Source organism: Tachyglossus aculeatus, chromosome 5 (genome assembly GCF_015852505.1).
Source record: "Tachyglossus aculeatus isolate mTacAcu1 chromosome 5, mTacAcu1.pri, whole genome shotgun sequence".
Classification (NCBI taxonomy): Eukaryota; Metazoa; Chordata; class Mammalia; order Monotremata; family Tachyglossidae; genus Tachyglossus; species Tachyglossus aculeatus.
Genome location: NC_052070.1, coordinates 54049011 through 54109958, shown reverse-complemented (window position 1 = coordinate 54109958; position 60948 = coordinate 54049011). Strand labels below are relative to the sequence as shown.

The following is a 60948-nucleotide window of genomic DNA, read 5'->3' as shown; positions in this document are numbered from 1 at the left end:
CTGCTTCAAGTGCAAGGGCGACATAGAAGGGAGAGGGAGTAGGAGAAATTCATTCATTCATTCAATCGTATTGATTGAGCGCTTACTGTGTGCAGAGCACTGTACTAAGCGCTTGGGAAGTACAAGTTGGCAGCATATAGAGACGGTCCCTACCCAACAATGGGCTCACAGTCTAGAAGGGAGAGACAGATGACAAAACAAAACATATTAACAAAATAAAATAAATAGAATAGTAAATATGTACAAGTAAAATAGAGAAATAAATCTGTACAAACATATATACAGGTGCTGTGGGGAGGGGAAGGAGGTAGGGCGGGGGGATGGTGAGGGGGAGAGGAAGAAGGGTGAAATGAGGACTTAGTCTGAGTTAGCCTATTGGAGATGTGATTTTAGGAGGTCTTTGAAGGTGGAAAGAGTGGTAGACTGTTGGATCTGAGGGCGGAGGAGTTCCAGGCCAGAGGGAGGACGTTGGGTGAGGGGTCGGCGGCGAGATGGATGAAATCGAGGTACAGTGAACCTAAATCTTTGGCCCGCACAACTAAGAATCAGACCCAAGTTCCCTCCTCACCAGAGCTGGTTGAGATCATGAAATTCTAAAAACCAAGTTTTGCCCTGGCCTCTCTCAGAAGCCTCTGTCTTGCAATCTCAAGGGCATCCATCTGCAGAGGGGGAAACCGAGCCACAGCGGGGCAGGTCTCACGGTGAGTTTGAAGAGAATGGATCTATAATTCTATTATGTTGGTAGCATTGATGCCTGTACTTGTTTTGTGTTGTTGTCTGTTTCCCCGTTTCTAGACTGTGAGACCATTGTTGGATATAGATTGTCTCTATCTGTTGACGATTTGTACTTCCCAAGCGCTTAGTACAGTGCGCTGCACACAGTAAGTGCTCAATAAATACAATTGAATGAATGAATGATATCTGAGGACTCCTGATTGCTGTTTCCCTGAGTTCTCCACCCGCCAACCTGCCTATCTGGCCTGGAAGGGGGTTTCAAGTTGCTGGGAGGAATACCTTCCTGGAATGCATGCATGAATGAAATGGGATGAATGAAAGTTTCCTGGACTCACTCAACCAACTTCCTGGCTGGCTCTGCCCTTTTCCAGTTATTATTTCTTTCTGTTTTCTTATGAGATGAGAGCCTGGGGGGGTTGGAATTGGATCACTTTTATGCACGTAGCCCACTACCGGGGCTAGTTGAAAAGCAGTGTGGCCTATTAGCAAGAGCCCACGCCTGGGTTTCAGGAGACCTGGGTTCTAATTCCGGTTTTGCCACTTGCCTGCTGGGTGACCATGGGCAAATCACTTCACTTCTCTGGGCCTCAGTTTTTCTCATCTGTAAAATGGGGATTAAATACCACAGAAGCAGTGTGGTCCAATGTATAGAAAACGGGGCTGGGAGTCAGAAGGATCTGCTTTCTAATCCCAAATCCACCACCTTTCTGCTATGTGACCTTGGGCAAATCCCTTCACTTATCTGGGCTTCAGTCACTTCATCTGTAAAATGGGGATAAAAACTGTGAGCCCCATGTGGGACATGGGCTGCGTCCGACCTGATTATCTTGTACCTACCTCAAGGCTTAGAACAGTGTCTGGCACATAGCAAGCACTTAATACCCCAATTATTATTAATATTAGAGTCTTCCTCCCTCTTAAACTGTGAGCTACATAATAATAATAGTAATGATAGCATTTATTAAGTGCTTACTATGTGCAAAGCACTGTTCTAAGTGCCGAGGAGGTTACAAGGTGATGAGGTTGTCCCACGGGGGGCTCATTGTCTTCATCCCCATTTTACAGATGAGGGAACTGAGGCCCAGAGAAGTGAAGTGACTTGCCCCAAATCACACAGCTGACAAGTGGCGGAGCTGGGATTTGAACCCATCATCATCATCATCATCAATCGTATTTATTGAGCGCTTACTATGTGCAGAGCACTGTACTAAGCTCTTGGGAAGTACAAATTGGCAACATATAGAGACAGTCCCTACCCAACAGTGGGCTCACAGTCTAAAAGGGGGAGACAGAGAACAAAACCAAACATACTAACAAAATAAAATAAATAGAATAGATATGTACAAGCAAAATAAATAAATAGAGTAATAAATATGTACAAACATATATCCATATATACAGGTGCTGTGGGGAAGGGAAGGAGGTAAGATGGGGGGGATGGAGAGGGGGACGAGGGGGAGAGGAAGGAAGGGGCTCAGTCTGGGAAGGCCTCCTGGAGGAGGTGAGCTCTCAGTAGGACCTTGAGCTCTCAGTAGGACCCTGAGCTCTCAGTAGGGCCTTATATAAATAAATATAATATAATATATTATTTATATAATATAAATAATAATAATCAATCAATCGTATTTATTTATTGATTGATTGATAATAGTACACTTAAGCAGCGTTGCTCAGTGGGAAGAGCCCGGGCTTTGGAGTCTGACGTCAGGGGTTCGAATCCCGGCGCCGCCAATTGCCAGCTGTGTGACCTTGGGCAAGTCCCTTCACCTCTCTGGGCCTCAGTGACCTCATCTGCAAAATGGGGATGAAGACTGGGAGCCCCACGCCAACTCCCAGGCCTGGGCCCTTTCCACCAAGTCATGACCTCTGACTCCAAAGCCCGGGCTCTTTCCACTGGGCCACGTTGCTTCTCTTAACCACATGAGGTACAGGACAATGTCTGGTCTGTTTATATTGTTTCTACCCCAATGCTTAGTACAGTGCTTGGCACCTAGTAAGAACTTAATAAAGCCAGGATTATTATTATTACTGGGTGGGGCTGGGCAGCTCTGAGATGTATGATCCACTTCCGCTACCAATAGACCGCTTTCAGTTCTCTGCACTCATGCAAAGGAAAAGCAAAGCCGATAATATAATAATAATAGCATTTGTTAAGCGCTTACCATGTGCAGAGCATTGTTCTAAGCGCTGGGGGGGATACAAGGTGATCAGGTTGTCCCACATGGGACTCACAGTCTTAAGCCCCACTTTACAGATGAGGTAACGGAGGCTCAGAGAAGTTAAGTGACTTGCCCAAGGTCACACAGCAGACATGTGGTGGAGCGGAATTCGAACCCATGACCTCTGACTCCAAAGCCCGTGCTCTTTCCACTGAGCCACGCTGCAGGCAATACAAACTGTGGAGGAGGTTTGTAGCTTGATGGGGAAGTTGAAGCGGGGCAGCCCCAAACTATCTGGAAAATCCAGCGATTGAGCTCTGGTTGTAAACTCCTTGTGGGGAGGGAATGTGTCTACCAACAGCATGGCATAGTGGATAGCGCACAGGCGTGGGAGTTAGAAGGTCATGGGTTCTAATCTCTGCTCTGCCGCTTGTCCGCTGTGTGATGCTGGGCAAGTCACTTCACTTCTCTGGGCCTCAGTTACCTCATCTGTCAAATGGGGGATTAAGGCTGTGAGCCCCATGTGGGACAGGGGCTGTGTCCAGCCCGATTAGCTGGTATCTACCCCAGCGCTTAGAACAGTGCTTGACACATAGTAAGCGCTTAACAGATACCATCATCATCATCAACTCTGTTTTATCGTATTTTCCAAGGGCTAAGTATGTTGCTCTGCACACAGAGCCTAATAAATACTATTGATTGATTGGATTAATGGAGCCTAAAAGCCCCACTGTTTGCAATTGTAGATGATGCAATATTGGAGAAAGTTGGCGGGATGGCTGTGAGAGCTTAACCACGTATCCTAGATAATCCACCAAATGGATAAAATGCTCACAGATGAATAAGAACTGACTGTATCACATTGCCTGTCCTAGGGAAGCAGTGTTGCCTAGCGGAAAGAGCACAGGCCTCAGAGTAAGACCTGGTTTCTAATCCAACTTGTACCTCCCAAGCACTTAGTACAGTGCTCTGCACACAGTAAGCGCTCAATAAATACGATTGAATGAATGAATGAATTAATGAGTACTGGCACTGCCACTTGTCTGCTGTGTGACCTTGGGCACGGCACCGTAACTTCTCTGTGCCTTAGTTTACTTATCTCTAAATTGAAGATTAAATCCTTCTCCCTCCTACTTATACTGTGGGCCCCATATGGGACCGGGAATGTGTCCAACCTGGTTATCTTGCCAGAATTTAGTACAGTGCTTGGCACAAAGTAAGTGCTTAACGAATACCATTATTATAGTCCTTAAATCAATCAATCGTATTTATCAATCAATCGTATTTATTGAGCGCTTACTGTGTGCAGAGCACTGTACTAAGCACTTGTTTAATCCCGTAAACAATGGTATTCATTCAGTATGCCCTCAGTAAATGAATTAATTTCCAAATGACAGCAGGGATAACTAGCATCTCACCTTCCACACTCTTCCCTAATGTTCAGAAACCAGCAGGGAACAGGGAATCGGATGTAAGTGGCAATGGCATTTTCTCTTTACGCCCTCAAAGCACCAGGCAGCCCCATCCACTCACTCCGAAAAGTGAGAGCCGCACAGCTCTGTGCCTCAATTACCTCATCTGCAAAACGGGGATTAAGACAGCGAACCCCATAAGGAACAGGGACTGTGTCCAACCTGATTAGCTTGTATCTACCCCAGTGCTTAGTACACTGTATGATGCATAATAATAATAATAATGGCATTTATTAAGCGCTTACTATGTGCAAAGCACTGTTCTAAGCGTTGAGTAGTAAGCGCTTAGCAAATACCACAATTATCACAGTTATATCCACCATAAGCATCCTCACTTCAGCAAAACAATCAGTCCCACTGTCAGCTGTCTCGAAGAGCTCAGGCCTGAGAGTCAGAAGGACCTGGGTTCTAATCCCAGCTCTGCCACTCGTCTGCTGGGTGACCTTGGGCAAGTCACTTCACTTCTCTGTGCCTCTGTCACCTCATCTGTAAAATGGGGATTGGGACTGTACCATTCATTTATATTCTTTGAGCAATTACAGTGTGCAGAGCACTGTACTAAGTGCTTGGGAAGGTACAATACAACAATAAACAGGGATATTCCCTTCCCATAATGAGCTCACAGTCTAGAAGTGGGGAGACAGACATCAATACAAATAAATAAAATGACAGATATGTACATAAGTGCCGTGGGGCTGGGAGCGGGGAAGAGAGCAAGTCAGGGTGACGCAGAAGGGAGTGGGAGATGAGGAAAAGTTGGGCGTAGTCTGGGAAGGCCTCTTGGAGGAGACGTGCCTTCAATAAGGCTTTGAAGCAGGGGAGAGTGGTTGTCTGTTGGATTAGAGCAGGGGTCGGCGGCAAGACAGGTGAGATCGGGGCACGGTGAGAAGGTAGCAGAAGAGGAGAAAAAGTGTGTGCGCTGGGTTGTAGAAGGAGAAAAGTGAGGTGAGGTAGGAGGGGGCAAGGTGATGGAGTGCTTTAAAAGCCAATGGAGAGGAGTTTTTGTGTCCAAATTGATTAACTTGTATCTTCACGGCACCTTAGTACAGTGCCCGGCACAGAGTAAGTGCGTAACAACTACTATAAAAAACAAAAAAAGAGACCTGTGCTCCCTGGGAGCCCAGCAAAGACATCCCTAGACTCCTTCTGTCTCCACTGCAGACCCGTGTCATTTAAGTGCTCACTACATATGAGCACTTAGGTTTAATTGATATTAATAAATATTATTTATATATACTAACGAATATTATAAAAATAGTTATTAATAGTAAGTGCTCAATACAGAGAAGCAGCGTGGCTCAGTGGAAAGAGCACGGGCTTTGGAGTCAGGGTCATGGGTTCAAATCCCAGCTCCGCCAATTGTCAGCTGTGTGACCTTGGGCAAGTCACTTAGCTTCTCTGTGCCTCAGTTAGCTCATCTGCAAAACGGGGATTAAGGCTGTGAGCCCCCCGTGGGACAACCTGATCACCTTGTAACCACCCCAGTGCTTAGAACGGTGCTTTGCACATAGTAAGCACTTAATAAATGCCATCATAGAGAAGCAGCGTGGCTCAGTGGAAAGAGCCCGGGCTTTGGAGTCAGAGGTCATGGGTTCGAATCCCGACTCTGCCAACTGTCAGCTGTGTGACTTTGGGCAAGTCACTTCACTTCTCTGGACCTCAGTTCCCTCATCTGTAAAATGGGGGTTAAGACTGTGAGCCCCACATGGGACAACCTGATCGCCTTGTACCCTCCCCAGTGCTTAGAACGGTGCTTTGCACATAGTAAGCACTTAATAAATGCCATCATAGAGAAGCAGCATGGCTCAGTGGAAAGAGCCCGGGCTTTGGAGTCAGAGGTTGTGGGTTTGAATCCCAACTCTGCCAACTGTCAGCTGTGTGACTTTGGGCAAGTCACTTCACTTCTCTGGGCCTCAGTTCCCTCATCTGTAAAACGGGGGTTAAGACTGTGAGCCCCACATGGGACAACCTGATCACCTTGTACCCTCCCCGGCGCTTAGAACAGTGCTTTGCACATAGTAAGTGCTTAATAAATGCCGTCATTATTAATATTATTATTATTATTATCATTATCCACTGATTGATTCATTGGGGATCTGGGGCAGTGAGGTTGGGCTGTCGGGTGTGAGCAGAAACAAGGAAGAGAAAAATCAGGGAACAACGGCTTCAGGGTGCATGGTGGCCTGGTTGGGGGGAGGCAGGCGGATGGCTATGGGAATGGCAAGCAAAGAAAATGCAAGTGACCCACGGGGCCCTCTGAATGTTGCACCAAAGGAGGCTGCTGTTTGTAGGTCTGGTTCTCAGATGCCAACCTGTGTCTCTAGGCCTCGGCCGAAGGGGCACCGGCAATGGCAGGAAGCCCGTCGGCACAGCTGGCATCTGTTGGTAAGGAGTTTCCTGTGCTCCTGGTCACCCACCGCATCCCCAAGACCTTTGCCCAGAGGGGCAGAGGGTGGGAGCACCAGCCCAGGGAGGAAAGGGAAAAGCCCTCTTCCTGTCACTCTTGACTTCCTCCATTCTGCCTCTTCCCTCCACCAGTGCACACTTGGTCCCCAGCCAGCTGTTTCTGGAGTTTGCTCCCTTCCTCACAGGAGACACTATCAGGCTTCTCCGCCAAGGCACGTGACACCTCCGCTCCTTCTACCCAACCCGGAATCCCTGTCCGGAGCTTTCTAGAACAGGGACTTTGACCCTGGAAATGGCAACGCCCACATTTCAGTCACACCTACAGGGAAGCACCGTAGGGACGGATTCTCTGGAGAGACAGGAAGGAGGAAGTAGAACAGGGAGAGTTAGTGGCACAGGGTGAAGGCCTACCCTAATACCTTCAAGGCCCTACTGAGAGCTCACCTCCTCCAGGAGGCCTTCCCAGACTGAGCCCCCCCTTCCTCTCAATCAATCAATCGTATTTATTAAGCGCTTACTGTGTGCAGAGCACTGTACTAAATGCTTGGGAAGCACAAGTTGGCAACACATAGAGATAGTCCCTACCCAACAGTGGGCTCACAGTCTAGAAGGGGGAGACAGAGAACAAAACAAAACATATTAACAAAATAAAATAAATAGAATAGATATGTACAAGTAAAATAACCCCTCCTCCCCCTCCCCATCCCCCCGCCTTACCTCCTTCCCTTCCCCACAGCACCTGTATATATGTATATATGTTTGTACATATTTATTACTCTATTTATTTTACTTGTACATATTTATTTTATTTATTTTATTTTGTTAATATGTTTTGTTCTCTGCCTCCCCCTTCTAGACTGTGAGCCCACTGTTGGGTAGGGACTGTCCCTATATGTTGCCAACTTGTACTTCCCAAGTGCTTAGTACAGTGCTCTGCACACAGTAAGCGCTCAATAAATATGACTGAATGAATGAATGAATGAATAATACTTCTAACATTCTTATTTGTACCACTGGTTCGCACCCTACAGCAAAGGTTAAACAGATAGTTGGTTTTTGTTGTGGGCTTTCCTCCTTGCCCCAGTTTCTTTCTTTCTTTTTTTTTTTTAAGGTATTTGTTAAGCATTTACTATGTGCCAGGCACTGCACTAAGCACTGGGGTAGATAAAAGCTAATCAGTTTGGACACAGACTCCACCCCATATGGGGTTCACAGTCTTAGTCCCCATTTTACAGATGAGGTAGTGACTTACCCAAGGTCACACAGCAGACAGGAGGCAGAGTTGGGATTAGAACTCAGGTCCTCTGCCTCCCTAAGCCTGTGCTCTATCCACTAGGACACGTTGATTCTCTTCTTCAGGTCAGAACGGTCAGAACCTCAAAATTTTATTCATAAGTGGGACACGCTCTGTGGCAAGTTTAGGATTCTTCCTACCATAGGGCAGGAGCCTGGGCCTAAATGGATATGCAGGAGAAGCCAATGTCTTACACATTCAACTCTCAATAATAATAATTGTGGTATCTTTTAAGGGCTCATTATGTGCTAAGCTCTGACAGTGCTTTGCACATAGTAAGTGCTTAACAAATACCATTATTATTATTATTATTATTATTGCTGGGGCCCAATGTAGATGCATGATAGTCAGATTGGACACAGTTCCTGCCCTACATGGGGCTCACAGTAAGAGGGAGGACAGGTATTTTATTCACATTGTATACATGAGGAAGCTGATAATAATAATAATAATAATAGTGGTATTTTTTAAGCGCTTACTATGTGCTAGCACTGTACTAAGTGCTGGGGTGGATATAAGCAAATCGGGTTGGACACAGTCCCTTGTCTCAGTCTCAATCTCCATTTTATAGATGAGGGAACTGAGGCCCAGGGAAGTGAAGTGACTTGCTCAGGGTCACACAGCCGACAAGCGGTGGAGCTGGGATTAGAACCCATGACCTTCTGACCCCCAGGCCCGAGCTGTATCATCATCATCATCAATCGTATTTATTGAGCGCTTACTGTGTGCAAAGCACTGTACTAAGCGCTTGGGAAGTACAAATTGGCAACATATAGAGACAGTCCCTACCCAACAGTGGGCTCACAGTCTAAAAGGGGGAGACAGAGAACAAAGCCAAACATACTAACAAAATAAAATAAATAGAATAGATATGTACAAGTAAAATAGAGTAATAAATATGTACAAACATATATACATATATACAGGTGTATATCCTATATCCACTACACTGCTTCTCTGAGGCACAGAGAAATAAAGTAGCCCCCCCAAGTTCGCACAGCAAGCAGGCGGCAGAGCTGGGGTTAGAACTCAGTTCCTCTAATTCCCAGGCCCATGCTCTTTCCACTAGACCACGCCGCTGTTACTGTGTCTTATGGTTTTGTGGTTCTGCTCCTCTTGTTACTTTTGGGCTGGTCTCCCTCATTAGACTGACAGTTCCTTGAGGGGAAGGACGGGGTCTTGTTTTTCCTCTTCTTGCAGTGAGAGGGATGAGTGGAGGACTCACGGGGTGGCCGCCTTCCTCGTCCCGCCCGGCAGCCCCCAGCCCCAAATTTCCCAGCCTTCCTTCCACTTTCTGGAAGACTATCCCGCCCGGGACGGGGGCCGGGACTCGTGCACCCACCCCTTATGTCCGACTCCCTGACCGCCCGCCCGGAAAGGCCTGGTTCCCAGGGTTCCTGGTTGGGAATCAGACAGTGTCAACAGTTGATGCCGGGCTAATCCCCTGCACTGTGGAGCGGGCCTGAGTCAGCAGCGCTGTCTGCCTTGGGCCAGCTGCTTCCCACGGGTGGGGTGCTAGCCTCCTCCCTCCCTCACCTCCCCCTTCCTGGAGGCTGCTTCATCACACGTTGATTTCTCCAGGCTCGTTCCCTGAGCCAGAAGGGAAAGGGGCTTGGGACCCTATGATTATAATAATAATAATAATAATAATAACAACTGTGGCATTTAAGCGCTTTCTATGGGCCAGGCACTGTGCCATGCACAGGGTTGGACACCGTCTCTGTCCCACATAGGGCTCACAGTCTTAATCCCCATTTTCCAGATAAGGGAACTGAGGCACAGGGAAGTGAAGTGATTTGCCCAAGGTCAGATTCCGCGGATTGACACTTGCCCATGCTTTATCCACTATTCTGTCTCCAAGTAGGGGGCTGACTCCTTTTCTCCCCTGAAATTTTCAGCTTCCATGGCCACACCATCCTGGCCTCTGACCTCTAGGCCCTGCCACCTAAACGATGAAAAATTAGCATGGGGGAGAGGCCACGAGCAAGCGTGCCCACAGCCAGCAACAACTCAAACAATCAATCAATCAGGGGGATTTACTGAGCACTCACTCTATGTAGAGCACTGTACTAAGCTCTTAGGAAAGCACAGTACAACAGAGTTGGTAGATACGATCTCTGCCCACTTGTAGTTCCCAACTTGCCAACTTGTACTTCCCAAGCACTTAGTACAGTGCTCTGCACACAGTAAGTGCTCAATAAATATGATTGATTGATTGCCCATAAGAAGCTTACCGTTTACAGGGGGAGACAGATATTAAAATAAATGATCAATAGGGGAAATAGAGTATAAGGATATGTACATCAGTGCTGTGGGGCTGGGGTGAGTGTCAAATAATAACAATAATAATAATGATGGCATTTATTAAGCACTTACTATGTGCAAAGCACTGTTCTAAGCGCTGGGGAGGATACAAGGTGATCAGGTTGTCCCAGGTGGGGCTCACAGTCTTAATCCCCATTTTACAGATGAGGAAACTGAGGCTCAGAGGAGTTGCAACTTGCCCAAAGTTCCACAGCTGACAAGTGGTGGAGCCGGGATTTGAACCCATGACCTCTGACTCCCAAGCCTGGGTTCTTTCCACTGAGCCATGCTGCTTCTCAAAGGGCTGTGTGACTTTGGGCAAGTCACTTAACTTCTCTGTACCTCAGTTACCTCAACTGGAAAATGGGGATTAAAACTGTGAGCCCCCTGTGGGACAGCCTGATCACCTTGTAACCTCCCCAGCGCTTAGAACAGTGCTTTGCACATAGTAAGCGCTTAACAAATACCAACATAATTATTACTTGTACTTCCCAAGCGCTTAGTACAGTGCTCTGCACACAGTAAGTGCTCAATAAATACGATTGATTGATTGATTAAGGGGTACCCAGAAGAAGGAAGGGCTGGTAGGGGAAATGAGGGCTTAGGCTGGGAAGGCTTCTTGGAAGAGGTGTGATTTTAGGATGGTTTTGAAGGTGAGGGGAGTGGTAGTCTGTCAGATATGAAGGTGGAAGGAGTTCCAGGCCTAAGGGAGGGCATGCACAAGGTGTCGGTGGCAAGATAGATGAGATCGAGCTACAGAGAGTAGGTTGATGTGCAGAGTGGAGTGGAGCGGAGCATGCAGGCTGGGTGGCGGTAGATCAGCGAGGGGAGGAAGGAGGGAAGGAGCCGATTAAGTGCCTGAAAACCCACGGTAAGGAGTTTCTGTTTGATGTGGAGGTGGATGGACAACCACTTGGGGTTCCTGAGGAGTGGGGAGACGTGGACTGAATCCTTTTTCAGAAAAATGATCTGGGCGGCGGACAGGTATGGTATGGAGAGGGGAGACAGGAGGCAGGATGGTCAGTGAGGAGGCTGAGGCGATATTCAAGGTGCAAAATAATAATAATAATGATGATGGCATTTATTAAGCACTTACTATGTGCAAAGCACTGTTCTAAGTGCTGGGGAGGTTACATAATCAGGTTGTCCCATGGGGGGCTCACAGTCTTCATCCCCATTTTACAGATGAGGGAACTGAGGCCCAGAGAAGTGAAGTGACTTGCCCAAACTCACCCAGCTGACAATTGGCGGAGCCGGGATTTGAACCCATGACCCCTGACTCCAAAGCCCGTGCTTTTTCCACTGAGCTATGTGCTTAGATCAGCAGGAGAGTGGTTTGGATGGAGAGGAAAGAACAGATTCATTAGATGCTGTAAAGGTAGAAGCCGATGGGATTTCGTGACAGAATATGCAGGCTAAATGGGAAGGATAGTGTAAGGATCATGCCAAGGTTATGGGCTTGTGAGACTGGGAGGCTAATGGTGTTGTCTACGTGACAGAGAAATCTTACAGATAAGGTATTTATCTGTATTTATATTTATTACAGATATTATAGACTGAGCCCCCTCCTTCCTCTCCCCCTCCCCATCCCCCCCCAGCCCTACCTCCTTCCCCTCCCCACCGCACCTGTATATATGTTTGTACTGATCTATTACTCTATTTATTTTACTTGTACATATTTACTATTCTATTTATTTTATTTTGTTAATATGTTTTGTTTTGTTGCCTGTCTCCCCCTTCTAGACTGTGAGCCCGTTGTTGGGTAGGGACCGTCTCTATGTTGCCAACTTGTACTTCCCAACCGCTTAGTACAGTGCTCTGCACACAGTAAGTGCTCAATAAATACGATTGAATGAATGAATGAATGGGGAGGACAGGGTTTGGGTGGGAAGATGAGGAGTCCTGTTTTGGACATGATAAGTTTGAGGTGTCTCAAGACATGCTGGTGCCCCATGCAAAAGGAGGGAGCTTGGAGGGTTATTTGAGGGAGAAGCAGAAGGGGGAAAGAGAAAAGGGGTGCTCCCCCCTTCCCCACCCAGCTGAAGAGTTCTTAAGGTAATTGCCTAGTTTGCCTTTCTGGTAGCACTGACCATATACCTTGGGGTTTGTGGCTTACCTCTCCCACAAACACTTGCTAAGACTCAAAGCATCTGAAAGTTCTTCCAGTTTGGGACATTTCTGTCCATTCAGGGACTTGGTTGAGTTTCCAGGATGTCTGGACAGCTCTTGAAAATCAGATCGTCTTGGGATGTTATAGAACAGACATGGCCCCTGTCCTAAAAGGTTTTACCATCTAACAGGGGAAACAGAACTGGAGAGAGGAAAATAAGCCTAACCATGGAAATAAAATTTTGAGTACTTTGAAGGAGAAGGATGGGTCAGAGATTGTGTTATTTTGGAGAAGAATGAATGGGTTAATCTGATTAATTTATACTGGCCCCAACATTTGGTACAGTGCTTGGCACATAGCACAGAAGAGATATTATTATTATCAATAATAATGATAATACAATAGTATTTATAACATTTGAGGGAAGGGTTCCCAGCGACGGGAATATATGTGTATAGGTTTGCTTTAATTATTTATTTTTGACCTCTCTAGTTTAAGTATCAATCTATTAATCTTTGGAATTTATTGAGCACTTACTCTGTGCAGAGCACCCTTCTAAGGGTTTGGGGGAGTACAACACACTATTGTTAGTAAATGTGATCCCTGCCCACAAGGAAGGTACAGTGCAGATAGGGAGACAGGCATTAAATTATAGATAGAGGAAATAATAATAATAACAATAATATTGGTATTTGTTAAGCACTACATGACAGGCACTGTACTAAGTGCGGGGGTGGATACAAGCAAATCGGGTTGGACAGAGTCCCTGTCCCACATGGGGCTCACAGTCTCGATTCCCATTTTATAGAGGAGGTAACTGAGGCTCAGAGAAGTGAAGTGACTTCCCCAAGGTCACCCAACAGACAAGTGTCGGAGACAGGATTAGAACCCATGACCTTCTGACTCCAAGGCCTGTGCTCTATCCATTATGTCATAGGGATATGTACATAGGTGTTATGGGGCTAAGGGGAGTATCTAAGTGCTTAAGAGGTAAATAGCCAAGTGCCCAGTCAATGCAGAAGGGAGGATGAGTTGCTTTGGAGACTCTATATATTTATCACTGTAACTTCATCTGATTTCGGTGCCATTTCCACCCAATATTTTCCCCCGAGTCAGCCATCCTTATCATTCCCCGGCATTTTAGACCAACTCTAAGCATGCCTGTGGGTCCCCGATTTGCCTTCCGCGGTCTTGCCATTCGGTCCCTGCTGAATGTCTTCCTACTATCTAGTTTCATTTCCAAGTGGACTGAGCATCTCTTTCTTTTTTCTCCCAACATGAACTCTGCTGCAGACCAACCCATTGCCAGAGGACAGGCTGGGGATTGAAAAATGCCAAACCGGGGACTCTCACAAAAATTTGGCTTTAACGAAGGGTCAAAAATGTAGTAAAAATAATCAAGACCAGCCATTTGACCATGCAGGAAATCAGATTCTAATGCAGATTTCTCAAATTTGGTACAACTGAATTATTGGCTCATTACCTGTACTAACCTTAAGTGATTTATAAAAATGAATCGTACCAAAATGACCTCAATTCTAATTGCTCCATTTGCTACGGTCAGTCCAGCCACGATTCCTACACCAGTTTTCTTGAAATTATCATCAGTTACGAAATAGTTTTCCCATCAGAAGCAGACAAGTCACATTCGCTATTTTTGACCCGAGTGCCTGGACTCCGTCTCGCCATCCTTGGTGGGCGGGTTGTCCTGAAGGCAGCGAGGACACGTTCCCAGATTCCGAGGATTGGCACTGCCAATGAAAACAGGGCTGCCCAGCGGACGGAGCCCAGCCCCTCGTCTGTATCTGATAAGGGCACTGCCCAGCCCGGCCTGGGAGAGTGCCCGGCGTCGTAATCGGTTCCCTTAACCAATTAGAGGGGAACCATTTCCTGTGAGGGAAGGGGAGAACGAGCCAGCTCACCACCATTCTCTCCAATTCCCCCATCCAGTTCATTCATCCATTCAATCGTATTTATTGAGCGCTTACTGTGTGCAGAGCACCGTACTAAGCACTTGGGAGAGTACACTACAACAATAAACGGACACATTCCCTGCCCACAACGAACTTACAATCTAGAAGAGGGGAGAATTTCTTCGGTGCCAACAACACCTTGAGCAGGGCAGGGGAGTGAGAGAATTCAAGCAATTCCGGTCCGGTCACTTCACCATTGGGTTCAGGCTCAGAATGGCCTACAGTCATAAAATCCTTAGGCTGGAAGGGAGCCGAAGAGGTCAACACGTCCAACCCCTTGCCTCCACCCCAGAAAGGAGTGGCTCTCACACTCCAAAAGTGCTCTCTCCCTCCCTCTCTCTTTTGGAAAGCTTCTTCAGGGTAGGAATTATGTCTAACTCTATTGCACTTTCTCAAGTGCTCAGTACAGGGCTCTGATTAGAGTATGCGCTCAATTAATCCCATTGATTGATTGATAGCTTCCAGGGCCCACCAGCCCCCGGTCCCCAGAGCCCTATGGGAATCAACTTCACGTCCAACAATTACGCTCCCCACCTTCAAAGCCTTATTGAAGGCACATCTCCTCCAAGTGGCTGTCCCTGACTGAGCCCTCCTTTCCTCTTCTCCCACTCCCTTCTGCATCACCTTGACTTGCTCCCTTTATTCATCCCCCTCCCCCAGCCCCACAGCACCTAGGTCCAGATCTGTGATTTTATTTATTTTTATTAACGTCTGTCTCCCCCTCTAGACTGTGAGCTCGTTGTGGGCAGGGATTGTCACTGTTTATTGTTGCACTGTACTTTCCCAGGCACTTAGAACAGTGCCTTAGTACAGTACGCTGCACACAGTAAGCATTTAATACGATTGAATGAATGTAGTATTGTTCTCTCCCAAGTGTTTAGTACAGCACTCTGCACACAGAAAGCGCTCAATAAATACGATTGACTGACAGACTACAAATCAAGCAAAAACTCCTCACTCTCAGCTTCAAGGCTGTCCATCACCTTGCCCCCTCCTACCTCACCTCTCTTCTCTCCTTCTCCAGCCCAGCCCGCACCCTCCGCTCCTCTGCAGCTAACGTCCTCACTGTGCCTCGTTCCTGCCTGTCCCGCCGTCAACCCCCGGCCCACGTCCTTCTCCTGGCCTGGAATGCCCTCCCTCCACACATCCACCAAACTAGCTCTCTTCCTCCCTTCAAAGCCCTACTCAGAGCTCACCTCCTCCAGGAGGCCTTCCCAGACTGAGCCCCCTTTTTCCTCTCCTCCTCCCCACCCTACCTCATTCCCCTCCCCACAGCACTTGTATATATTTGTACAGATTTGTTACTCTATTTATTTTACTTGTACATATTTACTATTTTATTTATTTTGTGAATGTGCATATAGCTGTAGTTCTATTTATTCTGATGAGTTTGACACCTGTCTACATGTTTTGCTTTATTGTCTGTCTCTCCCTTCTAGACTGTGAGCCCATTGTTGGGTAGGAACCGTCTCTATATGTTGCCAACTTGTACTTTCCAAACAGTTAGTACAGTGTTCTGCACACAGTAAGCCCTCAATAAATACGATTGATTGACAGACTGACTGCCCCAACCCCTTTCTTGGTGAAGTCCTGAGAGCAGCTTGGCTCAGGCCACTGCTCTGCTGCAGGTTCCCTGCAGGATTCAGGGTGGGCACATGCTCCCTTTCACTGAGATAGAGAAGCAGCGTGGCTCAATGGAAAGAGCCCGGGCTTTGGAGTCAGAGGTCATGGGTTCAAACCCCGGCTCTGCCAACTGTCAGCTGTGTGACTTTGGGCAAGTCACTTAACTTCTCTGGGCCTCAGTTACCTCATCTGTAAAATGGGGATTAAAACTGTGAGCCCCCCCGAGGGTCCACCTGATCACCTTGTATCCTCCTCAGTGCTTAGAACAGTGCTTTGCACATAGTAAGCGCTTAATAAATGCCATTATTATTATTATCCCTACCCTCCTCCCACCCTCTAACATGGAAAATCCCAGGAATCCGGGCTCAGGATGGGGTGTGGTGGAGCAGGTCCTGTGATTCAGGAGTCTGCTTCTCTTTGAGTCAGGACTGAGTCAAGGCCTCAGCCTGAGGGGCTCCCAGAATCTTCCACAGGGCTCAGTCGCTTAACCCAGGAAGAAGACAGAGGCAGAGGGAGGGACATCCTGGGGTGTCAGAATTGGTCCAGAAATAGAACAGAAATTGACCCATACAGACCACCGGGTTCCCTGCCTTTTTCTGAAGAAGGAACTTCCTCTCCCAGTAGACCCAGAAGTCCAGTCTCCACTGACCTGAAATATGACCATGGGCAGATCACCTAACCTCTCTGGGCCTCGGTTCCCCATCTATAAATTGGGAAAGTGCTTTGACGCCAACTTTCTCCTGCCCTACCCCAAACACTAGTGCTCTAATGACTTAGGTTTCTCCTGCCTTGGCCTGGCTTACCCATCCTGCTGCCCTTCCCCAGAATGCTCTAACTGCCTTTATCCTCCCTGCAGGGGTGTAGTCCAGAGACGAGATCCAGGGCCACCTGCTCACCTCTGCCCTCAGCTCTGACAGGGTAGGAAAGGGATCTGAGGAGCTGCACGTGTCCTCACCCAGCCCTGGAAACCTCACTGGGCCGCTTGGCAGTCACAGGAGGCATCAGTCTGGTTTTCAGCCAGCCTGTTCCCAGTTCAGTATGGACAGAGCGCCAGGTGCCTGTACATCTGGCACCCAACCTCCCGCTGCCTCGGTTCCTGCCGCTGAGTCGCCCGGCTTGGAAGCGGTACTTACACTCTCAGAGACCTGGGAAGGGAACACAAAGACTTGGAAGTACGGGCGGGGAGCCGGGGTAATAATAATAATGGCATTTATTAAGTGCTTACTATGTGCAGAGCACTGTTCTAAGCGCTGGGGAGGTTACAAGGTGACCAAGCTGTCCCATGTAGGGCTCACAGTCTTAATCCCCCATTTTACAGATGAGGTAACTGAGGCCCAGATAAGTCAAGTGACTTGCCCAAAGTCACACAGCTGACGATTGGCAGAGCAGGGATTTGAACCCATGACCTCTGACTCCAAAGCCCGGGCTCTTTCCACTGAGCCATGCTGCTCAGATAAGCTATGACCAGAAGCTGCTGGAGATAAGCTATGACCATGAGGACTTCTGCACACATATGACATCGTTATCCTCTAAATGACATCCTAGAGGATAACATGTTCTCTAGAGGATATTATGACACTCTCTAGATTGTGAGTTTATTGTGGGCAGGGAATACCAACTTTGCTGTATTCTCCTTAGTACAGTGCTCTGCACACAACAAGCGCTCAATAAATACGACTGATTGATTGATGTTACACTGTGTGTCTGGCCTCGGCATGCACTGTTGCTTGTGTCGGTATGTTTCTTTGAAGCCAACAGGTCTATTATTTTTTTTTTAAAATGGTATTTGCTTAGCAAAAACTGTGTGTCAAGCACTGTTCTAAGCGCTGGGATAGATACAAGTTTATCAGGGTGGACACAATCCCTGCCCTTCACTGGGCTCCCACTCTAAGTAGTAGGGAGAACAGACATTTAATCTGCATTTGACAGCTGGGAAAACTGAGGCGCAGAGAAATGAAGTGACTTACCCAAGCAAGCAAGCAGTTGGCACAGTCGGAATTAGAACCCAGGTCCTCTGATTCCCAGGCCCGTGCTCTTTCCACTAGGCCACACGGCTTCTTGTAGAGCAGGTCAGGCCCTTCTGCCTCGGCCTGGTCCCCCCACGGCCGGAAACCTCAGCTGGTTCTCAGGCTTGGGTTCTGACCGCCTGCCCGTGCAGGGACAGGCTTACTTGTACATATCTATTCTATTAATTTTATTTTGTTACTATGTTTGGTTTTGTTGTCTGTCTCCCCCTTCTAGACTGTGAGCCCGCTGTTGGGGAGGGACCGTCTCTATATGTTGCCGACTTGTACTTCCCAAGAGCTTAGTACAGTGCTCTGCACACAGTAAGTGCTCAATAAATATGATTGATTGATTGATTGAGGAGGGAGGGGGAGGTGGGCTGGGGGCTGCTCTCTGGGTTTTGAGGGTGAGGGCGGGATCATCAGGAGGGAAGGATACCGGTGGGGCTTGGCATCTCGGGTTGGGAACGAGAACGTAGCAGAGGGAATCTCAAACTGGCCCAGCCTGGGGCAACCCCCTCCCCTCCTCTCACTCATTCAATCGTATTTACTGAGCGCTTACTGTGTGCAGAGCACTGGACTAAGCACTTGAGAAGTACAAATCAGCAATGGTATTTGCTAAGCGCTTACTATGTGCTAAGCACTGTTCTAGACTGTGAGCCCGTTGTTGGGTCATTCATTCATTCATTCAATCGTATTTATTGAGCACTTACTGTGTGCAGAGCACTGTACTAAGCACTTGGGAAGTCCAAGTTGGCAGCATATAGAAACGGTCCCTACTCAACAGTGGGCTCACAGTCTAGAATGGGGAGACAGAGAACAAAACACATTAACAAAATAAAATAATTAGAATAAATATGTACAAATAAAATAGAGTAATAAATATGTACAAACATATATACAGGTGCTGTGGGGAGGGGAAGGAGGTAAGGCAGGGGGGTGGGGAGGGGGAGCGGAAGGAGGGGGCTTAGTCTGGGAAGGCCTCCTGGAGGAGGTGAGCTCTCAGTAGGGCCTTGAAGGGAAGAAGAGAGCTAGCTTGGCGGATGTGCAGAAGGAGAGCATTCCCAACTCTATTTATTTATTTATTTTACTTGTGCATATCTATTCTATTTCTTTTATTTTGGTAATATGTTTTGTTTTGTTCTCTGTCTCCCCCCTCTAGACTGTGAGCCCACTGTTGGGTAGGGACCGCCTCTATATGTTGCCAACTTGTACTTCCCAAGTGCTTAGTACAGTGCTCTGCACACAGTAAGCGCTCAATAAATATGATTGATTGATTGATTGACGTGGGCCAGGGGTCGACGGTGGGACAGGCGAGAACGAGGCACGGTGAGGAGATTAGCGGCAGAGGAGCAGAGGGTGTGGGCTGGGCTGGAGAAGGTGAGAGGTGAGGTAGGAGTGGGTGAGGTGATGGAGAGCCTTGAAGCCGAGGGTGAGGAGGATAGAGGGTCCCTCTCTATATGTTGCCAACTTGTACTTCCCAAGTGCTTAGTACAGTGCTCTTCACACAGTAAGCGCTCAATAAATATGATTGAATGAATGGATGAATGTTCTAAGCACTGGGATAGATACAGGGTAATCAGATTGTCCCACATAGGGCTCACACTTTTAATCCCCATTTTACAGATGAGGTAACTGATGAACAGTGAAGTCCTCTTTCTTCCCACTCCCCAGGGAGCGGGCAGCAGAATTGGGCAGGGTGGATGTGTGGCTGACTCCCCAGTTGCTTGGGAAGGAAGGAAGGAAGGAAGGAAGGAAGAAGGCAAAGCACTGATTCCCGTGGCCCTGAGAGCTGCCAGGAGCCTGTCGGGGCAGGCTTGAATTCTACCCCTTTTCCTGCCTCCTCCCTGACCCCCCCTCCCCCCGCCCCCCCCAAACGCCTGCATGCACAGACACAAGGGGAGACGCCCACAAAGGCCCAGGCCCTGCCCTAGCTCAGGCGCAGTAGAGGGCAAGTTGGGGGCATTGTTGCCACCCACCTCTCTTCCAGCTGGTGGGTCTTCAGAAGGGGTTTGGCCCTAGCAACGGTGACACCTAATGAGAAGCCCTGAAGTGACACAGAGAAGCAGCGGGGCTCAGTGGAAAGAGTATGGGCTTGGGAGTCAGAGGTCCTGGGTTCTAATCCCGGCTCCGCCACTTGTCCGCTGTGTGACTTTGGGCAAGTCACAACTTCTCTGTGCCTCAGTTACCTCATCTCTAAAATGGGGATTAAGACTGTGAGCCCCATGTGGGACAATCTAATCATCTTATAGAACAGTGCTTTGCACATAGTAAGCATTAAATGCCATTATTATTATTACCTACTGGGCAGCAGTGCTGGGCTGGATCCTCTCTGCCATAGCAACACCAATTACTAACTTCCCCCCTCCTCTCCCTCTTTCCCTCTCCCCCTCCAATCCATTCCCTTCCTCCCCTCTTCTCTGACTTGTCTCTTCCCTCTGTTCCACACCCACCCCAGACAGGGGGAGGCCTCACCTTCATGCCCAGACTGGAAGCAGCAATTCCCGGGGAAGCATTCATTCATTCATTCATTCATTCAATTGCATTTATTGAGCGCTTACTGTGAGCAAAGCACTGTACTAAGCGCTTGGGAAGTACAAATTGGCAACATATAGAGACGGTCCCTACCCCCCGATGCTCACCCCTCTCAGCCAGTCCAGCCCCACCCCCTCCTGCCCAGACTAGCCCTCCCCCACCTCACCACACCCCTCCCCATCACTCCCTGCTTGGCACATCAGAATGTCAGTCTTTATTTCTCACAGGTCCAACACGGAGCCGGCAGAGAGTCCAAGAATTGGAGAAAGGGCCAGGGGTGGTGGGAAACAGAGGGACGAGGAGAAGGAGATGGGGACTAGTTGAAATCCAGATGGTCCCTCCCCCTCACTGCGCTTGCAGTGGCTGCTTCCAGGCCACCTCCTTCTCTCCACAGCTGCCAGGTAGCCCCTTTGCCCTGTCCGTCCCTGCCCACCTCAGACTCAACAGGAATCCCCTCAGCTGAGGCCCTGGCCCTTGAGGGAGCGGGAGCTGGGACTATTGGGCCCAACACTTTGGTTTCTAGGAACTGGTTGGAAACAGGCAAGTAGGAGTTAAGTTTTCCTGGCTCCAGTCCAGCTTCCCCACACTGATAAAAGAGTGCAGATCTGTCTGGGGGGACGGTCTCCGCAGGCCTGGGGGGAAACAGTAGGAGGAGGGAACACCCAGTCCTTGCAGGGAAGGGAGAGATGATGGAGAGGAGGGGAGGGAGGGGGCCCAGATATCACATCCCAGCCAAGATGGTAAACCTTATCGGAGCTGGTGGGGGTGGGCCCGAGCCTGAAGTCATCAAAGTTGTTCCAAGTCAGCAGCCATCCGGGCTTCCGCCCGTTTCCGAAGCCTTGTGTCCCGAAGGCTGCAGCCAGGGTGGGCATCCCGAGCGGTCTCAGCCCCCGTCGGAGCCTCCCCGGGTCAGCACTCGGCCCCAGACCGAGAATCCGGACCGGGCTGGTCACCGGGCTCCGGCGGCTTCCTCAGCCTCAGGACCGGGCCTCCTTCCCAGCCTGGGACCGGCCCCTCTGTCTGGTGCTGCTTGGCCGCGGGGTGCTGCTAGGACCTGCAGCTGAAGGCCTCTCTGAGGCCTGAGCTTGGTCAGCATCCGCCTACACACAGAAAGACAGAGATGGCCGGGTGAAGTCAGGGTCCAGGCCACATAAGGAGCCCATTTAGCTTTCCCTTGTCCACCTGTCACACCTTAGATCTACCCGTTGCTGGCCGCCATCGGGGTGGGGGTGGGGCGGGGAGACAGTATGGGACCCACCCGGGGGGATGGGGCCCCTGGGAAGGGCAAGAGGGAGGGTCTCACCTGCACCTGGCAGATGTCCAGCATGGCCTTGGAGCCGGTCAGACACCACAGCTCCCCGATGAAGGAGACGAGGACGCCGAAGATGTCTGCCCAGCGGCCCACGGTCAGCAGGAGGATGAAGAGGCCGCCCATGCGCACAAATACCGTCTGGTACCGGCTCTGCTGACTGGGGCGCTGGCGCTGCTCCTCTGCTCTTTCCAAAAAGCCCACACAGGTCGTGGTCAGGCTGGGCTTCATGGGAACCAGTCCTCTCCACCCCAACCTAGGTCATCCCAGAGTGTGGTCCAGGGGCAGAGGGGCCGGCCTAGGAGGGCCTGGGTAGCTGGTTCCTGGCTCCTGCCTCCGTCTCCTCTTCTCTGCCTCCCCATCCCCTTCCCAGGCGAGGGGAGTTGGCACAGAGGGGTGTTTAGACCTTTGGTGGAAGGTGAGGAGATCAGGGGCCGAGAAAGGGATGGCCCAAACTCCTTGCGCTTACACCGGAGAAGCCGGACCGGGGCCCCAGCCTGTGGGGGTCAGTCTGCAGGGAGGCGCTCGGTGAGGTCAGCAGGAACCCAAGGCAGGATGGCCCAGGGCCGAGAAAATGTGGCAGTTTGTACGTACCACTGCCCCCCAAATCAAGGAGCTGGGAAGTCCGGCACCTCGGGGTTGGGACTCCCACCAGAAAGGAATGGAAGGGCCAGGAGAGAGGCCTGGTGTCCGGCTCCCTTCGGTGGGGTGGGCAGGCTGACACAGGCCTGCAGATGGGATTTCTGCCCACCTTGGGTCACCAGGGAGAAGCCGGAGACCTGCCTCCGCCCTGTGCCGGGCCCAGGGTCCTAGGCTGCCCGCACCCAAGCAGCCTCCAGCCAGGCTGGAGGGAGCCGAATGGGCTGGGGTCAAGCCCACCCACCACCCACCGTCTCCCTGCCTCAGGGGCAGCCCGAGCACCCGATGCCCGCGAACCAGCGGGGAAGGAAGTCGGGTTCTCAAAATGGCCAGGTGAGCCCCTGCCCACACTTCCCAGGGCCACCCCACTTTCCAGCCCGGCACTCGGGCTCCCAGCCCCGGGGCGAGGGGGCGGTGGCCGAGCCCCCACCCCACCTTGCATGTAGATGACCAGCAGCGTGTAGCAGATGGTGAGCGGGGTCCAGAAGCGCACGGCCTCCGAAGTGCTGAGGAAGTCGCGGTTGATGAGCGCCACGGCTGCCAAGTCCCCCACCAGGAAGGCCACCTTGAGCCCCTGGCCGAGCAGGGGGGGGGAGGGAGCGCCAGGTGGCCAGCAGGGACAGGCAGGCCCCGCAGTAGCGCTCCTGGCTGTGCAGCTCGTAGAGGCAGAGGACGTGGCGGCCGAGGCGCCGGGCCAGGCGGGCCAGTAGCCCCGCCAGCCCCAGGCTCAGGAGGAGGTTCCAGGTGCGGTGCGGTGCCCCTTCCAAGAGGAAGCTCAGGCTGCAGGTCAGGGTGCAGCCCAGGGAGTACTGGCACAGCAGGTGCAGCTGGAGATTCTGGGAGCCCTGGGGGGCGGTGAGCGGGTGGGAAAGCGGCCGCTAGCCCCCCGCGGGCAGGGTGGGCAGGACACTGACGGACCACCCCGATCACATCTTCAAAGCCCCACTAAAAACCACATTAGGCAACCAGTGGCATTTATTGAGCACTTAGTGGGTCTGTGTCAAGCCTGGAGCTTAGTACAGTGCTCTGCACACAGTAAGCGCTCAATAAATACGACTGATTGATTGATCGATCCACCCCAGCGCGTAGGAAGTGCTTGACACCCAGTAAGTGTTTACCAAATACAAAAATAATAATAATAGTAATACATTGGAATACAGTTGGTTCGACATGGTCCCTGTCAATCAATCAATCAATCGTATTTAGTGAGCGCTTACTGTGTGCAGAGCACTGCACTAAGCGCTTGGGAAGTACAAGTTGGCAACATATAGAGACAGTCCCTACCCAACAGTGGGCTCACAGTCTAAAAGGGGGAGACAGAGAACAAAACCAAACATACTAACAAAATAAAATAGAATAGATATGTACAAGTAAAATAAATAAATAAATAAATAGAGTAATAAATATGTACAAACATATATACACATATACAGGTGCTGTGGGGAAGGGAAGGAGGTAGGATGGCGGGGGGGGGGGGGTGCTTCTGCCTCTCCCTCTGGACTGTCAGCTCATTGTGGGAAGCGTCTGTTGTATTGTACTCTCCCAAATGCTTGTAGCTTCTGTCTACAAGAAGCTTACAGTCTACATCACCTGGGAAGCAGCAGGGCGTAGCGGATAGAGCACGGGCATGGGAGTCAGAAGGTTATGGGTTCTAATCCCGGCTCCGCCACTTGTCTGCTGTGTGAACTTGGGCAAGTCACTTCACTTCTCTGTGCCTCGGTTACCTCATCTGTCAAATGGGGATTGAGACTGTGAGCCCCACGTGGGACAGGGACTGTGTCCAACCCGATTTGCTTGTATCCGCACCAGCGCTAAGTACAGTGCCTGACACATAGTAAGCGCTTAACAAATACCACAATTGATCACCTCCGAGAAACCTCTCATTTCCCCACCCTTTTTGCCCTCCTTTCCCCATTGCCCGCTCATTTGGGTCTGTACCCCTTAAGCACTTTGATACGCCACTGGCAGCATGTATGTATACATGCTATACTCTGTACCCTGTACTCTGCTCTTTCCTTCTCTGAAATTGTCAGGTAGATTGTAAATTCCTTGTGGGCAGGGATCGAATCTACCAACTCTATCACTCTGTACTCTCCCAACCACTTAGTACAATACCACTGATAGACTGACAAGTGGGTTCCACGTACCCTCTCAATTGTTTCCCTCCCTCACAAGCATCTGGGAACACTCGCTCCTCCAAACCCTGCCCAGTGAATACCAAAAGCCAAGAACGCCGGGAGTCCCAAGAGGAGGATGAGGATCCATCTCATGGCCCCACACCAAAGCAAGGGGAGGGATGGGGATCGGGGCCCAGGAGACCCCCTCGAGGGGCAACCTGGCCACGGGATCAGGTCTCCAGCAGGTCTGCAGCGGCCGGGTGACCCACCCCTTTCCCTCCCCGCCAACCTTGCCCGCCTCCAGAACTCACCTTGCTCATTGACAGCAGCGTGGAGACGGCCCGCAGCGAGAATTCCAGGGACACGAGTGCGGCCACCCGGGCCCCCACCACCGAGAAAATGCCCGTCAGCACCAACAGGTGCAGCTGCTCCAGCAGGGCCCACTGGGACCGCAGACGCTCTTTCTCCACTTGCCACTCAGGGTTTCTGGGGCGGAGGAAGTGGAGACCCCAATCGCCTCCACAGGGCCGCCCCCACCCCGTCCTGTACCGCCTCTTTGCCCCCAGCCACCGCTGCTCGGTCGGGTGACAAGTGCGCAAGAGTCGGAGGAATGATGGGACTGTAGATCGGCGCCATCTCGCTGGACTCGTCCGCCTTCCCGCACCACTTCCCACTGCTTTCCCAGCTCCCCCAAGAATGCCAATTTTGAGGGTTCAAAGGAAAGTCCCCAGAGAGTGCATGACCCTCCTGCCCAAGTTTGAAGGGACCATCCTGAGGCTGCCCCTTTCCCAACCCCATTTGATGGTCCCAATCAATCAATCCATGGTATTTACTGAGCACTTATTGTGTGCAGAATACTGCACTAAGCACTTGGGAGAATACAGTACAGCAGACCTATCCATAATGAGCTTATAATAATAATGATGGCATTTATTGAGTGCTTACTACATACAAAGCACTGTTCTAAGCGCTGGGGAGGTTACGAGGTGATCGGGTTGACCCACATGGGGCTCGCAGTCTTCATCCCCATTTGACAGATGAGGTCACTGAGGCGTGGAGAAATGAAGTGACTTGCCCAAGGTCACACAGCTGACAAGTGGCGGAGCCAGGATTTGAACCCATGACCTCTGACTCCAAAGCCCAGGCTCTTTCCACTGAGAAGCAGCATGGTCTAGTGGTGGGTGGGAAAAGCAGTGGGGAGGACAACACTGATTGACTGATCATCATCAATCGTATTTATTGAGCGCTTACTATGTGTACAGCACTGTACTAAGCGCTTGGGAAGTACAAATTGGCAACATATAGAGACAGTCCCTACCCAACAGTGGGCTCACAGTCTAAAAACTGATGGATGGGTGAGATTATTCATCTTGGGAGGGGGTGTGAAGAGGAGTGGAGAGGGGGCAGGGGTTTGAATTGCTCTCCTGCTCAAGCCTCCGTCAGGCATCTGGGTGGGAGAGAAGTCGTTGGACTCCCAGGGCACCGAACCTACTGCTCGGGTTGGGGGTCTCTCTGGGGCTGCCTGGCCTCTCTGCTGGGGGGCGAGTGGGGGGAGACAGTTAAGTCTCTGTAGAGGGTCAGGACCCCCCTACCCCAGCTCCAAGCTAACTCCTTAAACTTCTTCCCTCTCAACTACATCCTGTCTCTGAGCTGGAATGTCCTCCCCCTTCACATCCTCAGACAATCGATCACACTCCCCACCTTCAAAGCCTTACTGAAGGCACACCTCCTCCAAAATACCTTCCCCAACTAAGCCCTCATTGTCTCTTCACCCACTCCCTCCCTTCCCCCTCTAAACTCTAAGCTTATTGTGGATAGGGAATGTGTCTATTGTGCTCAGTACAGTGCTTTGCACACAGTAAGCGCTCAATAAATACGATTGAATGAATGCTCGTATGTCATTCTTGCCCTTGGATTTGCACTCTTTATTCACCCCACCTGCAGCCCCACAGCACTTATGTAAGCATCTGTAATTTATTTTTTGTATTCATGTCTGTCTCCTCTCTCTAGACTGCAAACACATTATGGGCAGGGAACAATCAATCAACCAATCGTATTTATTGAGCGCTTACTGTGTGCAGAGCACTGTACTAAGCGCTTGGGAAGTACAAGTTGGCAACATATAGAGACAGTCCCTACCCAACAGTGGGCTCACAGTCTAAAAGGGGGAGACAGAGAACAAAACCAAACATACTAACAAAATAAAATAAATAGAATAGATATGTACAAGTAAAATAAATAAATAGAAACAGGTCTATCGACTGTTATACTGTACTCTCCCAAGCGCTTAGTACAGTGCTCTGCACCTAGTAAGCATTCAATAAATATGATTGTTTCCCTCTTCATTGGCCCCAGTCCTCCGGTAGAGGGAATGCTAACCCTCTCACTGCGCCTCCATCTCATTCATTCATTCAATCGTATTTATTGAGTGCTTACTGTGCGCAGAGCACTGTACTAAGCGCTTGGGAAGTACAAGTTGATCTATCTCGCCACCGACCCCTAGCTCACATCCTGCCTCTGACCAGGAACACCCTTCTTCCTCATATGCGACAATTCTCCCCCCCTTCAAAACCTTATTGAAGGCACATCTCCTCCAAGAGGCCTTCCCTGATTAAGCCCCCTCTTTCCTCTTCTCCCACTCCCCTCCCAGCCCCACAGCACTTATGAATAGGTCTGTAACTCATTGATTTCTATCAGGCTGTCTCCACCCCTCTAGGCTATAAACTCCTTGTGGGCAGGGAAGGTGTCTGTTTATTGTTGTATTGTATTCTCCCAAGCGCTCACGCAGTAAGCGCTCAATAAATACAATTGAAAGAATGAATAGAGGGTGGGAGGGAGAGGAAGTCCGAGCCGCCCCGGGTTCCCGGAGGAAACGGCTCATACTCACTGGAGGCAGCGGATGAAGAAGTAAATCTTCATGAAACTGCAGAGTACGGACACGCCGCAGGCCCCGATGAGGCCTGGGAGACAGAGAGGAGGGACACGGCGGCAGGGGGATTACCGTGGAGAGGGAGAAGAGGGGAGGGAGAGGGGGTGGGGGCGCTCACCTGGCAGGAGGGTGTTGCCAACTTGTACTTCCCAAGCGCTTAGTACAGTGCTCTGCACACAGTAAGCGCTCAATAAATACGACTGATTGATTGATTGATTGAGGGAGTCCAGCAGGTCGGAGCCCCAAGGCAAGGAGGGGAAGCCGGGGGAGCCAGGAGGTCGGGGAGGGGAGAGAGAGCTGGAGGGGCACACGACAGGGGAATTACCGTGGAGGGTGAGCCCGGGCGGGGCGCTCACCTTGCAGGAGGGAGTCCAGCAGGCCGGAGCCCCATTGCAGGGAGGGGAAGCCGGGGAGCCAGGAGGTCAGGGAGGAGAGAGAGAGCATGGCTGAGCTGGGGGGTGGGGCAGGAGAAGGAGCAGGAGTAGGGGCAGGGGCAGGAGCAGGAGTAGGGGCAGGAGCAGGGGCAGGAGTAGGAGCAGGAGTAGGAGCAGGGGTAGGGGAAGGAGCAGGAGAAGGAGTAGGGGCAGGAGCAGGGGAAGGAGCAGGAGAAGGAGTAGGGGCAGGGGCAGGAGCAGGAGTAGGGGCAGGAGCAGGAGTAGGGGCAGGAACAGTAGGGGCAGGGGCAGGGGTAGGAGCAGGAGTAGGGGCAGGGGCAGGGGTAGGAGCAGGGGCAGGAGCAGGAGTAGGGGCAGGAACAGTAGGGGCAGGGGTAGGAGTAGGAGCGGGAGCGGGGGCAGGAGCAGGGGTAGGAGCAGGAGAAGGAGTAGGAGCAGGAACGGGCAGGAGCAGGAGCAGGGGTAGTAGCAGGGGCAGGGGTAGGTGCAGGGGCAGGGGTAGGAGCAGGGGCAGCAGCAGGAGTAGGAGCAGGAGTAGGGGCAGGAGCAGGGGCAGGAGCAGGAGTAGGGGCAGGAGCAGGAGTAGGGGCAGAAACAGTAGGAGCAGAAGCAGGGGCAGGAGCAGACGGGCGGTTAGTTCGTCCTGGCGCAGGGATGATGTCAACCCAGGTGTCAAAGGTCCCCGGCGGCCGCCCGATAGCGGGGAGGGAAGCGGGGGGGAGTGTGGGGGGATGGAGGGCACAGGAGCCGCAGGGGGACGAAGAGAGGAGGAGGCCGTGGGTGGCCGCCGGGCACGGCTTGGCCCGAAACGGGGTGGCGGCGGCGGCGGCGGCCCCCGGGCACCCCAGTGGTCTGAACAGGGCTCTGCGCACAGTAAGCGCTCAATAAATACGATTGAGTGAATGAATGAGTGAGGCCGGGGTCGGGGTCACGGGGTTCACACGGCTTCCCGGCAGCCTAAGGACTGAGGCCTAAGGAAAGGCAACTCCGGCCCGCCCGCCCACCCCGGGGCCAGGCCAGGGAGGGAAGGAAGGGGCAGGTGAGCAGGAGGGAGGGACGGAGGGAGGGAGAAGGCTGCCCGGCCGGCCGGCCGGCCGGCCGGCCTTTCCCCGTCCCTGGGCTGGTCGTTGGAGGGTGCCAGCGGCCCGGCCCGCCCTGCTGCCCAGGGCAGGATGGGGCAGGATGGGGCAGGATGGGGCACCGACACCCCGGGAAGAAGAAACCGGGCTCAGAGGGCTGGCCTGCTGCCACCGCTAAGTTGAGGTGACGGGCTCGGCCCCAAGGAGGCCGCACGGGGGACGGGGGGACGGGGGCCCGGGCTGAGGAGGGATCTGAGCCTCCCAACCGCTTAGTACACTGCTCTGCACACAGTCAGCTCTCAGTAAATACCATGGAATGAATGAATGAATGGATGAACTGGGGTCAAAGGGCGGGGCACTGAAGGGCGGGGCTGAGGGGGGGAGCAAGGCCGGGGGCGGGGCTGAGGGTTATTTGTACATATTTATTCAGTTTATTTCGTTTGGTTAATATGTTTTGTTTGGTTGTCTGTCTCCCCCTTCTAGACTGTGAGCCCGCTGTTGGGTAGGGACCGTCTCCATGTGTTGCCAACGTGGACTTCCCAAGCGCTTAGTACAGTGCTCTGCACACAGTAAGCGCTCATTAAATACGATTGGATGAATGAATGAATGAGGGGGGAGCAGGGGCGGGGGCTGAGGGGGAGCAGGCTGAAGGGGGAGCGGGGCTGAGACTGTGCGGGGCGTTTAGACTGTGAGCCCACTGTTGGGTAGGGACTGTCTCTATATGTTGCCAACTTGGACTTCCCAAGCGCTTAGTACAGTGCTCTGCACACAGTAAGCGCCCAATAAATACGATTGATTGATTGATTGATTGATTGAGAGGAGAGCGTGGTTGAGGGCCTGGAAAGGAGCAGTTGGAAAGCGTCAGGTGAAGGAGGGAAGAGAGTCGGGGTTGAGGGGCACGGTGGCTCACCTTCCTCCCTCCAATCAATCAATCAATCAATTGTATTTATTGAGCGCTTACTGTGTGCAGAGCACTGTACTAAGCGCTTGGGAAGTACAAGTTGGCAACATATAGAGACAGTCCCATTAAGGAGCCCAAATCTCCCAGGTGTAGACCCGGCCCGCCCAGCCCCCGGACAGAGACAAGGCCGGCTCGCCCTCTCTAGGCCTCCCAACGCCGCCTTCCTCCTGGGCCTCTGTCTCTTCCCTCCTGTCTCCGGCCCCTAGGCTTCAGAGCCCTTTTGAAGGCCCACCTCCTCCAAGAGGCCTTCCTCCGACCCTGGAGTTTGTGGAGGAGTCAGAACGTGGGGAGAACAGGAATGAATAATAAGAATAATAATAACGATGGCATTTATTAAGTGCTTACGATGTGCAAAGCACTGTACTAAGCGCTGGGGAGGTTACAAGGTGATCAGGTTGTCCCACGGTGGGGGCTCACAGTCTTCATCCCCATTTTCAGATGCGGTAACTGAGGCCCAGAGAAGTGACGTGACACCCAAAGTCACACGGCTGACAATTGGTGGAGCAGGGATTTGAACCCATGACCTCTGACTCCAAAGCCCGAGCTCTTTCCACTGCGCCATGCTGCTTCTCATCATAATAATTTTGGTATTTGTTAAGCAGCGTGGCTCAGTGGACAGAGCCCGGGCTTTGGAGTCAGAGGTCGTGGGTACAAATCCCCGCTCCGCCAATTGTCAGCCATGTGACTTTGGGCAAGTCACTTCACTTCTCTGGGCCTCAGTGACCTCATCTGTAAAATGGGGATTAAGACTGTGAACCCCCCGTGGGACAACTTGATCACCTTGTAACCTCTCCAGTGCTTAGAGCAGTGCTTTGCACATAGTAAGCGCTTAATAAATGCCATCGCTATTATTATTATTATTCCGGTGGTGATTTCAGAAAGCCTTTGAAGATGGGGAAAGCTGGGGTCACATGGAATTTCAATCGATGGTACTTACTGAGCGCTTGCTGTGTGCAGAGCACTGTACTAAGTGCTTGGGAAAGTACAATACAACAGGGTTGGTAGACGTGTTCTTTGCCCCCAACAAGCTTAGTAACGGGCAGAAGGAGAGCATTAATGTAACAATAATAATAATGACATTTTTTAAGCACTTACTATGTGCAAAGCACTGCTCTAAGTGCTGGGGAGGTTACAAGGTGATCAGGTTGTCCCACGGGGGGCTCACAGTCTTCATCCCCATTTTACAGATGAGGGAACTGAGGCACAGAGAAGTTAAGTCACTTGCCCAAAGTCACACGTCTGACAAGTGGTGGAGCCGGAATTTGAACCCATGACCTCTGATTCCAAAGCCCACGCTCTCTCCACTGAGCCACGCTGCTTCTCTATCAGCAAGAACTCATCAGACAACCCAGATGTTGGTGTGGGCAGGAGAAATCTGGCTCCAATCAATCAGTCAATCAATCAAAAAATGATATTTACTGAGCACTGTACTAAGTGCTTGGGAGAGTACAATACAAAAGAGGTGGTAGACATTGGAGGAGGGAGGGAGTTGCAAGCAGGGGAGAAAGTCTCGCTCCACCGGGGCGATCAACCCCATGGCTTTTGGAGCTGTCTTCAACCCAAATCTCTGAAAAGATCTGAAGTTTTCCAATCTGGAAAGACTCAAAATGGGAAGCCTTTTGTCCCAGGGCTCATCTCCCCTAAAATCCCTGCCCCGTTCCGTTCTTGTGCTCGAAATGAAACGTTGTGCCTCTGCAATGGTGAGACCAAGAAGTTTGAGGCGGGAGAAATGATAGTGAATTTTATCGAGTAGGTTAGTTTGAGAGTTAAGAAGAGTGTGACCTGGGGTATAGTGCGATAAGAGAATGAATAAGTAGAAAGGAGATTGAATGTCTCAAAGCCAAAGGTCAGAATTTGTACCTGATGTGGAGATAATGCATTGTACAAAATACTGTGGAAAGTAAAACAGAGGCACAAGACAAGTTCCCTGTCCAGAAAGCTCGTACATTTTAATGAGAAATAATAATAATAATCACATTTATTAACCAATCCATCAATCGTATTTATTGAGTGCTTTTTATTTGCAGAGCACTGTGCTAAACAGTTGGAAGAGTAGAATACAACAGAATCACTTAGTACAGTGGTCCGCGCTCAAATACGATTGAATGAATGAATTAGCAGACACGTTCCCTGCCCATAAGGAGCTTAAAGCCTAGAGGGGAAGACAAACGTTAATATGAATAAGTAATTTATTACATAATTTAAGTGCTACGGGGTTGGGGCTGGGGCAAATATGAACCGTCCAAAGGTCAAAGATCCAAGTGCACAGACGACGCAGAAGGGAGAGTGAGCCAGGGTGGGGGGAAAGAGGGATTAATTGGGGAAGGCCTCTTGGAGATGTGACCTTAGTAATGTTTTGAAGGTGGAAAGAGTGGTGGTCTGGGGTATATGGAGGGGGAGGGAGTTCCAAGGCTAGGGCAATGAGGTGAGAAAGGGGTCAGCGGATCAACAAGTTTGGGGCCCAGTAAGTATGCTGGTGCTAGAGAAGCGGAGTGTGCGGGCCGGGCTGTGGTAGATTAGCGGGGTGAGGTAGGGTGGGGCGATCTGATTGAGTGTTTATAGACAATGGTACAGAGTTTCTGTTTGATACGGAGGAGGATGGGCAGCCATTGGAGGTTCTTGAGGAGTGGGGAGACGGGAACCGAATGCTTTTGTTAATAAACGATTCATGCAGCAAAGTATGGACTGGAAATGGGAGAGACGGGAGGTCAGCGAGGAGGCCGATGCAGTCGCCAAGGAGCGATGGGTTAAGTGATTGCATTATGGGAAGAAGCGTGGCTCAGTGGAAAGAGCCCGGTCATGGGTTTGAATCCCGGCTCCGCCACTTAGTTGTGCGACCTGGGGCAAGTCACTTCACTTCTCAGCGTCTCAGTTCCCTCATCTGTAAAGTGGGGATGAAGACTGTGAGCCCCACGTGGGACAACTTGATCACCTTGTATCCCCCCCAGCGCTTAGAACAGTGCTTTGCACATAGTAAGCGCTCAACAAATACCATTATTATTATTATTATGGGTTTGAATCCTGGCTCCGCCACTTGGCTGTGCGACCTTGGGCAGGCCACTTAACTTCTCTGTGTCTCAGTTACCTCATCTATAAAATGGGGCATAAGACTGTGAGCCCCACATGGGACAACCTGATCACCTTGTATCCCCCCCCCAGTGCTTAGAACAGTGCTTCGCACATAGTAAGCGCTTAACAAACACCATCATTATTATTATTAACATTGTAGCAGTTTGGGTGGAGAGGAAAGGGTGGATTTTAGCAACGTCGTGACGGTAGAACTGACAGGATTTGGTGGCAGATTGAATGTGTGGGTGGAACGAGAGATGAATCGAGGACAACGTCAGGGTTATGGGTTTGTGAAGTAGGGAGGATAGTGGTGTGGTCTACAGTGATGAAAAAGACAAAGGGGAGGACAGGGTTTGGGTGGGAAGATAAGGAGTTCAGTTATGGACGTGTCTAATTTGAGGTGTTGGCGGATCCAGGTAGAGATATCTCGAAGGCAGGAGGAAATTTAAGATTGTAGGGAAGGAGAGAGGTCAGGGCTTGAGATGTGGATTTGGGAATCGTCTGCATAGAGGTGGTAATTGAAGCCATGGGAGCAAATGAGTTCTCCAAGGAAGTGGCTGGAGAGGGAGAATGGAAGGGGACCTAGAGTGAAGTGCTTTTTAGCACTTCTTAGCCCTTCCCTCAGTGCTTATTAGGTGCCACGTGGTGAGGAAGGTACAAAATAATCAGATCTGACAGTCTGCCCTACAGGGTTCACATTAAAGAGGTAGGGCAGATATATAATCCCCATTTTACAGGTAATAATAATGATTCTAGTACTTTTAAAATTCATTACTGTGTATCAGGCACCATGCTAAGCGATGGGGTGGATACTAATAATAATAATAATGATGGCATTTATTAAGCACTTATTATGTGCAAAGCACTGTTCTAAGTGCTGGGGGGATACAAGGTGATCAGGTTGTCCCACGTGGGGCTCACAGTCTTAATCCCCATTTTACTAGATGAGGTCACTGAGGCCCAGAGAAGTTAAGTGACTTGCCCAAAGTCACACAGCTGACAAGTGGCGGAGCCAGGATTTGAACCCATGACCCCTGACTCCAAAGCCCATGCTCTTTCCATTGAGCCACGCTGCTTCTCTACTAAGCGAATCACATTGGACACAGTCCCTTTTGGGGCTCACAGTCTCGATCCCCATTTTACGGATGAGGTAACTGAGGCACAGAGAAGTGAAGTAACTTGCCCAAAGTCACCTAGCAAACAAGTGGCAGAGGCAGAATTAGAACCCATGACCTTCTGATTCCCAGGCCCGTGCTCTATTCACTGTGCTTACTGCTTCTCCATGCCATGCTGCTTTTAAAAACAATGGTATTCGTTAAGACATATGTGCCAGATACTGTACTGAGCACTAAGGTAGATACAAGATAATCAGGTAGGATACAGTCCCTGTCCCACCTGGGGCTCACAGTCTTAGTGGGAGGGAGAGCAAGCTTTGCAGCCCCTTTCTACTGAGGAAACTGAGGCACAGAGAAGTTAGTGACTTGTCCAAGATCACCCAGGAGCAAACGTCACAGCAGGTATTAGAACTCAGGTTCTCTGATACCCAGGGATGGGCTCTTTCCACTAGGCTTCTAAGATGGGTTCAAATCCCGGCTCTGCTGCTTGTCAGCTGTGTGACTCTGGGCAAGTCACTTAACTTCTCTATGCCTCAGTTACCTCATCTGTAAAATGGGGATTAAAACTGTGAGCCCCTCGTGGGACAACCTGATCAACTTGTACCCTCCCCAGTGCTTAGAACAGTGCTTTGCACATAGTAAGCACTTAATAAATGACATTATCATCATTATTATTATGATAAACAGAGGCACAGAGAGGTTGTTACCTATGTAAGCTCACACAGTGGACCAGCGGCCATATTGAGATTAGAACCCAGGTCTTCTGACTCTTTTCAATAGGCCATGCTCTCCCCCATCCCTGAGGCTCTCTCCCAACCCACAGTGTGAGGGGAAACTGAGGTACCAAGCAGGATTCAGCCTGGAAAGGACCAGCAGGCAGGCATTAAATACTACTACTACTAATAATCAACACTGATGGTGTTTGTTAAGTGCTTACGAATAACAATAATAATAATAATAATGACATTTATTAAGCGCTTACTATGTGCAAAGCACTGTTCTAAGCGCTGGGGAGGTTACAAGGTGATCAGGTTGTCCCATGGGGGGCTCACAGTCTTAATCCCCATTTTACAGATGAGGTAACGGAGGCCCAGAGAAGTGAAGTGACTTGCCCAAAGTCACACAGCTGACAAGTGGTGGAGCTGGGATTTGAACCCATGACCTCCGACTCCAAAGCCCGGACTCTTTCCACCGAGCCACGCTGCTTCTCATGTGCCAAGCACTGCTCTAAGCACAGGGGTAGATAGAAGGTAATCAGGTTGTCCCACGTGGGGCTCGCAGATGAGGTAACTGACCCACAGAGAAGTTAAGTGGCTTGCCCAAGGTCGCACAAGCAAAGTGGCAGAGTCGGGATTAGAACCCACGTCCCCTGACTCCCAAACCCGTGCTCTTTGCACTAAACCACACTGCTTCTCAGCAGATCTAATCCACCTCCCTGTCTCCATTCAGGCAGACCAGTACCTTCAGTGGGTGCCTCTCCTCGGTGGCTAAATACAATGCTGGCAGCTGCGGAGGACGGCAGATTTGAGAGGAGTCTCCTTGGAAGGTGGGCTATTCAGGAAGGAATTGGCTTATTCCCGAAAGGCTGGGAGTTGGGGTCAAGAAAGCGGAAGGGTTGGGGGAAGATTTGGGCACAGTAGTAACTGTGAAGCAGCGTGGCTCAGTAGGAAAGAGCACAGGTTTTGGAGTCATAGGTCATGGGTTCAAATCCCGGCTCCGCCAATTGTCAGCTGTGTGACACTGGGCAAGTCACTTAACTTCTCTGTGCCTCAGTTACCTCATCTGGAAAATGGGGATTAAATCTGTGAGCCCCACGAGGGACAACCTGATCACCTTGTAACCACCCCAGCACTTAGAACAGTGCTTTGCACATAGTAAGTGCTTAATAAATGCTATTATTATTATTCCTTCCTCTCCCTCTCCATCCCCCCATCTTACCTCCTTCCCTTCCCCACAGCACCTGTATATATGTATATGTTTGTACATATTTATTACTCTATTAATTTACTTTACCTGTACATATCTATTCTATTTATTTTATTTTGTTAGTATGTTTGGTTTTGTTCTCTGTCTCCCCCTTCTAGACTGTGAGCCCACTGTTGGGTAGGGACTGTCTCTATATGTTGCCAACTTGTACTTCCCAAGCGCTTAGTACAGTGCTCTGCACACAGTAAGCGCTCAATAAATACGATTGATTGATTGATTAATTGGCTGCCCCTGCCACTTTGCCAGCCATCTTGCGGGGCATGCCGTCCACCACACAGGGGCCAGGTGAGAGAGTGTGGGTGATTGGAGACAATCCCTCACTACTGCTGTGGGAAAAACAAATCTACCATCGGCCCTACAGACAGTAGAGTACACTTTTCTTTTTATTTTCCTGACCCAAGTCCTATGTAAATAGGCAGCTCTGTATGTAATTTTTAAATGGTATTTGTTAATAATAATAGTAACAATATTAACTGTGGTATTTAGGAGGCCTTCCCAGACTGAGCCTCTCCCCCTCATCCCCCTCTCCATCCCCCCATCTTACCTCCTTCCCTTCCCCACAGCACCTGTATATATGTATGTACATATTTATTACTCTATTTTATTTTATTTATTTTACTTGTATATATTCTATTTATTTTATTTTGTTAGTATGTTTGGTTTTGTCTCCCCCTTTTAGACTGTGAGCCCACTGTTGGATAGGGATTGTCTCTATATGTTGCCAATTTGTACTTCCCAAGCACTTAGTACAGTGCTCTGCACACAGTAAGCGCTCAATAAATACGATTGATTGATTGATTGATCATTCCAGGACTTCCAGGAGGCCTTCCCAGACTGAGCCCCCTCCTTCCTCTTCCCCTCCTCCCCCTCCCTGTCTCCTCCACCTTACCTCCTTCCCCTCCACACAACACCTGTATATATGTTTGTACATATTTATTACTCTATTTATTTATTTTCTTTGTATATATTTATTCTATTTATTTTATTTGGTTTATATGTTTAGTTTTGTTGTCTGTCTCCCCCTTCTAGACTATGAGCCCATTGTTGGGTAGGGACCGTCTCTATATGTTGCCAACTTGTACTTCCCAAGCACTTAGTACAGTGCTCTGCACACAATAAGCGCTCAATAAATACGACTGAATGAATGAATGAATGAATTTAAGCGCTTGCTGTGTGCCAGGCACTGTACTAAGAACTGGGTAATAATAATAATAATAATTATGGTATTTATTAAGCACTCAATGTGTGCCAGGCACTGTACTAAGTGTTTAGAATAGTGCTTTGCACATAGTAAGTGCTTAACAAATGCCATCATCATTATTATTACAACAAGCAAATCAGGCTGGACACAGTCCCTGCCCCACGTGGGGCTCACAGTCTCAATCCCCATTTCACAGATGAGGGAACTGAGGCACAGAGAAGTGAAGTGACTGGCCCAAGGCCGCAGGGCAGACAAGTGGCAGAACCAGGATTAGAACCCACGACCTCCTGACTCCCCAGCACGTGCGCTATCCACTACACCATGCTGCCCAACCCGAACAGGTTGGATGCAATCCATGTCCCACGTGGGGCTCTGGTCTTAACCCCCATTTTACAGATGGGGTAATAATAATAATAATAATAATAATAATAATAATAATAATAATAATAATGGTATTTGTTAAGCACTTACTATGTGCAAAGCACTGTTCTAAGCGCTGGGGAGGTTACAAGGTGATCAGGTTGTCCCACGGGGGGCTCACAGTCTTCATCCCCATTTTCCAGATGAGGGAACTGAGGCACAGAGAAGTGAAGTGACTTGCCCAGCCACACAGCTGACAATTGGCGGAGCCAGGATTTGAACCCCTGACCTCTGACTCCAAAGCCCGGGCTTTTTCCACTGAGCCACGTGGGTAACTGAGGGACGGGAAAGTTAAGTGACTTGCCCAAGGTCACACAACAAACAAATGGCGGAGTTGGGATTCAAACCCAGGCCCTTCTGCTTCTCTCCTCCCTTCTCTATCCATTAGGTCAAACTCCTTCTCATTCGCTGAAGATGCAGCAGCCCCTTGTGACAGTAATAACAATAATAACAACAATGGTATTTGTTAAGCACTTACTATGTTCCAAGCACTGTTCTAATCAAGGCAGGGGAGATAGAAGATAATCAGGTTGTCCCACGTGGGGCTCACCGTCTTCATCCCCATTTTACAGATGAAGCGACTGAGGCACAGAGAAGTTAAGTGACTTGCCCACGGTCACACAGCTGACAATTGGCGGAGCCGGGATTAGAACCCACGACTTCTGACTCCCAAGCCCACACTCTTTCCACTGAGCCCCGCAGCCTCTCTATAATAACGATGGGATTTCTTAAATGAAGATTTTATCCCAAGTTCCATGTTTTGTACAACAAGTAAAGATGTTTGTAGCGTGGCTCAGTGGAAAAAGCATGGGCTTGGGAGTCAGAGGTCATGGGTTCTAATCCCCGCTCTGCCGCTTGTCAGCTGTGTGACTTTGGGCAAGTCACTTCACTTTGCTGTGCCTCAGTTCCCTCATCTGTTAAATGGGAATGAAGACTGTGAGCCCCTCGTGGGACAACCTGATCACCTTGTATCCTTCCTGGTGCTTAGAAAAGTGCCTTGCACATAGTAAGTGCTTAACAAATGCCATCATTATTATTACTATTACATGGCTCAGGGTGTTCATCGATATTTAGCAGATGAGGTAATTGATTTAGCTGAGACCTGGCGAAGGAGGGATTAGAACCCACTTCCCTTCTGTTTCCCAGGCCTGTTGTTTAGCCAGTGAGGTACGTGTTTTTTTTTTCCTCAGGGACCAATCCTCTTGGTCTCTGAGAAGGCCCAATTGGGCACCTCCTCACCCTTAATAATAACAATAATAATGATGGCATTTGTTAAGCACTTACTATGTGCCAAGCACTGTTCTAAGCACTGCGGGGGGGAAACAAGGTGATCAGGTTGTCCCACACGGGGGCTCACAGTCTTAATCCCCATTTTCCAGATGAGGTAACTGAGGCTCAGAGAAGTTAAGTGACTTGCCCAAGGTCACACAGCAGACACGTGGTGGAGTCGGAATTTGAACCCCTGACCTCTGACTCCAAAGCCCGTGCTCTTTCCTCTGAGCCACGCTGCTTCTCTAGTGGCCCAGGGCAAGGGCCTGGAAAAGGGACACTGCTGGTTTTCTGTGGCCTGGGGAGGAAAAGCGGCTTTTTCCAGGCCTGCTCAAACCCCAGTGACAGACTCCGGCCATTCGGGGAGCGGCAGGCCCGTGGGCTCAGACCCTCCAACGTCAGGCAACCCTATTCACTGAGCGCGGAGCACTGTACTTGGTGAGGATGAAGGATGAGTTCCTCCTCTGGACCGCCTCTGGGAGCGCGGCCAGGGAGAGGCGAAGAAGGGAGCAAACGTTCCGAGAGAAGGAAAAAGAAAACTCAATAGGGAGAGCTTAAAATTAAACAAAATAGAAGACTTTATTCCTGGCCTGGAGTGTGCCCAGGCTGCAAGTTGCCTGCAGTGTGGCCGGGAGCTGGCATTGTGTAGGGGACGAAGAGGGCCCGCTTATCCTCAGTCAATCAATCATATTAAGCACCTACGGTGTGCCAGGCACCCTTGCTCTGCTCCTCCAACCTTTCAGCCCCATATATGTTTGTACATATTTATTACTCTATTTATTTATTTATTTTACTTGTACATATCTATTCTATTTATTTTATTTTGTTAGTATGTTTGGTTTTGTTCTCTGTCTCCCCCTTTTGGACTGTGAGCCCACTATTGGGTAGGGACTGTCTCTATATGTTGCCAACTTGTACTTCCCAAGCGCTTAGTACAGTGCTCTGCACACAGTAAGCGCTCAATAAATACGATTGATGATGATGATGACACCCCAGCCCCCCTCTTTCCTTCCAAACCCCCACCTCCCAAGCCCTCCAGCCTCTCGCTGCTCTTACAGGTTTTGCTTCAGCCCCTCACCCACCAAGACCCCTTCGCTTGCTCCTCCCCTTTCTTCCTTAGGCTCACGTCCCCTTTGATGCTTTCCCCTTTCAACTTGTACTTCCCAAGCACTTAGTACCGTGCTCTGCACACAGTAAGCGCTCAGTAAATACGATTGAATGAATGAATGCTGATGATGGTATTTAAGCACTTACTGTGTGCCAACCACTGTCCTAAGTGCTGTCTCTTTGCCCAGATTATCTCAACTCCCCTAGCTCACGGCCTCTTTCCCACCAGGTCTGGTTGCTGGGGGCCGCAGCTGGGGTCAGCACCTGTCTATATGTTTGTACAGATTTATTACTGTATTTATTTTACTTGTACATATTTACTATTCTATTTATTTTGTTAATGATGTGCACCTAGCTTTAATTCTATTTGTTCTGACGACTTGACACCTGTCCACATGTTTTGTTTTGTTGTCTGTCTCCCCCTTTTAGACTGTGAGCCCGTTGTTGGGTAGGGACCGTCTCTATATGTTGCCAATTTGTACTTCCCAAGCAAGTGCTCAATAAATACGATTGAATGAATCGTACAGAGCAGGAGTTCTCTCTCTCTCTTGCATCTCCGCACTGGTTCTCCACACTGCTTGCCCATCTTCTGCCCTCAGCTCCCTCCCCGCTGCCCGGGCCCGCAGTCCGACCCGGCTCGGGGTGGGGGAATCTGTGGAAAGGGACGGGGATGGGTGCGGGAATCTCAGGTCTTGAGATCCCCTCTGTTTGGGGTGGCCCCGAGGGGTCTTTCTCCTCCCCGACTGGGGCCGGGGCCCAGGCGCCTGCGGTCCACAGCCGGTCCCTAGAAGCCCTGATGCTGGTAGTGGCAGAAGAGCTTGCGAAACTCGTCCCAGAAGAGCAGGCTGAGGATGGTGTGGGGTCCCAGGCGCAGGTAGGCGGGACCCAGGCCCTTATAGAGGGCCAGGACGCTCTCCTTTTGGGAGATCTTCACGAAGCAGTCAAGCAAGCCTCGGTACAGTACTCCCTGGAGGCAGACATGATCGTCTCATGCAAGACCTGCCGCTCAGCTGCTTTGGGTGTTTTTTTTAATGGTCTTTAGGAAGCACTTACTACGTGCCAGGCACCGTTCTAAACGCTGGGGTAGATACAAGGTAATCGGGTTGGACGCAGGCTCTGTCCCACGTGGGGCTCACAGTCTTAATCCCCACTTGACAGATGAGGGAACCGAGGCACAGAGAATGTTAAGCGACTTGCCCAAGGTCACACAGCAGGCAGGTGGTGGAGCAGGGACTAAAACCTGTCGAGATCTTTGCCCGGGGTACGAATGGATAGGGGGGCCTCGCTCCCTGTTCCCCTGATCCCCTGCCCCTCCATCTTCCCACAGTTCTTCAGAAGCTGCTCGCGCCCCAACCCCGGGAAGGCTCGCTACACCCGTCCCTCCCCCCAGATATTCACACACACCACAGCCACTTCCCTGCTGCTCACCCTGCCCATCTCATCCACGGGCTGGTTGTACAGCCTGGTGCTGACCACGTCGAATGGCATCATGACTCCGACCACGGCCACACTGCTGATCATGCCCCCTGCCAGGGCCACCAGCCAGCTGTTCTCTGGGAGCCACTGCGGGGGGATTGGGGTTGGTTGGGACAGCCAGCCCAGGCAGCCGGTCCTGAGCTCCCCGCCAGCCCCTCCGCCCGCCCACCCCATCCCCACCCCCTGCCAGCCCAGGAAGCTTCTGTCCAGATCACTTTACATTACAGACCCAATTAAAGCCCTCCTCCCCTGCCCCCAAGGTCCTCTTTCCCACCCCTTAGTGGGGAGGGAAACTGAGGCACGAAGCAGGATTCGGCCTAGAAGGAACTAGCAGGCAGGCATCTAATAATAATAGACTGTGAGCCCACTGCTGGGTAGGGACCGTCTCCATATGTTGCCAACTTGTACTTCCCAAGCGCTTAGTACAATGCTCTGCACACAGTAAGCGCTCAATAAATATGATTGAATGAATAATAATAATAATGATGATAATAATAATCTAATAATTTAATGATGATAATATAATAATAGTAATAATGATGACTATGTGCAAAGCACCGTTCTAAGCACTGGGGGGATACAAGGTGATCAGGTTGTCCCACGTGGGGCTCACAATCTTAATCCTCATTTTACAGATGAGGCAACTGAGGCACAGAGAAGTGAAGTGACTTGCCCAAAGTCACACAGCTGACAAGTGGCGGAGCCGGGATTTGAACCCATGACCTCTGACTCCAAAGCCCGGACTCTTTGCCCTGAGCCACGCTGCTTCTCTCTCCTATCCCCCCTGCCTCCGTTCAGGCAGACCAGTGCCTTCAGTGCCTTTTAGACTGTGAGCCCACTGTTGGGTAGGGGCTGTCTCTGTATGTTTCCAACTTGTACTTCCCAAGTGCTTAGTACAGTGCTCTGCACACAGGAAGTGCTCAATAAATACAATTGATTGATTGATTGAGTGGGTGTCTCTCCTCAGACAACCTCTGCCCTGCCCTGGGAATCTATCCTGAGGGCTAGGGCCCCCAAACCTAGCCCTCAACTTCCCTGTCCCCCAAATCTCCTCTCGGTCCTGCACGCCTCTGGCCAGGGGGATTCTGGGGACGGAGCGCGGTGCCTGCTGGGCCCTTCCCCCTTCCCAGTGGGAAAAGCCCTGGAATTGCCCACCGTCACCAGGGTGAGCTGGAGTCCCTGGCCAGTCCCCGCTCCTGTTGGCTTTTATACTTGGCTGAAGGCAGGGAGAGGGAGGGGGAAAGCAAGAGGCTATTCTTAAACAGGCTGTTTTAGAGACGGTGAGCCCAGCATGGGGACGAGTTTGGTCCGAAAGCCCAGGGAATCCCTGGGGGTGGATTTCTGCCAAGCTGCCAGCCTGCCTACCCCGCAGGAAGGCAAGGAGCGTGGCAGAAGGGCAGAGGGTCTGAGCTGGAGGAGGGCCTAGGGATGGCAGAGCAACAACAGATCTCTCAGGGGGCCGGGCAAGGGCCCGGGGGGGCATAGAAGGGCCTGAAGGGGCAGGTGGTGGGTCTGCAGGGTGAAAGAGGATTGGTCAAGGGACTCTGGCCCAAAGGGGCACTGGAGTTTGGGCCAAAGTGTCAGGACAAATAGAAGGGTGGGAGGGGCTGGCAGAGGGTGTGGGGCTGGGGGGAGGTTGCCAAGCCGCAGCTGGGTTTGCAGAGTGCTGGAGAGGCTGGCGGCTGGTTCCCGGGGCCGGTGCCAATCTCCCTCAGGGGCACAGCTCTTGCGGGGCTGGGCAGGGTCTTCCCGTCCTCCCTCGCTCCTCACCTGGCGCTCCTGGACCCAGTCCTTGGCCAAAGCGAAGGTGGCCAGCTGGGCGGAGGAGCCCACCATGACCCGGGGCACAGCCCCGCTCGCCCCCTGCCACAGGCCCAGGAAGCCTTGCCGCCGGTAGATGGTCTTGAAGGCGCCGGAGAGGCTCTGGGTGGAGAAAGAGAGGTTGGAGAGGGTTGGAGGGCTTGAGCCGCCCGCCTGACCTGGGACCCTCTGGACCCGGGGGTGCCGAGAGTGAACGCCAACCCTTCCCACCGCCCCCACCCCGCCCCAGCTGGGCCGGAGCGTCTACGGCCAAGGAGGGCCAGGGTGGGAGCCCCTCCCGCCTCACCTGGTGATTGTGCTGGTGTCCCACGGCCATGGAGGCAGTGGTCTGGGCCTGCAGCTGGGTTTTCACCTGGGAAGAAGGAGGTGAATGTCTTGGTTTGGAGACGGTTGGGACGGGGTGCTCCCCGGTGAGTTTCTTTTCCTCCCATCTCACAGAATCTGGGAGGGTCTATCCTCATCCCCAAGTGGGTCGGGTGGACACCGGTGGTGGTTTCCTGAGTAGACGTGGCTCGGGAGGCTAGTCCCCTGTCACTAGATTGCAAGCCCCCACCAGATCTCACGAGGTGGTCTGTCTGGACCCCAGTTTGGACGGAGAGGCTTGAAGCCTCAATCTAACAACAGGGAACTAGCCTCCAGAGCCAGGTCTATGCAGGAAAACACCACCCAACCCGCTTGGGGATGAGGTTAGACCCTCCCAGTAATCCCAGGGGGCACCTGGCAGTTCTTGGAGATTTAACCCGTAAGGTCAGAGGGAGGGCAAGGCAAATGGGGCTCCTGGAGCCACCCCTCCTCCCCCCCTACTAGCCCACCCCCAAATCACAGGGTGTAGGGTGAGGTCGTTTATCTCTGGGGAGGAATAGTAGCCTTTGGCTCTTGCCCCACGTGCATTTTTTCTCAGGGTTCAGAGTAACTCCCTTGGAGAAGCCAGGGCTCCTCTTTCTCCTTTGTTCACTGTCCATCTGTGGGTGAACAAGGGGAACCGAGGGGGTGAGGAAGGAAGAGGGAGGGGAGCCCCTGTCTTCTGACACGGTTCAGGCTCTTTGGGAAGAGACAGCAGCTTGATGAATGATTTACCTGGAGCTGAACAGTGACCGACCCCGGAAGAATTCACGGCATCCCCATCCTCCATCCCCCATCCTCACCTGGGCTGGCCCTGCACACTTGGCTCCCCTCTCCCCGGCCTGCAGCGCAGTCCTTTCCAACAAGAAGACAGTCAGCTTCGTCCCTACTGCCAGCCCCTGTCCCGGTCTACAGAGTAACTAAAAGGGCTCAGGAGTCAGTCCATCGGTGGTATTTCATTGCGTACTTACTGTGTGCACCACACTGTATTAAACTTACAGGGGGCTGGGTAGGGAAGGGGCACCGTAGGACAGTGCCAGAGAGAGGGACCGTGTCTCTATACGCTGCCGAATTGTACTTCCCAAGTGCTTAGTGTAGTGCTCTGCGCACAGTAAGCGCTCAATAAATACGATTGAACGAATGAACGGTCAGCCTGTCTCGGGCCGAGGGAGAAGGGATAGCCGGCTGGGGCAGCGTGCATTGGTACTTCCACCCTGGCACATGTGACGGTGCCACCCTCAACCTCAAGCTGTGTACCTAGTGCGGCCTAGTGGATAGAGCCCGGACCTGGGATTCAGAAGGCCTTGTGCACTCTCCAGCGTGGCACAGGTCTGGGAATCCTGCCTCTGCCACTTATCTGCTGCTGTGTGACCTTGGGTGTGTCACTTCACTTCTCTATGCCTCAGTTACCTGATCTGTAAAATGGGGATTGAGACTGTGAGCCTCACATGGGACAGGGACTGTGTCCAACTTGATTTGCTTGTTCCACCCCGGCACTTAGTACAGTGCCCGGAAAGCACGCAACAAATAAATCACAATATTAGTATTCTAACCCCGGCTCTGCCACTTGTCCTTTGGGTGACCTTAGGCAAGTCACTTCACTTCCCCGTACCTCCGTTACCTCATCTGTAAAATGGGGATGAAGACTACGAGCTTTTAGACTGTGAGCCCACCTTTTAGACTGTGAGCCCACTGTTGGGTAGGGACTGTCTCTATATGTTGCCAATTTGTACTTCCCAAGCACTTAGTACAGTGCTCTGCACATAGCGCTCAATAAATACGATTGATGATGATGATGACGAGCCCCATGTGGGACAGGGACTGCGTCCAACCCGATTTGCTGGTATCCACCCCAGTGCTTAGAAGAGTGCCTGGCACGTAGTAAGCGCTTAACAAATGTCACAATTATCATTACTTTGACCTTCCTCCTTCCCCATCTGTCCAAGCAGCTAGCAGGCGCCCTCCGCCACACCCCGCGGCAATGTCTTCTCCTCCCCTTTGTGGCAGCAGGGAGTGAAGGAGACACCCCTCTATGACGATGATGGTATTTGTTTCAGTCCTTCATTCAACTGTATTTATCGAGCTCTTACTGTACGCAGAGCGCTGTACTAAGCACTTGGAAAAGTACAATACGGCAATAGAGACAATCCCTGCCCACAACGAGCTCACAGTCTTTGTTAAGGGCTTACTAGGCGCCAGGTACTGTACTAAGCGCTGGGATGGATACCAGCAAATGGAGTTGGACACAGTCCTTGTCCCATGTGGGGCTTACAGTCTCAATGCCCAATGTACAGAGGAGGGAGCTGTGTGCAGGTGACAAGCCTCACCCAGGAGCACCATGGCTTAGTGGAAAGAGCCGGGGCTTGGGAGTCAGAGGTTGTGGGTTCGAATCCCGGCCCCGCCACCTGTCGGCCGGGTGACCTGGGGCAAGTCACTTCCCTGTGCCTCAGTTCCCTCCTCGGTAAAATGGGGATGAAGACTGTGCACCCCACATGGGACAACCTGATCACCTTGTGTCTACCCCAGCGCTTAGAACAGTGCTTGGCCAATAGTAAGCACTTCACAAATATCATCATTATTACGGAGAAGCAGTGTGGCTTAGTAGAGAGAGCATGGGCTTGGGAGTCAGAGGTCGTGGGTTCTAGTCCCGGCTCTGCCGCTTGTCAGCTGTGTGACTTTGGGCAGGTCACTTCACTTTTCTGGGCCTCAGTTCCTTCATCTGTAAAGTGGGGATTAAGACTGTGAGCCCCATGTGGGACAACCTGATCACCATGTATCTACTCCAGTGCTTAGAATGGTGCTTGGCACTAGTAAGTGCTTAACAAACACTGTAATTATTTTTAAAAATACTATCGTTATTATTAAAATGGGGATGAAGACTGCTGCTTCTCTAGTGCTTAGTATTATTATTATTATGGTCATACAGCAGACGTGGGGGAGTCAGGATTCAAACCCACGCCCTCTGACTCCCCAGCCCGGGCTCTTTCCACGGATCCCCGCTGCTTTCATTCATTTCTTCATTCAATCGTCTTGATTGAGCGCTTACCGTGTGCAGAGCACTGTACTAAGCGCTTGGGAAGTACAAATCGGCAACAGATAGAGGCGGTCCCTACCCCACAACGGGCTCACAGTCTAGAAGGGGGAGACAGACCACAGGACTGGCACTACCATCCTTCCCGTCTCACAGGCCCGCAACCTTGGTGTCATCCTCGACTCCGCTCTCTCGTTCACCCCTCACATCCAAGCTGTCACAAAACCTGCCGGTCTCACCTCCGCAACATTGCCAAGATCCGCCCTTTCCTCTCCATCCAAACCGCTACCTTGCCGGTTCAATCTCTCATCCTATCCCGACTGGATTACTGCATCAGCCTCCTCTCCGAACTCCCATCCTCCTGTCTCTCCCCTTTTCAGTCTATACTACTCTGCTGCCCTGATCATCTTTGTACAGAAACGCTCTGGGCATGTCCCTCCCCTCCTCAAAAAATCTCCAGTGGTTGCCTGTTAACCTACGAATCAAGCAAAAACTCCTCACTCTCAGCTTCAAGGCTGTCCATCGCCTCGCCCCCTCCTACCTCACCTCCCTTCTCTCCTTCTCCAGCGCAGCCCGCACCCTCCGCTCCTCTGCCACTAACCTCCTCACTGGGCCTCGTTCTCACTTGTCCTGCTGTCGACCCCCGGCCCACATCCTTCCCCTGGCCTGAAATGCCCTCCCTCCCTCCCCACATCCGCCAAGCTAGCTCTCTTCCTCCCTGCAAAGCCCTACTGAGAGCTCACCTCCTCCAGGAGGCCTTCCCAGACTGAGCCCTCTTTTTCCTCTCCTTCTCCCCATCCCCCTGCCCTACCTCCTTCCCCTCCCCACAGCACTTGTATATATATTTGCACATAGTAAGCGCTTAACAAATGCCCTCATGATTATTATTAAAATAAATAGAATGGTAACTATGGACAAGTAAAATAAACAGAGGGATAAATGTGTACAAAGGTATATGGAGGGGCTGTGGGGAGGAGAGGGGCTGGGGAGGAGGAGGAGAATGACTTCCCAAGCGCTTAGTCCAGTGCTCTGCACACAGCAGTGTGGCTCAGTGGAAAAAGCCCTGGCTTTGGAGTCAGGGGTCATGGGTTTGAATCCCGGCTCTGACAATCTGCCAATTGTCAGCTGTGTGACTTTGGGCAAGTCATTTCACTTCTCTGGGCCTCAGTTCCCTCATCTGTAAAATAGGGATGAAGACTGTGAGCCCCCCATAGGACAACCTGATCCCCTTGTAACCTCCCCAGCGCTTAGAACAGTGCTTTGCACACAGTAAGCACTTAATAAATGCCATTATTATTATTAATAATAAATTCATTCATTCATTCATTCAATCATATTTATTGAGTGCTTACTGTGTGCAGCGCACTGTACTAAGCGCTTGAGAAGTACAAGTCGGCAACATCTAGAGACCGTCCCTACCCAACAGCGGGCTCACATTCACTCATTCATTCATTCAATCGTATTGATTGAGCGCTTACTGTGTGCAGAGCACTGTACTAAGCGCCTGGGAAGTACAAGTCGGCAACACATAGAGACGGTCCCTACCCAACAGCGGGCTCACAGTCTAGAAGGGGGAGAGAGACAACAAAACAAAACATAGTAACAGAATAAAATAAATGGAATAAATATGTCCAAATAAAATAGAGTAATCAATACATACAAACATATACACATAATGCAGGTGCTGTGGGGAGGGGAAGGAGGTGGAGAGGGAGGAGGGGGCTCAGTGTGGGAAGGCCTCCTGGAGGAGGTGAGCTCTCAGTAGGGCTTTGAAGGGAAATAGGCCTTGATCTCCTTGTAACCTCCCCAGCGCTTAGAACAGTTCTGTGTACACAGAAAGTGCTTAATAAATGCCATTATTATTATTATTATTATTAATAAATTCATTCATTCATTCAATCAATCATATTTACTGAGCGCTTACTGTGTGCAGAGCACTGTACTAAGCGCTTGGGAAGTACAAGTTGGCAACGTATAGAGACGGTCCCTACCCAACAGCGGGCTCACAGTCTAGAAGGGGGAGACAGACAACAAAACAAAACATGTTAACCAAATAAAATAAATAGAATAAATATGTACAAATAAAATAGAGTAATAAATATGTACAAACATATACAGGTGCTGTCGGGAGGGGAAGGAGGTAGGGCAGGGGGGTGGGGAAAAAGGGGGCTCAGTCTGGGAAGGCCTCCTGGAGGAGGTGAGCTCTCAGTAGGGCTTTGAAGGGAAGTAGGCCTTGATCTCCTTGTAAGCTCCGCAGCACTTAGAACAGTGCTTTGCACACAGAAAGCGCTTAATAAATGCCATCATCAGAGAAGCAGCGTGGCTCAGTGGAAAGAGCCCGGGCTTTGGAGTCAGAGGTCATGGGTTCGAATCCCAGCTCTGCCACATGTCTGCTGTGTGACCTTGGGCAAGTCACTTCACTTCTCTGAGCCTCAGTGACCTCATCTGTAAAATGGGGATGAAGACTGTGAGCCCCACGTGGGACAACTTGATCACCTTGTATCCCCCCCAGCGCTTAGAACAGTGCTCTGCACATACCAAGTGCTTAACAAATGCCCTCATTATTATTATTCATTCATTCATTCAATCATATTTATTGAGCGCTTACTGTGTGCAGAGCACTGGACTAAGCGCTTGGGAAGTACAACTCCGCCACATGTCTGCTGTGTGACCTTGGGCAAGTCACTTCACTTCTCTGAGCCTCAGTGACCTCACTGTAAAATGGGGATGAAGACTGTGAGCCCCACGTGGGACAACTTGATCACCTTGTATCCCCCCCAGCTTTTAGAACAGTGCTTTGCACATAGTAAGCACTTAATAAATGCCATTATTATTATCACAAGTGGGCAACATAAATTATCTATTAAAATAAACAGAATGGTAACTATGGACAAGTAAAATAAACGAAGGGATAAATGTGTACAAAGGTATATGGCGGGGCTGTGGGGAGGGGCTGGGGAGGAGGAGGAGGGTGACTTCCCAAGCGCTTAGTCCAGTGCTCTGCACACAGTAAGCGCTCAATAAATGCATGGCTCAGTGGAAAGAGCCCGGGCTTTGGGGTCAGGGGTCATGGGTTCGAATCCCAGCTCTGCCAATTGTCAGCTGGGTGACTTTGGGCAAGTCACTTCACATCTCTGAGCCTTAGTTCCCTCATCTGTCAAATGGGGATGAAGACTGTGAGCCCCCCGTGGGACCACCTGATCACCTTGTATCCCCCCCCCAGAGCTTAGAACAGTGCTCTGCACATAGTAAGTGCTTAATAAATGCCATTATTATTATCACAAGTGGGCAGCATAAATTATCTATTAAAATAAAAACAGAATGGTAACTATGGACACGTATAAATGTGATAAATGTGTACAAAGATATATGGAGGGGCTGTGGGGAGGGGCAAGGGAGGAGGAGGAGGGTGAGAAGAAGGGAACCCTTCATGGGCAGGAGAGCTGGTCGGGCTGCCTTCACCAGCCAGCAGATTGTTGAGAAGCAGCGTGGCTCAGTGGAAAGAGCCCGGGATTTGGAGTCAGAGGTCATGGGTTCAAATCCCAGCTCCACCACATGTCTGCTGTGTGACCTTGGGCAAGTCACTTCACTTCTCTGGGCCTCAGTTACCTCATCTGTAAAATGGGGATGAAGACTGTGAGCCCCCCGGGGGACAACCTGATCACCTTGTATCCCTCCAGCGCTTAGAACAGTGCTTTGCACATAGTAAGCGCTTAACAAATGTCATCATTATTATTATTATTATTATTATTGTTCCCACAACTGGTCCCGCTCCTTGTCCTTAAACTTTGCGCAGCCCAAATTCCTCCTTCTCTCCCCATGCGAGTGGCTCTCGGCAGCGGTGACCACGGTGTCCTTTGGGAGGAGGTGGCTTTGGGGTCCATACTCTTTATCTGAAAGAAGCCCTGACCGTTTGTGTGCCAACAGCCAGGAAAAGCCCCTGAACACTGACTTCTAGCCTGTGAGCCCGTTGTTGGGTAGGGACCGGCTCTATGTGTTGCTGACTTGGACTTCCCAAGCGCTCAGTCCAGCGCTCTACGCACAGTAAGCGCTCAATAAATATGACAATGAATGAATGACTTCCCAAGCGCTTAGTCCAGCACTCTGCACACAGTAAGCGCTCAACAAACACGATTGAATGAATGAATGACTTCCCAAGCGCTCAGTCCAGCACTCTGCACACAGTAAGCGCTCAATGAATACGATTGAATGAATGAATGAGTGAATGACTTCCCAAGCGCTCTGCACACAGTAAGCGCTCAATAAATACGATTGAATGAATGAATGACTTCCCAAGAGCTCAGTCCAGCGCTCTGCACACAGTAAGCACTCAATACGACTGAATGAATGAATGACTTCCCAAGCGCTTAGTCCAGCACTCTGCACACAGTAAGCGCTCAACAAACACGATTGAATGAATGAATGACTTCCCAAGCGCTCAGTCCAGCGCTCTGCAGACAGTAAGCGCTCAATACGATTGAATGAACGAATGACTTCCCAAGCGCTCTGCACACAGTAAGCGCTCAATCAATACGATTGAATGAATGACTTCTTCCCAAGCGCTTATTCCAGCGCTCTGCACCCAGTAAGCGCTCAATAAATACGATTGAATGAAGGAATGAATAAATGACTTCCCAAGCACCCTGCACGCAGTAAGCGCTCAATCAATACGATTGAATGAATGACTTCCCAAGCGCTTAGTCCAGCGCTCTGCACACAGTAAGCGCTCAATCAATACGATTGAATGAATGAAGGAATGACTTCCCAAGCGCTCTGCACACAGTAAGCACTCAATCAATATGATTGAATGAATGACTTCCCAAGCGCTTAGGTCCAGCGCTCTGCACACAGTCAGCGCTCAATCAATACGATTGAATGAATGAGTGAATGACTTCCCAAGCGCTCTGCACACAGTAAGCGCTCAATCAATACGATTGAATGAATGACTTCTTCCCAAGCGCTTAGTCCAGCGGTCTGCACCCAGTAAACGCTCAATCAATACGACTGAATGAAGGAATGAACGAATGACTTTCCAAGCGCTCCGCACACAGTAAGGGCTCAATCAATACGATTGAATGAATGACTTCCCAAGCGCTTAGTCCAGCGCTCTGCACCCAGTAAGCGCTCAATCAATACGATTGAATGAAGGAATGAACGAATGACTTCCCAAGCGCTCTGCACGCAGTGAGCGCTCAATCAATCCGATTGAATGAATGACTTCCCAAGCGCTCGGCCCAGCGCTCTGCACACAGTAAGCGCTCAATCCATACGATCGAATGAATGACTTCTTCCCAAGCGCTTAGTCCAGCGGTCTGCACCCAGTAAACGCTCAATCAATACGACTGAATGAATGAGTGAATGACTTCCCAAGCGCTCTGCACACAGTCAGCGCTCAATCAATACGACTGAATGAATGACTTCCCAAGCACTCAGTCCAGCGCTCTGCACACAGTAAGCGCTCAATCAATACGACTGAATGAAGGAATGACTTCCCAAGCGCTATGCACACAGTAAGCGCTCAATAAATACGATTGAATGAATGAGTGAATGACTTCCCAAGCGCTCTGCACACAGTAAGCGCTCAATCAATACGATTGAATGAATGACTTCCCACGCGCTTAGCCCAGCGCTCCGCACCCAGTAAGTGCTCAATAAATACGACTGAATGAAGGAATGACTTCCCAAGCGCTCTGCACACAGTCAGCGCTCAATCAATACTTTTGAGTGAATGAATGACTTCCCAAGCGCTCAGTCCAGCGCTCCGCACACAGTCAGCGCTCAATCAATACGACTGAATGAAGGAATGAAGGAATGACTTCCCAAGCGCTCTGCACACAGTCAGCGCTCCACACACAGTCAGCGCTCAATCAATACGATTGAATGAAGGAATGAACGAATGACTTTCCAAGCGCTCTGCACACAGTAAGGGCTCAATCAATACAATTGAATGAATGACTTCCCAAGCGCTCGGTCCAGCGCTCCGCACACAGTAAGCGCTCAATACGATTGAATGAATGAATGACTTCCTAAGCGCTCCGCACACAGTAAGCACTCAATCAATACGATTGAATGAATGAATGACTTCCCAAGCGCTCTGCACACAGTAAGCGCTCAATCAATACGATAGAATGAAGGAATGACTTCCCAAGCGCTCTGCACACGGTAAGCGCTCAATCAATCCGACTGAATGAATGACTTCCGAAGCGCTTAGCCCAGCGCTCTGCACCCAGTAAGTGCTCAATCAATACGACTGAATGAAGGAATGACTTCCCAAGCGCTCCGCACACAGTCAGCGCTCAACCAATACTTTTGAGTGAACGAATGACTTCCCAAGCGCTCGGTCCAGCGCTCTGCACACAGTAAACGCTCAATCAATACGACTGAATGAAGGAATGAACGAATGAAGTGCTCAATCAATACGACTGAATGAAGGAATGACTTCCCAAGCGCTCCGCACCCAGTAAGCGCTCCATCAATACGATTGAATGAAGGAATGAAGGAATGACTTCCCAAGCGCTCTGCACACAGTAAGCGCTCAATCAATCCGATTGAATGAATGACTTCCCACGCGCTTAGCCCAGCGCTCCGCACTCAGTAAGCGCTCAATACGATTGAATGAATGAGTGAATGACTTCCCAAGCGCTCTGCACACAGTCAGCGCTCAATCAATACTTTTGAGTGAATGAATGACTTCCCAAGCGCTCAGTCCAGAGCTCCGCACACAGTAAGCACTCAATACGATTGAATGAATGAACGAATGACTTCCTAAGCGCTCCGCACACAGTAAGGGCTCAATCAATCCGACTGAATGAATGACTTCCCAAGCGCTCAGTCCAGCGCTCCGCACACAGTAAGCGCTCAATCAATACGATTGAATGAAGGAATGACTTCCCAAGCGCTCTGCACCCAGTCAGCGCTCAATCAATACGACTGAATGAAGGAATGACTTCCCAAGCGCTCCGCACACAGTAAGCGCTCAATCAATACGATTGAATGAAGGAATGAACGAATGACTTCCCAAGCGCTCTGTCCAGCGCTCTGCACACAGTAAGCGCTCAATCAATACGACTGAATGAAGGAATGAACGAATGACTTCTCAAGCGCTCCGCACCCAGTAAGTGCTCAATCAATACGACTGAATGAATGACTTCCCAAGCGCTCAGCCCAGCGCTCTGCACCCAGTAAGCGCTCAATCAGTACGATTGAATGAATGAAGGAATGACTTCCCAAGCGCTCCGCACACAGTCAGCGCTCAATCAATACTTTTGAGCGAACGAGTGACTTCCCAAGCGCTCAGTCCAGCGCTCCGCACCCAGTCAGCGCTCAATCAATACGACTGAATGAAGGAATGACTTCCCAAGCGCTCCGCACACAGTGAGCGCTCAATCAATACGATTGAATGAAGGACTGAACGACCGAGTTCCCGAGCGTTCCGCGCATAGTGACGGCTCAATAAATCGGATGGAAGGGGTGACTCACGAGGTAGGCCGGGCTGGCCAGCAGGGCCCCCAGGGCCCCGGCGGCGGCGGCGGCGGCGGCGTTTCCCCCGGGCAGCTGGGTGAGTCCGGCCCGCTGGGCTTGGGAGTAGCAGTAGAAGCGGAGCCCGTTCATGAGGCCCTGGTAGAGCAGGGCGGCCCCGAGCCCCTTCTGCAGCCCCCGCAGCCCGTCCGCCCGGCCCACGGCCAGCAGCGCCTGCCCCACGCCGCGGTAGAGGCGCGGGCCCGTGCCCCGCCGCCGCAGCTCGCCCTGCAGCTGCAGCCGCGTCTTCACCACCTCCAGCGGGTTGGTGAACAGGCAGGCCAGGCAGCAGGCCGAGGCGCCCAGCACCAGGTCCAGCGCCGGGGGCACCGCCCGGGGGGACATCCCGGGACCGGCTCCCCCGACCGACGCTCCCCCGGACGGCTCCCTCCCGGGGCTGCACGGGGCGGAGGACACGCCCCCCCCCCGCCCCCGCCGCCCCTGCCTGCACACCTCCCGGGGGCGGGGCCGGACCAGTGGGGGAGAGGGCGTTCGTTCATTCATCCATCCATCCATTCATTCAATCGTATTTATTGAGCGCTTACCGTGTGCAGAGCGCTGGACCAAGCGCTTGGGAAGCCCAACTTGGCAACATAGAGAGACGGTCCCTACCCAACGGTGGGCTCATTCATTCATTCAATCGTATCCATTGAGCGCTTACTGTGTGCAGAGCACTGGACTAAGCGCTTGGGAAGCCCAAGTTGGCAATATATAGAGACGGTCCCTGTCAATCAATCGTATTTATTGAGCGCCTACTGTGCGCAGAGCGCTGGACTAAGCGCTTGGGAAGGACAAGTTGGCAACATCTAGAGACGGTCCCTACCCAACGGTGGGCTCATTCACTCATTCATTCAATCGTATTTATTGAGCACCTACTGTGTGCAGAGCACTGTACTAAGCGCTTGGGAAGTCCAAGTTGGCAACATAGAGAGACGGTCCCTACCCAACGGTGGGCTCACAGTCTGGAAGGTCATGGCACCCTGGACAGGCCCACAGACGCAGGCCACGCCCCCATCACCACCCGGACCAATCACAGCCACCCCTGCCTTCACACCTCCCGGGGGCGGGGCCGGACCAGTGGGGGAGAGGTCGTTCGTTCGTTCATTCATCCATCCATTCATTCAATCGTATTTATTGAGCGCCTACTGTGTGCAAAGCGCTGGACCAAGCGCTTGGGAAGCCCAAGTTGGCAACATCTAGAGACGGTCCCTACCCAACGGTGTGGCTCATTCATTCATTCAATCGTATCTATTGTAAACCCCGCAGTGCTTAGAACAGTGCTCTGCACATAGTAAGCGCATAATAAATGGCATCATTATTATTATTATCGAGCACTTACTGTGTGCAGAGCGCTGGACTAAGCGCTTGGGAAGCCCAAGTTGGCAATATGTAGAGACGGTCCCTATCAATCAATCAATCAAACATATTTATTGAGTGCTTACTGTGTGCAGAGCACTGGACTAAGCGCTTGGGAAGTCCAAGTTGGCAACATAGAGAGAGGGTCCCTACCCAACAGTGGGCTCACAGTCTGGAAGGTCATGGCACCCTCCGCCCCAGACAGGCCCACAGACGCAGGCCACGCCCCCCATCACCGCCCGGACCAATCACAGCCACCCCTGCCTTCACACCTCCCGGGGGCCGGGCCGGACCAGTGGGGGAGAGGTCGTTCGTTCGTTCATCCATCCATCCATTCATTCAATCGTATTTATTGAGCGCCTACTGTGTGCAGAGCGCTGGACCAAGCGCTTGGGAAGTCCAAGTTGGCAACATCGAGAGACGGTCCCTACCCAACGGTGGGCTCATTCATTCACTCAATCGTATCTATTGTAAACCCCGCAGCGCTTAGAACAGTGCTCTGCACTTAGTAAGCGCATAATAAATGGCATCATTATTATTATTATCGAGCACTTACTGTGTGCAGAGCGCTGGACTAAGCGCTTGGGAAGCCCAAGTTGGCAATATGTAGAGACGGTCCCTATCAATCAATCAATCAAACATATTTATTGAGTGCTTACTGTGTGCAGAGCACTGGACTAAGCGCTTGGGAAGTCCAAGTTGGCAACATAGAGAGAGGGTCCCTACCCAACAGTGGGCTCACAGTCTGGAAGGTCATGGCACCCTCCGCCCCGGACAGGCCCACAGACGCAGGCCACGCCCCCATCACCGCCCAGACCAATCACAGCCACCCCTGCCTGCACACCTCCCGGGGGCGGGGCCGGACCAGTGGGGGAGAGGTCGTTCGTTCATTCATTCATTCATTCAATCGTATTTATTGAGTGCCCACCGTGTGCAGAGCGCTGGACTAAGCGCTTGGGAAGTACAACTTGGCAACATCTAGGGACGGTCCCTACCCAACGGTGGGCTCATTCATTCATTCAATCGTATTGATTGAGCGCCTACTGTGTGCAGAGCACTGGACTAAGTGCTTGGGAAGTCCAAGTTGGCAACATAGAGAGATGGTCCCTACCCAACGGTGGGCTTATTCATTCATTCAATCGTATTGATTGAGCGCCTACTGTGTGCAGAGCACTGGACTAAGCGCTTGGGAAGTCCAAGTTGGCAACATAGAGAGACGGTCCCTACCCAACGGTGGGCTCATTCATTCATTCATCCATTCAATCGTATGTATTGAGCGCCTACTGTGTGCAGAGCACTGGACTAAGCGCTTGGGAAGTCCAAGTTGGCAACATAGAGAAACGGTCCCTACCCAACGGTGGGCTCACAGTCTGGAAGGTCATCGCACCCTCCGCCCTGGACAGGCCCACAGACACAGGCCACGCCCCACACCACCGCCCGGACCAATCACAGCCACCCCTGCCTTCACACCTCCAGTGGGGGAGAGGTCATTCATTCATTCATTCATTCAATCGTATTTATTGAACACTTACTGTGTGCAGAGCACTGGACTAAGCGCTTGGGAAGTCCAAGTTGGCAACATATGGAGATGGTCCCTACCCAATGGGGGGCTCCTTCATTCATTCAATCGTATTTATTGAGTGCTTACTGTGTGCAGAGCACTGGACTAAGCGCTTGGGAAGTCCAAGTTGGCAACATAGAGAGACGGTCCCTGCCCAACGGTGGGCTCACAGCCTGGAAGGTCCTCGCACCCTCCGCCCTGGACAGGCCCACAGACACAGGCCACGCTCCCCCACCTGGACCAATCACAGCCACCCCTGCCTTCACACCTCCCGGGGGCGGGGCTGGACCAGTGGGAGAGAGGTCATTCATTCATTCATTCATTCATTCATTCAATCGTATTTATTGAGCGCCTACTGTGTGCAGAGCGCTGGACTAAGCGCTTGGGAAGTCCAACTTGGCAACATCTAGAGACGGTCCCTACCCAACGGTGGGCTCATTCATTCATTCAATCGTAGCTACTGAGCGCTTACTGTGTGCAGAGCACTGGACTAAGCGCTTGGGAAGCCCAAGTTGGCAATATATAGAGACGGTCCCTATCAATCAATCAATCGTATTTATTGAGCGCTTACTGTGTGCAGAGCGCTGGACTAAGCGCTTGGGAAGTCCAAGTTGGCAACAGCTAGAGACGGTCCCTACCCAACGGCGGGCTCACAGTCTAGAAGGGGGAGACAGACAACAAAACAAAACATATTAAGAAAATAAAATAAATAGAATATGTACAAATAAAATAAATAGAGTAATAAATATGTACAAGCATATATACATATATACAGGTGCTGTGGGGAGCCATTCATTCACTCATTCATTGATTTTTACAGTTTTCCATTTTTATTTATTTATTAAATTTTTAAATTTATTTTAATTTTTCATTAATTTTTATTTTTCTATTTTATTTTTCATTCATGCTTACTTCATTCAATCGTATTTATTGAGCGCCTACTGTGTGCAGAGCACTGGACTAAGCGCTTGGGAAGTCCAAGTTGGCAACATTTAGAGACGGTCCCTACCCAACGGTGGGCTCATGGCCCCAGCCCTTGGGCCCGCCCACGACAAGGACACTTCCACACCTGTCGACCACGCCCCCAGACAGTGGTCCCACCCCCAGCTCTTGACACCCCCCACCTGCCCCGCTCATCCTTCTCCTTCCCATCTTGCCCCCCACCCCACTGCACCCTCCGCCAGGGTCCCGATCCGGCTCTGATAAAGGCAGCGGGCGCTGGGGCACAGGGAACTCCGGGGGGCTCCGGGAGCCACTGGGACGTGGGTTCTAATCCCAGCTCTTCCACTTGTCGGCTGTGTGACCTGGGCAAGTCGCTTCACTTCTCTGTGCCTCAGTTACCTCCTTTGGAAAACGGGGATTACAACTGTGAGCCCCACATAGGACAACCTGATTACCTTGGAACGACCCCCGTGTTTAGAACAGTGCTTATCACATAGTAAGCGTTTAACAAATACATTATTCCTATTATTATTATTACTTTATTTTGTTAGTATGTTTTGTTTTGTTCTCTGTCTCCCCCTTCTAGACTGTGAGCCCACTGTTGGGTAGGGACCGTCTCTATATGTTGCCAACTTGTCTTTCCCAAGCGGTTAGTACAGTGCTCTGCACACGGTAAGCGCTCAATAAATACGATTGAATGAATGAATTATTCCCCTCCCTTTGGAGCACAACCCAGAGCCCCTACCATCTGGTGCCCGTGGCCAGGCCCTGGAACCGGGTGCCAGCCCCCAGCCTGTCCGTCATCAGAGGGATCATCTCTGAACAGGTGGTAGCCCAGGCCAGGGTCGGGTGCCCGGTTCTCTGGGCCGAGACAGCCTGCGGGTACAGGCTTCTCAGGGGCGCTGCCCGCCCCCTAACCCCCTCCACCCTTCCTTCAGGGCCGTATCTTGGCTAATTTCTAGGTCTTTGGCCCGAACGGTGAGATTCAGTCCAGGCCAAGAAGGATGGAAAGAAGACAATGAACGGAGGCCACAGGTGCCCCAAGTAGCGTGGCCTAGAGTCAAGAGCACGGACCTGGGCTCTAATACCCTATCTACCACAGTATGACCATGGGCAAAGTCACTTTTTTTTTTTAAATGGTATTTGTTAAGTGCTTACTATTTGCCAGGAACTGTACTTAGGATGGGGTAGATAATAATGATAATAATTGTGGTATTTGTTAAGTGCTTACTGTGTGCCAGGCACTACATTTAGGATTGGGTAGATAATAATAATAATAATTGTTATTTGTTAAGTGCTTACTGTGTGCCAGCCACCGTACTAAGCTCTGGGGTGGATACAAGCAAATTGGGATGGACACAGTCCCTGTCCCACATGGGGGGGCTCACAGTCTCAATCTCCATTTCACAGATGAGGTAACTGTGGCTCGGAGAAGTGAAGTGACTTGCCCAAGGTCACACAGCAGACAAGTGGTAGATAGAAGATCATCAGGTTGGACACGGTCTGGCCTTCTCTCCAAATCCACTCCCACCACCTGCACATCTGACCCCATCCCTTCTCACCTTGTCAATGCACTTGCCTCCTCCCTTCTTCCCTCCCTGACTGCTATCTTCAACTGTTGGCTCTCCAGTGGCTTCTTCCCCACTGCTTTCAAAGATGCTCTTTCACCCTTTTGCTTAATAAACCCCTCCCTTGACCCCACAGTTCCCTCAAGTTATCACCCCATCTCCCTATCATTCCTCTCGGAGCTACTTGAGAGTTGTCTATACCTGCTGCCTCAAGTTCCTTTTCTCCAATTCTCTCCTTGACCCCCTCCAATCTGGCTTCTGTTTTCACTACACAGAAATGCCCTCTAAAAGGTCACGAATGATCTCCTCCTTGCCAAATACAAAGGCCTCTACTCCATCCTAATCCTCTTCGACCTCTCAGCTGCCTCTGACACCGTTAACCACCCCCTTCTCCTGAAAACATTAACCAGCTTTGACTGGGCTTACGCTGTCCTCTATCTTTCTTGGACGCTCATTCTCAGCCTCTTTCGTGGGCTTCTCCTCTGCCTCCCACCCCCTAATTGTGGGGGTCCCTCGAGGTTCAGTCTTCTATTCTCCATTTACACCCACTCTCTTGGAAAGCCCCCTCACTCCCATGGCTTGAAGTATCACCTCTAAGCAGATGATCCCCAAATCTACATCTCCAATCCTGATCTCCCTTCCTCCCTGCAGTCTCGCATTTCCTTCTGCTTTAAAGACGTATCTATTTGGATTCATTCGTTCATTCAATCGTATTTATCGAGCGCTTACTGTGTGCAGAGCAGTGTACTAAGCGCTTGGGCAGTACAAGTCGGCAACATATAGAGACAGTCCCTACCCAACAACGGGCTGTCCTGCTGTCACCTCAAGCTTAACATGTCCAAAACAGAACTCCGAATCTCTCCACCCAAACCCTATCCCCTCCTTGACTTTCCCATCACCATAGGCAGCACCACCATTTTTCCTGTATCACGAGCCTATAAGCTTGGCGTTATCCTTGACTCATATCTCTCATTCAACCCATGTATTCAATTTATCACTAAATCCTGTCGGTTTAACCTTTGCAGTATCACTAAAGTCCGCCTTTCGTCTCCATCCAAATTGCTACCACGTTAATCCAAGCATTTATCCCGTTCTGCCTTGATTACTGTATCAGCCCCCTTTC

The 60948-nt window shown here is 50.8% G+C and overlaps 2 protein-coding genes across 2 annotated transcripts; both read right to left on the bottom strand.

Moving 5' to 3' along the window:
* Positions 1–20813: 20813 nt before the first annotated feature.
* Positions 20814–28052, bottom strand: TMEM82 (transmembrane protein 82). Its single transcript, XM_038746787.1, is given in 8 exon segments — positions 20814–21606; positions 21609–21714; positions 21918–22105; positions 22998–23154; positions 23156–23407; positions 24991–25165; positions 27567–27639; positions 27965–28052. Coding segments are annotated over 8 exon segments (1122 nt in total). The 3' UTR covers positions 20814–21523.
* Positions 28053–40697: 12645 nt separating this feature from the next.
* On the bottom strand, positions 40698–54750 carry SLC25A34 (solute carrier family 25 member 34). Its single transcript, XM_038746884.1, has 5 exons — positions 54360–54750; positions 43794–43859; positions 43457–43609; positions 41639–41773; positions 40698–41177 (listed from the first exon to the last, which is right to left on the bottom strand). Exons 1-5 carry the CDS (start codon positions 54741–54743, stop codon positions 40995–40997), a joined length of 921 nt encoding a protein of 306 aa, XP_038602812.1. The 5' UTR covers positions 54744–54750; the 3' UTR covers positions 40698–40994.
* Positions 54751–60948: the final 6198 nt, after the last annotated feature.

What these genes read in the sequence shown, in the direction of transcription:
- SLC25A34 (XM_038746884.1), bottom strand. Translation starts at nt 54,743, where the DNA reads ATGTCCCCCCGGGCGGTGCCCCCGGCGCTGGACCTGGTGCTGGGCGCC. An exon ending in GACACCAGCACAATCACCAG is followed by an intron (nt 43,610 to 43,793) that starts GTGAGGCGGGAG and finishes TTCTCCACCCAG; the next exon opens with AGCCTCTCCGGCGCCTTCAA. An exon ending in ACTGGGTCCAGGAGCGCCAG is followed by an intron (nt 41,774 to 43,456) that starts GTGAGGAGCGAG and finishes ATCCCCCCGCAG; the next exon opens with TGGCTCCCAGAGAACAGCTG.